The sequence below is a fragment of the Henckelia pumila genome, unplaced genomic scaffold, assembly GCF_033568475.1.
Source record: "Henckelia pumila isolate YLH828 unplaced genomic scaffold, ASM3356847v2 CTG_477:::fragment_2:::debris, whole genome shotgun sequence".
NCBI classification, from domain to species: domain Eukaryota; kingdom Viridiplantae; phylum Streptophyta; class Magnoliopsida; order Lamiales; family Gesneriaceae; genus Henckelia; species Henckelia pumila.
Genome location: NW_027331841.1, coordinates 58,425 through 125,000, shown reverse-complemented (window position 1 = coordinate 125,000; position 66,576 = coordinate 58,425). Strand labels below are relative to the sequence as shown.

Sequence of the window (66,576 nt, the reverse complement as noted above, 5' to 3'; positions counted from 1 at the left end):
GTGGTGGACTGTTCGAAATATTTTGGGCAGTCCGACCGTGGGATCGAAAATGTTTCGAGCCCGATGCGGTTTTGAAAATTATTTTTTATGAAATAAATAATTAGAATGTGATTTTAATTATTTATAGTAAAAGGGTTTTACAAGAAAATCAATTATTATTGAATTAATTAGAAATTAAATAAAAGAGTTTATTTAATTTGTTAATTCATTTAATAATTGTGACGGTTAGTGATAAAATTACAAGATACATGAAATTGATGAATTATATAATATGTGATATTATATGCATGAAGGATGATTGAGAGCCATGACCAATGTGCTAGGTGTATGTTAGGATATTTTTCATGTCTCAACTTGTATAATTTTATTTGATAAAATTAAAGTGAGCCTGGTTTATGGCTCGTTTTCACCCCTTGATATGTATCCCTTATGTGTCATGGCTATTCAAATGTAAATATTTGTAATAATGGAAGATCAAGATTGGAAGATGGTGGACCCGATGATCAAGATGCGACATGTAAAATATTGGAAGCTTATGTAATAAGTTGCATTTGCATCCGTGCATTTACCTAGGATTTGGACCTTGATCCATGATTGGCTCGCATGGATCAAATAGTATTGGCAATCGATCATCCTTATTTAATTGTCATATTATGATATATGCGATATATAGTAATATGCATGTATGTATATTATTCGATAATATAGTTGCATGAATCCGGCAAACATACAAACTCATGCCACGCGATTTTAAATAAAATGATGAGACAATTTCAAAATTAAAATCCCTCATTTTGAATATGATTCAAAATTTATATCAAGCCATAAAAGTAAAAATTAAAAGAGTTTAATTTATTCTTGTCTTCCATCAACGGTGGTTGCATGTTGAACGCTACCCGCGATCAGTGTCTGGCTCATATTATTGGGGAGACCTGGACGCCGGAAAGCTGTGACTTCCACTGACATAGGTGATGTGAATTGGGTGGAACTCCCATGACTTCGGCTCATATTATTGAGGGAACTCATGGCGACCGTCTACTACGATTCAACATTGATGGGTCGGCTTGACACTCGAAGATAAACGACGTCATATTATTGGGTCCTTATCAAGAGTGAGACGAAACACGTAGAGGTTGCATGGGGATGCAATTGGGCTCTACCTTTTAGAAATTATGATTGGCTGATATTATTCGGGATCATAGTTGTCTAGATTGAACTCTACGTGCTCACTAAGGAAATACGATTTCCCGTTTTTCATCAGAGGGTGGTGAAAGTGTCAAAATAGTGGGAGGAAATTTATAAAATCAAAGTCCATATTTTATATCTTATAATTATTTTAAAATAATTAGTAACGATTATCTGTTTTCAATTTCAGTATGTTTAAGATGTCGACACGCAATCCACTTTCTGCTATTCTCAAACAAAACAAGCTAACCGGACCTAATTATCAAGACTGGCTAAGAAATCTAAAGATTGTTCTAAACTCTGAGAGGATTGCGTATGTGCTTGAAAAGAAGCCACCGAAGGAAGCAGCTCCTAACATCAGTGAGACTGAGTTAGCCAAGCTTGAGAAATGGTGGGACCATGATCTCCAAGCTAAGAGCTACATCCTGGCTTCTATGTCGAATGAACTGCAAAGGCGGTTTGAGGATGCTGCGAATGCTGCTGACATTCACTTTCATCTGAAAGAGTTATACGGTGTTCAAACTCGATCAGAAAGACATGCAAATGTGAAAGAACTCATGACTACACGCTTGCGAGAAGGGGCTTCGGTCCATGAGCATGGTGTTAGGATGATTGGGTTAGTTGAGAAATTAGTGGGACTCGATGTGGTTATGCCACATGAGCTCTCGATTGATATTCTCTTGTTGTCTTTACCTGTCCTCGTTCGACGGATTTGTGGTTAATTTTAATATGAACAAGATAGAGCCCACCCTTGAAGAGTTGGTCAATATGCTTGTTAATTATGAGGCCACAATCAAGAAAGAAAAACCTGTTCTGCTTTTGGGCTCGTCGTCTGGGACGAAAAAGGGAGCCCAAAACAAGGGAAAGAAGCGTTCTGCCCCTGCAGTTAAGAACAAGCCTAATAAGAAGCCATACAAGAAACCTGCTCAAGGGCCCAAAAGGTCAAATAAATCAGAACAAGTCTGTTTCCACTGCAATAAGCCTGGACATTGGAGGCGTAATTGCACTGAATATCTTGCCCAGAAGCATTCTGGACATGGTATGTTTTATATTGAAATTAATATCTCAATGAATTCTTCTTCTTGGGTATTGGATACCTGATGTGGTTCTCATCTATGCAATGATTTGCAGGTGATGACAAGAAGCAAGAAACTTAGAGAAGGTGAGACCTTTCTAAGACTTGGAGATGGAGCAAGGGTTGCTGCCAAGGCCAAAGGAGATATTATTTTAATATTAAACAATGATTTTAAGTTGTTTTTGAGAGATGTTTTGTATGTTCCTGATTTGGTTAAAAACATTATTTCTATTTCTATGCTTGATAGAGATGGTTATTCTTGTATTTTTGCAAAAGGTGTTTGCAATATATATAAGAATGAATGTTTGATTGGAACTGGTGAATTACAAAACGATCTCTATAACTTAAAATTAAAAGATATTTCATTGAACAATGTCCAAACAGTAACAACAACAAATAAAAGAAAACAAGATAGTCAAAACCCAGCACATATATAGCACGCTAGACTAGGTCATATTTCTCAAAGAAGGATGCACAAACTAGTGGGAGAGGGCATGTTCGACATGTCAGATATAAACTCTCTACCTACTTGTGAATCTTGTCTGAAGGGAAAAATGACCAAGACTCCCTTTAATGGGAATGTAGAACGTGCACATGGTCTTTTGGATTTGATCCACACAGACGTATGTGGCCCGCTAAATGTTAGCACTAAATATGGGCAGTCCTACTTCATTACCTTTACTGATGATTTTTTGAGGTATGGGTATGTTTATGTGATGAAATACAGGTCTGAAGCATTTGAAAAGTTCAAAGAATTCAGATCTGAAGTAGAGAAACAATTGGGTAAAAGTATTAAAACACTTCGATCTAATCGAGGTGGAGAATACTTGAGTACTGAATTTTTGGACTATCTTAAAGAGAATGAGATTCTCTCACAGTGGACTCCACCAGGAACACCACAATTGAATGGTGTTTCTGAACGTCGAAATCGAACATTGATGGACATGGTTCGATCTATGATGAGATTCACTGAATTGCCTAGATCGTTTTGGGGCTTTGCGCTTGAAACTGCGGCAATGTTGTTGAATAATGTCCATACGAAGGCAGTGGATAAAACACCATATGAGATATGGATGGGAAAAGTTCCCAAATATTCTTATCTAAGAATATGGGGATGTCCTGCTTACGTGAAGCAGACAGTGGGAGACAAATTGGATAGTAGATCCATTTTGTGCTACTTCGTGGGATATCCAAAGAACTCTGTTGGATATTATTTCTATCATCCAAAAGAAACAAATTTGTTTGTTTCTAGAAATGCCACCTTCTTGAAGAAGGAGTTTCTATTAGATAGAAAAGGCAAAATGATAGAACTCGAGGAAATTCGAGATACACCTACGACTGTAGAAGTTGAACCCAATATCCAACAGCCAGTAGTTGAGTCACACGTACCTTGAAGATCTGAAAGAATAATCAGACCGCCTGCAAGATATACGCTTCTTCATAAACAAGGCCATGATGAGCCTAGTGATGGATGTGATCCACGAAACTTCAAAGAAGCAATATCTGATGCTGAATCATCTAAATGGCTTGAAGCTATGCAGTCCGAAATGGACTCCATGTATTCGAACCAAGTATGGACTTTAGTAGATCCACCTGAGGGAATTGTTTCCATCGGATGCAAATGGATTTACAAGAGAAAACTTGGGGCGGATGGGAAGGTATTGACCTTCAAAGCAAGACTAGTGGCAAAAGGCTATACTCAAAGACAAGGAGTTGACTATGAGAAAACCTTTTCACCAGTCGCTATGTTCAAGTCAATTAGAATATTGCTAGCCATAGCTGCATGGTATGACTATGAAATATGGCAGATGGATGTGAAAACAGCATTCCTCAATGGAGACATTAAAGAAGAGATCTATATGTCTCAACCTGAGGGTTTCACATCAGTGGGAAGTGAGCATAAGGTATGCAAACTTCAGAGATCGATCTACGGTCTCAAGCAGGCATCTAGGAGTTGGAATCTCAGATTTGATAACACTATCAAAGAGTTTGGTTTTGTTAAAAATCCTGAGGAACCATGTGTGTACAAGAAAGTTAGTGGGAGTGCAGTGACATTCCTAATACTTTATGTTGATGATATCCTCCTCATTGGGAATGACGTAGGATTATTGCAATCAACTAAAGTATGGTTAGCAAGTAAATTCTCCATGAAAGACATGGGTGAAGCATCTTATGTATTGGGAATACAAATCTATAGAGATAGATCAAAGAAAATGCTGAAGCTCACCCAAGTCATGTATATTGATACCATACTTAAAAGATTCTCTATGGAAGAGTCCAAGAGAGGATACTTACCAATGTGTCATGGTGTTACTCTATCTAAATCAATGTGCCCTAAGACTGATGAAGAGATAGAGATGATGCCACGTGTTCCCTATGCATCAGCAATTGATAGTATCATGTATGGTATGATATCAACGCGTCCTGATATAGCATATGATTTGAGTGTTGCAAGCAGATATCAGGCTAACCCTGGTCCATTGCATTGGAAAGCCGTGAAAGATATTCTTAAGTACTTGAGAAGGACTAAGAATTTGTTCATGGTTTATGGGGGTGGAGAATTAAAATTGGAAGGTTATACTGATTCTAGATTTTAATGTGACGTGGATGATTCGAAATCGACTTTTGGTTTTGTATTCATGCTTAATGGTGCTGCTATCTCTTGGAAGAGTTCCAAGCAAGACACAGTTGAGGATTCCACCACTGAGGCCGAATACATAGCGGCATCTGCTGCAGCCAAAGAGGCAGTTTGGATTAGGAATTTTGTCCAAGAGTTGGGCGTTATTCCAAATGGAGTTGATCCAGTCCCGGTGTACTGTGACAACACTGGTGCCATTGCTCAGGCAAAGGAACCAAGGTCTCATCAGCGATCCAAACACATACTGAGAAAATTCCACATCATTCGGGAGATTGTGGGAAGAGGAGACATATCAATCGAGAGAGTTGCCTCTACAGATAATGTTGCTGATCCACTAACAAAGCCCTTGCTAGGACCATTGTTTGAGAAGTATCGCGAAACAATGGGATTAAAACTAATGAGTAGTTGGCTTTAGGGCAAGTGGGAGATTGTTAGAGTAGATGCCCTGCAAGACAAATGTTGGTCAGGGATTTTATTGACTCAAGTGTAATAACAATCTTTATTTTAATATAATTAATCTTTTATCTGGCATTTTCTTTATCTGTATATCCATGCAAGTTGCATAGATAAAGACCTTGAATATACTATAGTAAGATATGAGGTTGTACATGTTATGGCAATTATGAAACACATATTATTAATTACTGTATATTCTAAATCAAGTTCCTAGTCGATTGAGCCGTCCGAAATAAGGATAAGGATCGCTCGAGCTCGAGACTAGAATATGTGATGATGTGTACCACGTTTCATTGGTATGGACATAGAGATGTTCAATCATACAGATTGGTGCTCATACGATGAGTTCACTGAACTACCCTTCCTCGGACTTCCCAAGTGGTTATCATTCATCGAGTGGATAAGTCCGTGGTTATGGTTGTACACCATTAGTCCTTACGAACCGGGACAACACTGAGGCTCTACATGCTAGGACTTTACTTTGACTCGTTTACCGACTCCATGAGGGTCATCAGGTGGCGAGGTTGGGTACAGTTGCGACACATGTAGGAGCCAATGCATTGTAGTCGGGGATTCACCGCTCACCTATGGGTGTGGATATCCTATGTGATAAAATGAGATAATAGTGCATGGAATCTCTGGCCAGAGTGTAAGATGTGTAGTAGAGTAAATTGTTTACCATGTTACACATGCGATGCCACTATGTATTCTCAAAGACATCACATCGTTATTGAAATTCACGTGCAACCCTCGATGAACCAATGGTTGCAGTTTCGATCGGGATATATGAGATGAAGGGACTGTACTGTACGTTAACCATAATCGACTGGTTCTTGCAGGCACTATCAGTGATACCTAGGGAATCATGGGGCGGTGCTACTTAACGCTCTTACCATGATTCGATGGGTTAAATCAGAAATGAGTTCGGACATTTTATGATCAAGGAGTTGATGCATAGAATGAGGCTAATAAGGGTAAGCCTGGACCCACAACTAGCTGTATCCCTGAACCATTGAGGGTTACACAAGTACTGGTTTTCCTGTTCCTGTTGAGATAATAAATTCAAAGAGTTGAATTTATGATAAACAAATTTGACTGGATTGATAGATAAGCTTTATAAATGATTTATAAAGGCTTATAGAAATTTTGAGAGCAATATTAATTAAAAAGGGTTTAATTAATTTTTTCAAGTAAGACTTGGAGATAAAGATCCATAATATATATATATATATATATTTATATATATTCGATATATATATAGATATATAATATAATATAATATATTTATATATTATATTATTGTGGGACCTTATGTTTATATTATATTATTATATAATATATTTAAAAAAAAAAGAATTGAATGAGTTACATAAATTGATTGAGGGGAATAATTGAAAGCATTATTTAGCTTTCTTTTTTCGGCTCTCTGTTCTTTCCTTTGGCTCTGGTATTCGACAGAAGAAATGATACGATCATTTCTTCAATTCAAAATTCTCAATGTTAAATTTCTTCTTCTTTTAAGTGCAATTTAGAAGAGGAACAGGGAATCCGGTCGTGTACCTGATTCGAAGATTGAAGAAAGGTGAAACTCCAGTTGATTGTTCGTAGGGATTTACAACAAGAGCTATTTTCGAAATTGTTTCGAAATAGTTGGAGCCATCGTCAATCTTTTAAGATTGATAGGTATAAATCTTTTAACACCTTATAAACTTTATTTAAACCATACGAGTGTCCAAGAATATTTTGAATGTCAAAATTAAAATTTTAAACTTCCGCTGCGTCTTGGGCATGATAGAGATCCGAGATCCAACATCACTCTCTTGATCTCTCTATCTCGTTATCTCTTCTGATCGGTCCGAGCACTCCTATAAATAGATCTTCAATATATTTCCATAAATAAGAACCTACAAAGTATGAAAACAATATATCATCCGAATCAAATGTTTCGTATCAAAATATAACTGATATTACCAATTTTAACACTTGTTCTAAGAAAGGCAAAACTATAAATATAGAAATTGAATGCAATAAGGAAACAATTCAAAAGACACGTGCACGACATGTTCTTTCAGTGTCAATAATAAACACGTAATTATTGAGTTCTACAGTACTACGTGTGGCTTGAACTTGGTTTATAGCCAGTTTAATTATTGAATTCTATAGATTATGCGTGAGTCTGTGGCTGAAAGTGTTCTGCCTAGCAAGTTGCATATGTAATTCGAAGCATTAAGACTTGAGCTAGCTATAAGCTATTTGTCTATGAAATTAATTATGATATGTAGTTTGGCCAGATACATTAATTGACCCATTTTTCTAAATAACTTATGGCCTCAAATAATCAATTATCTCGAAGTAAAAAAAATAACTTCATATTCAAAAATTAAAGCAATTAATTATATCTATATATTCGAGAGATTCTATACTCCATTAGGGAGTAACACTCCTGTGAGACGGTCTTATCTGTGAGACGGGTCAACCCTACCCATATTTATAATAATAAGTAATACTTTTGACATAAATTGTAATACCTTTTAATGGATAACTCATACAATAGATTCGTCTCATAAAAATGACCCTTGAGACAGTCTCATAGGAGTTTTTGCCTCCATTAGGTATGCAGTGAAGCATAGAATCTTTCCCATTTATTTTTTTAAATAAGGTTATAAAAAGCGTGAAGCGCGTCGAACCGTGAAGGTCAAACTTCAAGTTTTTCAAGCTTAAGCGACTTAGAACGAGCTTAAGCGTAAAAAAATGTTTTCAATTTTTACTATAATTTTAATTTTTTTTAAGACAAACATTAAATAAAATGTTAGATTAACAATAAATATATGATTTAATAGATAATTTAAGTTCTAAACTATAAATATACATATTTATAAAAATATTTTCATTTAAAAAATAAATAAAATCTTCCGTTCTAAAAAGCGGTCGCTTAATCGAACTCAAGCGTATTAAAGCTTAAGCAAGATTAAGCGTCGCTTAAGTGAGCTTTTTAGAACACTGCTTCTAAAGCTTGTTTTCGAAAAAAAAAACAAAAAAACAACTTATTAGTATTTTTTAAATAAGACCATATCTTGTTTTATTTCTCTCTTTGCTTTATTTGTCAAGTTTTGATTTTAGCACGTCGGCTTTTTGTCTTTTTTTTTTCTTTAAAAGATTAAGATTCTAGTTTTTTTATATTATTATTATATTACGTTTGTATTGCATTAACTTGTTATTGCCATATCAACAATTGTCAAAAATCAAACCATAAATGACTAAGAATAAAATTTGATAGCATCTAATATCAAAACAAATACACATCATTAATATTGCAAAATTCCAAATATTGTAGCCATTAATCGGGAATCATTTACATTTCAACATAAAAGTGTCGGTAAAACCATGAAAATGGGGGTCAGTCTATCCTACCCCATCAAACAGTGCTTGGGTGGGGATTCAACGGCCTGGATCAAACTACAGATAAAATGATTTGATTTGTCGCGTGATCCGATCTGTTGATGCTGACAGACTGAACAGTGCCCGTCTGCTAGCATAGACTGAGCCGAAAATGGATTGGTCTCTTGGCTACATCCGTCACGTCAAATAAGTAGATTAGATTGAGAATTTTTCAACTCGTCTAATCGAACAACAAATTACGATAACTTGTTCCAATCAATCAAATATAATTAACAATTGACAACTCAATATAAATTTTCAACTCGTCTCATGAAATAATGAGTTACGATCCCGCTCATTTCAACTATTAAAATATAACTAAAAAAATAACTCATGCCATTTCAAATTGTTCAATAGAATAAATTGATAGTTTAATCGTTTAGGAACAGTAGATAATTTAAAACAACTTATTTTTTTAAAGTGTTTTTCTTAAAAAGTTATGTGTTTGGTTACAATAGCCGTTTTTTTAAAAAATACTTATTTAAGCTCAAATAAGTGCTTTTTAAAAGCCATAAATTTTGAATTTTTGACTTATGTTATGTTTTAATTTAAAAAATATCTTTTTAACATTTATTCCACCACTCAAACTGCTTATGCTTTTTTTTTTTTTTTTTTTTTTTTAATAAAAACACTTTCAAAAGCTTATTTACTCAAATGTGTTTAATTTAACATCTCCGATTCATCGTCAACTCATGTAGAGACCCATTTCGCTGTCACTCTTTTCTCTAGCCGTCGGACAAGAAATGGCGGAGGATCATATTGAAGAGCACCTTGATGTACTGACCAAAATTGGGGAGAAAACTGGCATCTCCAAACCCAGGTAAACCCCTTCTCTTTATAAAGTGAAAAATGAGAAGATATTGAAGGAAAAGTGTTGATTTTGTCGTGTATTCTTTGAATCCTCATCTCTCGTGCTCGTGGGATGTTTTTATATTTTCTTTCATTTTCGTTTCCTTTCTATTTCAATGAGTTTTTGTGGTCGTTTGCTTTTTCGTCTGACGATAGGATGAGCTATGTTAGTTCTATTGTTTATATTTTAATGCAAGGGATGATTTTGGGATTTCATGGTGGGCTATGGAAATTTGTTGACACTGTATTTTAAGTGTTATTAATTATAAAACGCGGTGTTTAATCCTCAAAGTTTGCTTCGCCCGTAGAATCTATTGCCATTTGCGAGCATTGTTGAATATATTTCTCCTGTGGTTATATAGTGAGTGTGATTCTATAGGGGAGATGTCCACAGAGATGGCGATTATCATCGGGCTGTTCATGTGTGGATATTTGCTGAGAGCACCCAAGAACTCCTCCTTCAACTACGTGCTGAATGCAAAGACTCGTGGCCTGGGCAGTGGGATATTTCTAGTGCAGGTCATATTTCTGCTGGTGATTCTTCTCTTGTCACAGCAAGGTATTCCTTATCTATTTTTGTTGATTATGGTAGAATCAAATGGTTTTTCTTGCATTGCCAGTGCAGAAAGTTAGAGGCTTTGAGTCTCAATTAGTTTCATCCTTTCCCGGTTGTTTATGATTCAATGAGTCATGTTCCATGATCATCTTTCGTATCATAAATATGACTAGTATTGGTGACCAGTAAATAAAGACTGAGGTCCTACAAGAGATCGAGTTTCGACGATGGTTCCTATTAGTGCCCCCTGCAGATTTATTGTACAAACATTTTACTTTTCTACTTTGATGTCTGATTTACCTGACATAAGTATATAGTCAAGGAAAGCCTGGTTTTGGAAATGGTGAAATAATAAAAAGTAGAGGTCATTCCTTATGTCAAAAGTCTACATGAAATTTACTGAATATTGAAGCATTGGACATTGACTAAATATAAATACTTGTCTGGAACGTTAATTTCATTAGTACTGCAAAGATACTACAGATAAAGCCAGGTGCTGCATATCTGTTCTGTGATAGGCTGTTTAAATGCATGAGCAAAATATACATAGTTTTATCTGCTTTTTTTAAAACTGTTTACCCTTGTACTGTCTCCTTTTGCTTATAACTTGGTAGACGCACTCTGCATCTCTGCTTACTTCAATTAGGGAACATTGCTCATCTCCCATTGATGCTTGCAGGAGGGAACTGCATGAAGAGCTTGGTATTATGCTTCCAAAGGATGCATTTGAACTACTATTTGTTTTTCTTCAAGAGTGGTTGGTCTCTAAAATCTCAAAATGAGTAATCTGCTAATCTTGTTTAACTTTTCATCTTTTCACGCCCAGTGGTGAACACCAGTCATCAGTAATTGGTAGGTCTGTAATGTCTGTTTGCATTCTTTTTGTGAATAACCAAATTCGTCTGTCATGCAAATTTTTTTTTTTGCCGAAACTAAATCCATCAATGAATATTTATATCATGAAAACTATTATTGCAAATACATTCACGTATCTCGTTGTGTTATTTGATTTCATGTTTCTAGCCATTATTATTTCATTTTTTTTTTCGTTGTAAAATAGTGTTAGCCTTGGTTCATTAGCAGAAGAAATCAATTTAAATCAACTTATTTGTTACTCCTATGGACAAATGTTTGCTAACAAAGCTGTTCATTTTGGATATGTTCTTGATATAATTGCAGTGTCATAAATGACGGCAAATTCATTAACAATGAATACAATGATGTGTACCTTGTCACAACCATAGATCCTATTCCGTTGGAGGCGTTTACTCTACAGGTCAGGAGGTTTTAACTCATCGGTTCAAGAATGTTCAACCTTTTTCTCTAAATTTTGCATAATGCCTCATCTAGTTAGAAAACACTAGTTACAAAACATTAAACAATGTTCTCATGCTTGTTAGCAAAACGAATGTCGTCCCACAGTTTTGTCTTTTTAATATATTGTTTCATGGTTGATATTATTAGTGATTTAAGAAAATGAGAGAATTTAATAAAAGGTGACAATAGAAACCAGAGGGGTATCTACTCATTTTATTCTTTTCCGGTACACCTGAATTTTTTACTTTGTATCTGAAGCATCCATTGTACTCTACACACTTGTGTCGGGCTTAAGTTGCATCTCACATTTATCTTTTCACGACATATATATATTTTTAAGCAGAGTTTCTGACTAGTATACACCAGTAATCCCTCTTTTTTGTCAATGACTTCTTTCTTCACTTGAAATAACTTCATTTTGTCGTGCCGATCGAGATTCAGTTCTTGCTAATCAGTGACACTGGCATTTACCAAGTACTCGTGATTTCATATTCTGCGAAACATTCCTGAAGTGTTTTCTGTCTCTGTTATTATTGCCATTCCTCAATCAAATGCCTATCTATGTTGTATTATCACCACAGTTACCGGGTTTCGATTGCTGATATTATCTCTTCCATGTTATTTTTCTTATGGAAGCCTTTTGATGCCAATGCTTTGTTCTATGCTTTTTGAAGGAGTCTGAGGTGTCAGCCATTAAATATATCTCCTTAGAGGAGTATAGAAACTTGCTTCTGAAAGAAGATCCGCAGTATGTACCCTATGATGTAAATAATGATCAATACGGCCAGCTCTTTGAAATTTTGGCAAAAAGGTATGCTATGGAGAGTTTTGGATTTTCTCCAAATTGTCTCTTGTTTTTTATCCATAGCGAAATAGATAACCCTTTTGTTTGCCCTTGCATTCGCAGTTTGTCAATTTCAGAACTATAGTATTTTGACTTTTTATTATATGCTATGTTTAGTAACTCAAAATTTTATTTATTTCATTTTGTATTATAATAGGCTTGTAAAATACCATTTTTTAAACTGTTCTTCTGGTATATTTTTATGTCATATGATATGTTCAACACCTCTAGAGTAAAGTATTCAATGTCTCTTATGCACTTCTCATTTAACTTCATGATATAATTTTTGCTTATATTCTAGGTATAAACAAAATGCTGAAGCACGTGCTTTGATTCTACAGAAGCAGCTAAATCGTTATGCTCCAGTATCACTTGAAGCAGAGGTTTAACTTTGATACCCTATCTTATCCCCTCCCAAATGTTAGCAAAGGATGTATGGATAATTCAAGTGTACGAGATGTTGACTACTTCATGCAAATGCTCACAGCCAAGAGCAAGGTTCTAAAATTCGCTAGGCGCTAGTCGGGCCAGACCAGCGCCTAGGCGGGGACTAGGCACCGCTAGGCGGATTCCTCGGTATAACATAATAAATCAAATATTATAACTCCAACACGATAACATCAAATTTAATATGAGTTAAAAATGACATAACTAATAAAATTCCACAAATTTGGTCTACTTCTTCTTCTCCATAAATTTCTCTACTTATTATTCTCCATATTTTTCTTCTCTTTTATTTGGAAACGACGTTGAAAGGGTTTTTGTGGAAGGGTAATAATTTTTTTTTGTCATTTTTTTACTGGGCTTATGAATTAAAAGCCCAAAAAAAAAATTCATTTCCGCCTAGGGCTGCCTAGAGGCCGCCTAGAGCCCGCCTAGGCCCGCCTAAGTCCGCCTAGGACGCCTAGGCTGGCCGACTAGCACTTATTCGGTGCTGTCGGCTGGTGCCTAAGCGCCTAGGCGGGGTGCCTAGGCCGATTTTTAGAACACTGGCCAAGAGTGATTGTAGGAACTGCGTGCCATAACATTCACTTTTATTCCCTTTGTTTTTCGTGGTTTAATTTGTAAAATTTTTTTATGCAAGCACAAAAAAATACCGGGCCTTTTATTTTTCGATCCGAAAGAGAAAACTGAATATTGTTATATTGTATGACTCATTTTCATCAAGAAAATACCTCATAGATGCTGCCCGCACTTGGTTAATTTGTTCTCATGTGCTTGACAGTTAACGGGGCTCAGCAGTGCAGACAAGGACGCCCTGAAACTAATTATTAAGGCTGCAAGAATCATGGACCAAATTTTCTTTCATCAGGTTATTTTTTATGCCATTACTATATCAGAAATTGATATTTTTTTATACATGCCTGTTTTACAGGGGGAATGACTATGTTTCAGATGAAACTAATTCTAACAATTTCAATGCAGAATGCATGTTCCAAAATTGAGGTGCAATCAAGTGGAATAACTTGCATATCTAGAGCTTGAGCATCTTGTGCCATATTATTCATCTTCATTTTTTTATTCTGATTTTTTTTTATGTTTCTATTTAAATTCTGAGGTTATGGGGCCAGTTATACACAATTCAAAGTAGTTGTGATGTTAATTGAAAAACCTGCAGTTAGGTTTCATATTTTTGTTGCATGTGGTCTGAGGTCGTGTAAATCATCATTTCATAAAATATTCCCTGGGAATTACGAGTAACTGCTTAGGTGGCAGCTGAAACTTTCAGATTCAGTTTCATATCATTATGATAAGACACTATGATGACACGGATCAAGCTGTTGTTCCTGGATCTTGATCATTACAAACATAAAAGTTTACACATTTTGGTTGAATAATGCATTTGACAAAAGGGCTCTTAAAATGAAATCTGGGATCATATTATTTGTTTCATAGACTGTCCGTTGTTCATCTTAGCTGGCATGGAATTCACAAACACAAACTCTCTCTCTCTCTCTCTCTCTCTCTCTCTCTCTCTCTCTCTCTCTCTCTCTCTCTCTGACATGCATGGCCTGGCTTGTCGAATACTTTGATGAACTATTTCCTCAATCTCTATTTAGATTTCGTCTTCTATCTTGATGAGAACAGGTTTGGTGCAGCAATCCATCTCTAAGAGATTGGCTAGAGCAGCATGCTGATGAATCTCAGTTGGACAAATTGAAATGGATGTATTATCTGGTCAACAAGAGTCCATGGTATGTTTGCTCCATATGATGCTTCTTGGCCTTATGTCCCAGTCCCACTAATACTTTATACATCTATAATCCATCTATGCATCTATTCGACTATCTATCATTAGGTGTCCAAAGGACTACAACCAGTTGGCATTTCTTCCACTAGTTCGCTAAACATAATAATCTCCATATATATCTCTCTAGCCGTCTGTTATTATGCCAGAGGATTATGTGTGGCAACTTGGGGGATTTTGTCGTTTTCCTGGGCAATCTAAAGTATTTCTGTTTATTTTTATTATTTGAACGACCAAGGAAATAGTACAACTATTGTGCGGATACATCTTTGGCAATATTTGTCTGTATCTTTCCTCTTATCCTCTTGCTCGAAAGCATACAAAAAACACTAGCACAACTTTTATTCGTTCTGGAAATGTTGCTATTGGTTCACTTTAGATTTTTTGGTGAACCTCAATTTTATCAGGTTCACAGTCTCTAGACATCAGGTTTAGAATTTCCTATTTCATGAAATCTTTACTTTGACTTTTTCTGTTCATAACCTTGGTATTCTCTAGGTCTCACCATAACCATGCTCCCATTGCAGGTCCTGTTTGGACGAAAATGAGGCTTTTTTGACTACTGCAGACTCCGCAGTGAAGCTGCTTTCTGAAGCTACAAAGTCAGTGGCAGGGTGGAAAGGTGTTGAATATAGAATGGCATTTCCTGTTGTGAAACCATCTGGCGCTAATTTTTATCCTCCAGATATGGATAAAATGGTATTTATCATGTGTGACAAAAGATAATCGGGCTTGACATCGATTTAATCTACTTTTGTGACATTTCATGTGGACTCCATTGTGGTGGTCACAAGACACAACTCAGATTAAATTTTCTTTTCTTGTTTGTAGGAATTTGAATTATGGAAAAATAGTCTCCCAGAGGAACAGAAAAAATTAGCCACTGGCTTTTTCAATGTTATCAAAAGGGAAAGTGAAAGAGTCTTGGATAATTCAGTATCATCCTCCATATCTGAATGTACTGGTGATGCTCATGATCTATATATTGTCCCTTACTCTGAGGAATACCGTTCTTTCTTGGAAAAAATAGCTTTTCTATTGCACAAAGCTGGGGATTTTACCAACTTTTCCAGGTGCACTGTGCTTGTTCATCATATTTTAATAAGGTATATTGCTTGGGCAACACTAACTTGGTTTTTGATGGCTGGTTTCTACTTTCTACTGTTGCAGTTTGAAGAAACTTTTGCATAGCAAGGCTGATGCTTTGCTGTCAAATGAATACTATGATTCCGATATAGCATGGATGGAACTGGTTAGTTCATCAGAATTATGATTCATTTTAACATTATTGTAGCTAAATTTGCCCTCTAACGAGAAAGTTTTTAAGTTTCATGGCAAAAGTTATATGGCAGGAGAACATTTTTGTTATTCTTTATTTAGTGCAGTGAGCTAGACAGCTAGTGCAGTGATCGTTTACCTTTTAAATTCTTTTTAGATACAAAAAGACAAAAACAGAAGAATCTCTTGTATTAGTTAACTGAAGATTGTCGGGAAAAGATTAAGGTCAGGGTTCCTTGTTGGTTTCAGTCGACAGTTGATTTTAAATCATTATTTGTGTCTGATCTTTCTACGGATTGGAGTCTTATTATTTGTTAGTTCTTTGTTGAGTTGACCTCCGGTCCATCATCTTTATTTCTAATATTAATATTCTCAGTTTCTTATAAAAAATAATCTCCTGTATTAGTGAAAGATTTTATTGCAAATGTTTGGTTTTAACTTTTATTTTTTTGAGGAAAAGTTTTTAGAAATATTATGAGAAATGGCTTAAGGAGATAAAAGGTATCTTTTGCATTATTTTCTAGACAGAGAGTTTTTACTGTGCGTATCAAATTATATAAGATTTTGTTTAGTAAATATTATTAGCTTATGTTTGAACATATTTGTAATTTTGTATGCATGATTATTAGAGTGAGATATTTTAAGGTATAGTATATTATTGATTAAAATATTATATGATGATTATATTTTTAGGAATTGGTGAAACGTTGAATTAATTATAATGATTTTGTTGGAAGTATAGAGATTGATAAAAAGATACTTCTGGGAAAAGATTGAAAATGAGGCAATGATATTTTATTTGACGTTGGGAATGATAAACTGGTTTGGTGGATGAATGAGGCGTATGATATTTCTGGCATTGCAGAAAACACTCAACCATACACTTTACCGCATAAATTTGAAATTACACACGAAATTAGATGCAGATGAGGAAATTTCTGGTTCATATTTGCATCTTTCATTGTGTATATATTTTTTAATTGACACTAATTGTTTTCTTTGTTCCAATCTGTCTAGTTGTATTAGTATATGATTAACTTGTAAAGCCCATTTCTGGTAGCCATTATTGTTCATGTCTTTTGTGGGTGAAACCACAATGACCACTTTTGCATTTTGGGCGTTCATAATTTTACTCTTGATCTGAGCAACTGGCAGAGAGTAGTGATTAACAAACAGGCAAAAAATAAAATTTGGGGGTACTTAGATTTCTTGCAATATTCTGATGTAAGAGGAAGAAACAGATGTGAAAATGTTATTCTTAGTGTTTGCTTTTTATGATGATATAATTTTCATTAGCATCTTATAAACCGTTTCATGACTCTGTAGAAAAGTTTAAGATATGCTCTGTTTGCCTTCATGATTACACTCCATTGAGCCGAAAATTTATTTGCTTTGTTTTTAATTCTCTCTTCAAGGATTCAAAGCTGGATGTTACCATTGGCCCATATGAGACATATGAAGACACAATTTTTGGATACAAGGTATTCTTCATGGTCACCATAAATAAGGGCATTGTTTGTAGTGAAACTGCCTTTACTTTTGTTTTCCTATCCTGTATGAATATGCTCACATAACTCAGTCATTTAACTCAGCGAGAGGTACAAGCTACAAAGCAATGACTTCCATAAAAATTTCCTGAACTGGTCATATGACTGCTGATGACTCTAGACATATTTTGCATGGAATTATACTCATGACCACACAACTAACCCCAGAATATTGTTTGGATACCCAAAAATATTATGTTTTTATGATTGTTTTCTCCCTAGTGTTGTACCTTATATACTGTTTGCCTCTAGGCTACTTTTGAAGCTTTCATTGGAATTCGTGATGACAAAGCGACTTCACAAATCAAATTATTTGGTGACCATTTGCAGGTGCCCCATTCATTTGTTCCTTGTGATTAAACACGGTACTCGTTTCAGTCTTTCATTCATTCTTCAGTAAGTTATACCTTTGTAGGTTCTGGAGAAGAATCTTCCAATGGATGATGTTTACAAGTCAGAAGATGTTATCGCAGCTCCAATTCGAGTTGTGCAGCTTGTTTACAATGCTGGGGTGAGTGTTTTGAGTTGTATATGCTTGGTTTTTTTGTGGGCGTACTTTCTATCCATATGATTGTTGTTGGGTAGCAGTAATTGCATTATGGCATAGTGATCAAAATATAGCCTACAACTGCTCTACAGTTAAAAAAATTCAATTGCATTATGAGTTATGACCACTTATTATAGTTTTTGATGCGGTAATAAGTGTTTGGTTCTACAATGTGTAATTATTAATGACTTCAACATCTAGCAGGATGTGAAGGGCCCACAGACAGTTGCGTTTAATCTTCCAAATGATGAAAGAATAGTTAAAGATCGAGGAACCTCAATGGTCATGCTAAAAAATGTTTCAGAATCAAAGTACAGCTTCCTCCCTTGCAGTGTAATCTATTAAATGTTTTCTATCACATAAGTTCAGAATGGGCTCTAAGGTTGGAATCATTAGGAAATATAGCTTTATTGTGAGATGTTAAGGTTTCAGCTTACCTCCCTTGGCCAGGTTCAAGCTTATTCTTCAACCTATTTCTGAAGTATGCATAGCTGAGGAACAAAGGAAGTATGTGGACTTTGACTCTTTCTTCACTCACACAATTTGTCACGAGTGTTGCCATGGTATTGGACCTCATACAATACAGCTTCCAAATGGGCAGACATCGACAGTGAGATTGGTCAGTTGCATTTGTTATTGTATTAAAATTTCCTTTGACTTGCAGTCTTGCACCTTTATTTTGGTACCCTTCTACTATATCTGGTTTTGGAACAATAAATGGATCGAATCTGTCTCATGTGTCAAGAATATTTTGACATCTGTAACACATTTTCATGTTTCAACCAGGTTATTTGCATATGATGGAGGTGATATATGGGTGCCAAATATGTTCAGTATAGCGCATGAAATGTGCACTGTCTTTAAGGACCCAAATAATTAGAGCATGGGCTTTTAAAAATATTCTCCATCAATAATCACGTGATCCTACTACCTTCCAATCAATCATCCTTTTTTTTTCGTCTTGATGAAGTGATAGATTGTTCAGTCATCTGTAAAATATTATGTTATGTGTATGTCAGGGGAAAGGATGCTATGACATACATCTGAAAAGTAATGAACCTGGACTTTCTCTGTTTTTCATTGTTTTTTCCCCGGATAATCGCCTGCATATTTTCCTTGACCCTTATGCTGACAGTCAAAGGAACACTGTTTGTATGAACCCAGGAGTTGCAAGAACTTCACTCAGCTCTTGAAGAAGCTAAAGCTGACATCGTTGGCCTTTGGGCCTTGAGATTTCTTGTTAACCAGGTAACAATGATCTTTGAATAACATTTCCATGGTCGTTCTTCGATTATGATTTTTGCTAATAGTCCATGCCTCGGTGTGATATTAAGTAAAAGGAGCTGGAGATTTTCAATGTCTTGTAACGTTTTTTCTGTTCAATTGATTTTTCTTCAGTATGTTTCATATTTTACAACTCGATTGAAATTATATGTCTAACTATATGTTGTTTATGTCCTGTATTTTATTTTTTTTTGAGGAAAGCTTTTATTTTTATTTGTCAATAACTGGAGAGAATTGTAGGGAATGATTAATGAGGTCAAACTAAGTTTTACTTGCAGAAAAGCTAAATTTATTTAATCAATTATTACATTATTTGAAGATCTGAATTCCAATTGAACAACTGATGCATCTCTCTAAAATTGCATACATGATATAAGGATTTTAGCAAATAAGTTTTCATATTCGTGAATGGTGATGCATGGTTCCATTATTTCAAAGTTTTCTTCTGATCTTGCTTTTTGCGAAGTGAGACCTGTAGCTTCTTCTAGGACCATTATAGTTTGTCATCTTGACTTGCTGAATAATCAGTGTCAGCTGATTGATAAAGTGTTTCCAGCATACATTTTTCGTTCAGGATTGAATGTTATTTATTTATTTTTTAAAGCAAAGCCTATTTTGTTTAATACTAGAAAGCAATCGAATGTTATTTGTAATAACCCATCTCATATTAGATTGTGGGAGACTTTTGAGAAAATTCAATGATCTATTTTTGCACCTTGAATCAATCAATTTTATACTAATTAATTGTGAGCAGAGTCTATTGTGGAGAGGCTTACACAGTTTCCTGTGGGCCAGGGACGTGATATTATCACTTCATTCTTGAAATTATCATATTAAAATATTACCAAACTTTTTCATTAGTCTGAGAAGTATTCCTCTTAAACTATAGGAATTTCGGACATACTAAATGCAACTTTATAATCTGTGGCCAGGACCTGCTCCCAAAAACGCTGATAAAATCTATGTACGTCTCGTTTCTAGCCGGCTGTTTCCGTTCAGTACGTTTTGGTTTAGAGGAAGCTCATGGGTAAGCCAAGCCATGATCTTTCTTTGTATTCCTACTCTAGATTTTGCATCAAGAATTCATTCCACTAACTCTGCTTGATATGACCAGGAAAGGACAAGCACTGCAATTCAACTATCTGTTTGAAAAGGGCGCCTTTGTTCTACATCATGATGGAACGTTTTCTGTCGACTTCAATAAGGTATGATCTGCGGAAGACTCACCTGTTTTCTGACTCCCTTTGAAATGAATCGAGTTATTGTTTTCCTTATCAAGGTTGAAGATGCGGTCGAGTGCTTGAGTCGGGAGATTCTAACGATACAGGCGAAGGGTGACAAAGGAGCGGCAAAATCCCTTCTTTCGAAGCATTGCATGATGACACAACCATTGAAATCAGCACTTGAAAAATTGGAAATGATCAAGGTATGCATAGGCCTCAATTAACGCTAGATTACAGAGGTGTTACACAATTTTATTTTATTTTTAAAAAAAAATCCCTTTTTTTTAAAAAATAATTTATTTTTCACCAAATCCAGGTTCCTGTGGATATATTGCCGCATTTCCCTATTGCGGATGAAATCTTGAGCAAGGATGTCTGATTGGATTTAGCAATTACACTGGAACGGAGAAGATACTCTTGGAGGCTTGGAGCAAATGAACTAACACTTTTCAAATAAAAAAACTATTTTTTGAGCAATCATTTTTATAAATAAGATAAAATTAAAAAATTGTTTAGCTGATAATGAATTCCTTCAAATTTTAAGGGGAAGTCGGAACGGAACACAAATTTCCTAGTGGTTTATAATCTTAGTTGTACTTGTCATCAATGATGGGCATATATTATTACCTTGTGAGGTTCAAACTTCAAATATTGAACAATTATTGCTATTTAATTGAGATAAAATTTATAGCAGTAAGTTTTAATAAACAAATTATTACTTTTCGTTATCTATGCAAATCATTAGATTGCTTGGTATGATTGCAACATTGTTAATAATAATTTTTTTTTAAAAAAAAACACATATTTTCCAAATAATTACAAATTTCAGTAAAATAACTGTAAATATTTTCAATATAATCTTTCCTAATTTTATATAAAAATTAACTAAATTTCAAACAAACTCTATAAACTCGTATAATGTAAACCAAAAAAAAAATACTACATACTAGCAAGCAACACACAATAATTTATGAATATAAGTTGTTAACATTATTAATTATTTTTAAAAATATTTAAGTTATTGATTAATTTTTTAATACATAGGTTATTGATTGTGATCAACAAATTATTTAGTTATTTTTTGATTTAGTAAAATAGGTTTTAAAAGTTAAAATGATTTTTTTTGAATTAAAAAATATTTTTGTACGTGAAAGATATAGGTTACTAAAAATTGATTAATTATATAATACAGTATAATATGCATTATAAATAATATAATTTTTTTTAATGATAAAGTATTAATTTACCGGGAAATTTTGTACTTAGGCTTGTGGTGTTTGTCGATTTCCCAGAGAAGATGGCTGCAAATATATCAAGATTCGACTTTGGTCTGAACAAGCCGATCTCTATTCATCAATGGCAGCCGATTCAAAGCTTCATTGGCCTCCGATAAAGATCAAATCTTTTGGAACCCCTTCGCTATTCAGAGGTTGGAGTGTAACTGTAAATGCATTTTACCCGAGCCATAGCAGCTACAAGGGACAGAAACTTTTTCTTCAGTTTACTTAAACAGACAACGAAGCTCTCACAGCTCAATGAGGCCCACGCCCAAATCATTCGCAGCAATTTTTCCAATGATCAAACCATTATCACAAAACTCACTCAGAAGCTCCTTGACCTCAATGCAACAGCGCAGGCGAAGCTTCTCTTTGCGAGCATCGATTCACCCGACCTTTTCCTCTACAATGTTCTCATTAAAGGTCTTAGAGAGAGCCCTTATGAATCGCTGTGTCTTTACAGAAGTCTATGCCGGAAGTTCCCATTGAAACCTGATAATTTTACGTATTCGTTCATTATAGCGGCTTTCTCGGGTTTTCCTTCCATTGCGTGTGAAAAAGTTGGAGTTTTACTTCATGGGCTTGCGGTTGTCTCTGGTTATGGCTCAGATTTGTTTGTGGGATCGGCTTTGGTGGATATGTATTCTAGTTTTCCGAGGATGGAGAAGGCGTATAAGGTGTTTGATGGGATTCCGGAGCCAGATACGGTTCTTTGGAATACGATGATTTCTGGGTTGGTTAAAAATTGTTGTTTTTACGAGTCGCTCCATGTTTTTCAGGCTATGACTGGAAGGACTACGCATTTTGACTCGACTACATTGGCTGTGGTGATGTCTGGTGTGGCTGAGTTGCAGGAGATCCGAACTGGAATGATGGTTCAGGCTTTGGCTATGAAGGTCGGCTGCCATTTTCATGATCATGTGATTAATGGTTTGATATCTTTGTACGCAAAATGTGGGGATATTTTGACTGCTAAATTGTTGTATGGGTTAATAGAGAAGCCAGATTTAATTGTATATAATACCATGATCTCTGGATTTAATTGTAATAATGAAATTGAGTTGTCAGTTCAGCTGTTCAAGGAACTGGTTTCTTCAAGGCACAAAGTAAGCTCAAGTTCAGTGGTTGGTTTAATCCCCGTGTTCTATCCATTTGGTCATTTGGAACTTAATCGCTCAATTCATGGCTTTTGTGAAAAGTCTGGCTTTGTATCTAGTTCTTCTGTCTCAACTGCATTGACAACCGTTTATAGTCGGCTCAACGAGATAGAATTTGCGAGACAGCTATTTGATGAGTCACCAGAAAAAACTTTGGCATCTTGGAACGCCATGATATCCGGATATGCCCAAAACGGGGAGACAGAAATGGCGATTTCTCTATTCCATGAAATGCAGAAGCTGGATATTCATCCAAATCATGTAACAGTTACAAGTATTCTGTCTGCGTGTGCTCAGCTTGGAGCTCTAAGTCTTGGAAAATGGGTTCATGATTTGATTAAAAGAGAGTACCTTGAATCCAACATCTATGTTTCAACCGCTTTGATTGACATGTACATGAAATGCGGGAGTATTGAGGAGGCTAGAAGATTATTTGATAACATGGGGGATGATAAAAATGCAGTGACTTATAATTCCATGATTTCTGGATATGGCCTTCATGGACATGGGCACGAGGCGCTAAAACTATATGAAAAAATGCTACTTTCCGGGATTTTACCCACAAGAGTTACTTTCCTTTCTATCTTGTATGCTTGTAGTCATGCTGGCTTGGTGGAGAAAGGTGAAGAAATATTTCGTTCAATGATTTATGACCATGGACTTAAACCTAATTCCGAGCACTATGCATGCATGGTTGATATTCTTGGCCGAGCTGGAAAACTGGAAGATGCCTTGGTATTAATAAACAGGATGCCAATTGAGCCTGGTCCTGCGGAATGGGGTGCATTGCTTGGCGCTTGTATGATTCACAAGGATGCCAACTTAGCTCGCTTGGCCTCTGATAAATTATTTGAATTGGATCCCAACAATGTAGGATATCATGTTCTACTCTCAAATATATATTCGACGAATCACGATTACTCCCAGGCTGCTTCACTTCGTCAAATAGTGAAGAAAAGAAATCTTTCAAAGATGCCTGGCTGCACTTTAATTGAGGTCAGGGGGCAGCCACATGTCTTTACATCCAGTGACCAGTCCCACCCAGAAGCAAAAGTTATATACTCGATGCTTGAAAATTTAATGGAAAAAATGAAAAATGCTGGATATCAAATGGAGACTGTTACAGCTCTGCACGATGTGGAGGAAGAAGAAAAGGAGCTAATGGTGAAAGTTCACAGTGAAAAATTGGCCATTGCTTTTGGGCTTATAGTGTCAGATGAAGGGGCAGAAATAAGGATTATCAAGAACCTAAGGGTTTGTTTGGACTGCCACAATTTTACAAAATTCGTATCCTTGATTACTAAGAGATTAATCATCGTGAGAGACGCTAATAGGTTTCATCATTTTAGAAATGGATCCTGTTCTTGTGGAGATTATTGGTGAAACAAACTTGCTCCTCAACGGCAGCGGAAGTTCGAAAAATAGTCGTCTCTGGTTGCGTTTATGTGCTTGTTCGATGGCAATGTTATGAAATGTCATCTGGATTGAATCAACAAGGCTCTACTGCAATACCTTTGGAGAAGATACTTTCATGGAAAATTAGCTTTTTGGCGCCTTTAGGAATTAATTTTGTAATGGCTACTAAAAGATCAAATGGTTACTATTTCCATCAATAGATGCAAGCAAAAGCGATATAAGTATCTGTTTTAACTTTAAACAAAATTTCTGTTTATTAAAATCTCATCATAAATCATAAATTCAACACAAAATCTTACGATATAATAACAAAATCTCATTATGTAATTAAAGTAAATATCGATGTACGATATATTTGTTATATCGTTAGCATTATTCTCTTGAATTTCAAGGAATGGAGTCTCTGGTCAAAATGGACGTTTTGGCCAACCTAGGTTTCTATTTTGTGTTCTTAAAAAATAATTGGGGAATGATAAGTGCAAAAGATAGATATGTGCTTAGAAAGTGAGGTAGAAGTGGTTTGTTTTTCTTCCCAAAATACACTCCAACATATTTTGGGGTTCTATTTGATGTCATCGGCTGAGCAGCCTATTCATTCAAGCACAAAGCCGAGTTCAACTGTACAATAAATTTCAATTTTAACTTTTTGAAGGATATGTATAGCGATGGTCGATGTTAGTAGCAAATCAGTGCAGATGCTATAATCCAAGATCCAGAAGTTGAATAATGGCAAGAGTCATATCTTACCTTAAACCAACATCAATCACACTATAACCAGCTGATTTCTTCAGCTGTTTATCATGAATTAAGGTCCTCAACTCCACAGCTTCCTCCCATCTTCCAGCAGCAACATACATATTACACAACGCTACATAATAACTAACGTTTTCAGGTTCTAAAGCGAAGAGAATGTGTGCAACTTCTCTTCCCATGTCAACATCTCCATGATAGCTGCAGCTACTCAGCAGGGCTCCCCATATGCCTGGTTGGGGACTTTTCAATGGTAGATTCTTGATAAAATCATAAGCTTCACTGAGTTTTCCAGCACGACCCAACATATCAACCATACATACATAATGTTCGGTTTCAGGTTGGATTCGGTATTTGCTGAACATATGGTCATAATACATGCATCCCTCATCAACCAGCCCTGAATGGCTGCAAGCTGAAAGAAGGCTGGTAAATGTGCTACTTGAGGGATGAATCCCACTTCTGATCATTTCTTGGAACGTATCAATTGCTTTTTTACCAAAATTATGGAATCCGTAGGCTGATATCAAAGAATTCCAGGTGGGAATTGACCTCTTTGGTGACCTTATGAACACTTTTTCAGCGATGTCCAACCTGCCACAATTGCTGTACATGTCCAAAAGAGCGGAGGATACGAAAGGATTTTTGTGAAAACCGAACCTGAAAACATGCCCATGGATCTGTTTTCCATGTGTCATGACTCCAAGCTGGGTACAAGCTGAAAGAACAGTCGAAATGGTAATTTCGTTTGGCTCAAAATCAAGGGAACGGAACAATTCCAGTGCTCTCTTAGCATCCTCGTTTTGAGACAGAGCAGATATCACACAGTTCCACGAGCATAAATTATGATCATGGCTAAGGTTGAATGCTAATCTTGCACTCTCAGTATCTCCTACTCTGCCATACATTGTAACCAGTGAATTTTGCACTTGCACATCATAGCCAGCCGGAGTTTTAAGAGAAAGACCATGAATTAACTTACCTTCGAAACTCGATCCAAGATTCCCACAAGCTGATATAACATTTGTAAGGGTCGTCGAGTTATATAGTGCAACGGATGTCTTCCTCATCAAGTTGAACGAGTCTAAAGCTTCCTGAAAATAGCCATTTTGTGTGCATCCAGCAATTACAGTGTTCCAACTGGTAACGTCACATTTAACCAAGATTCCACCTAATAATGCAAAAGTAGCCACCAAATCTCCACAGATAATGTACATATGCATGAGGGAATTCACAGCAAAACTATGGTTTGAAAAACCTAATTTGACATGCCAAACGTGAATAGATCTACCAAATTGAAGTGACTCTGGAAAGTCACAAGATGCAATAGCTGCCAATAGAGTTGGCAACGTACATTTTGAACAACAAACCAACATTTTCTTGAATAAGGTTTGCGCTTCATAAGATTGCCCATTTAGAGCATACCCAAATATCATTGTATTCCATGCAACCAAGTCTTTTTGTGGCATCTTCATGAATAGATACTCGGCCTCTATGACATTATTGTTCTTGGAATACATGTTAATGAGACTGTTGATCACTGAAGATTCCGATACCATCTCTCTCCTAATCGTGAAGGCATGAGCAGCTTTCCCTTCTCGCAGTAGCAAGAGTTCAGCACAGAATGGGATTATGGTAACCATTGTTGCAATATCAGGTTGAGTTGATCCAACAAACTGCATAACATGTAGAAAATTAAACGCTTCTGCAACTTCTCCATTAAGAAGAAGTCCCTTGATCATGGCATTCCAAGAAACTACATTCTTGATCACCATTCCTTTAAAAACATATATTGCAGCACAAATATCACAAAATTGAAAATAGAACGAAATAAGAGAGTTAGCAACTGAGATGTGGTTGCTTTCCGCAAAACCGGCTTTGATTCCCAGCCCATGAATTGTAAGGCCAACATCAAACTCTCGCAAACAAGTACATGCTGCCATGGAACAAGATATACTCACGGAATCAACTTCATTTTTATTGGCAGTCATGTGTCTAAAATACCGAAGGGCCTCATCAGGACAGTTATTACGAAGAAAACCACTGATAATTGTATTCCAAGTCACCGTGTCTTTACATTCTATCCCTGCAAAGATACACTCTGATGACTCTAAGTCACCACATTTTGCATACATATCAATCAAAGCATTGCTAAAAACTAAATCTTTAAGAATTCCTGTTTTGACACTCAACCCATGAACAATTTGGCCATTTATAGAACTCCTCAAATTCGAAAGAACGGTCATCACCACAACAAGAGTCGTGATATCATATTCATACCCCTCACCAACCATTTTCTTGAAAAAATCCACCGCCGTCTCAAAGCACTTATTCTCTAAGCATGCAGTTATCATCGCATTCCAGAAAACCACATCTTTATCATGAATTTCACCAAATAAACCCAACGAAGAGCGGAAATCCTGAGCTCTTGAATAAGCTGTTAGAACAGAAGTTGCGAAAGGCAAATCAGCAAGAGCTCCTTGTTTCAAAGCCAATGCATGCACCAATGCGGCGTTGACAGCACTCGGATCCATGGTAACAATTTGAACAATCTTGAAAACATCCCGCAAGAGTGGATAGTCAGACTTTTTCGGTCTTCTATTAGACATTTTGTCGAGTAATTGGGATGCGCCATACAGCGTCGTACAACTACTCCAAGCAACAGGAGACGATGTTTCCACTGGTGAAACCACATGGTAGCCAATTTCTTGAGGAAGGGCGCACGAAGAATACTGTGAAAAACGGATAAATCGGAAGAATACAGTGGAAAGTTTTTGAAACTGGGTAAATGATGACTTTTTCAAGCAAACGGTGGCAAATGATTCGGTGCGAACTAATCTCGTAAATTTGGTCTGAAATTTGCGACCAACCATCGCATGTTGGCTAATTTGCCAACCTAACACACAAACTAGAAACAAAATATGCTCATTTTCACCGTGTTAAATAGCAAAACAACCCCCATCAAATTTTCCAGTATTGCAATTTGCATCCATTTATTTTTAAAATTTTCACTTTTTCGTTATTACCTAATTTTGTTACCTAGTTAAATTTGGGGTGGGTGCCAAATTACCATCTCTACCTCTTGGAAGTTTCATTATTCTTCACCAGTAAAGTTAACGTGACATATATCAACATCACTTAAGATAAAAGTGGGCATCAAGAATCAACACGATCGACGACTCACTTGAAAAGACATCTTCATATCATTAATAAAAGACACAATTAAGACCCTTAAGTGCAAGTTTATTATCATGCATACGACACTATATTCAATTACAAGTCCCCCCCCCCCCCTCCCCCCCAATGAAAAATCCAAATTCATGAATCTTGATTTTGTTATTCTTGATAAGTGACACATTGCCAATATATATTAAGAATAATAACTATCCTTCAAACAAAATAATAATAATAAAATGCAAAAATATGCCACAGGTAAACGTCGATTTGTTGTTCGATTAAGGATGAAAGTCAAGTCCTCTTTTCCTCAATCTCTTGCAATATATATACATTGACTTCATTTCTAAATGACTCGTGTTTCGTAGATTCTATATAATTGTACTTATATGCAATGTTCTTTACTATTTATAATCTGATCAGTAATTTACGTAAAATTATCTCTGTATAACAACCATCATTTCCAAAAGCACCTTGATATTAGTTGGTCCTATGTAATACAATTAATTTTGTACATTTTATATATTGAAGGCATAATATGGAAAGAATGAAGGGCTAGTACGAGCGCCACAGAGAAGCAAGCATGTGGTTTCATGGTTTCTCTAGAAGAAGCTATTTGATCGCTGGTGCAATAATACTGGTCATCGTTTTCACCATCATAATTTTAAGAAAATGGGTTGTCTATTTAGAGTCTGGAGATGATGATAAATCTTCAAACGAGGTGTTGGATCAAAGCGATGATCACAAGTACTGTAAAGAGTTCACACCACAAATCATCAAAAACTATTCGATCAGGACATATTCGCTAGAGGAACTAAAGGTGGCCACCAGTGATTTCCGGATTCGGGTGGGGGTCGGAGCGACTTCTTATGTGTACCTGGCAGAGCTTGGAGATGGGAGATTTGGTGCAGTGAAAAGGGTAATGGAGGAGAGGGGTGGCAGCCAGAAGATGTTCTTGGATGAAGTCTCGGTTTTGCTTAGGATTTCTCACCCGAATTTGGTGTGCCTTATGGGATTTTGCTTGGAGAAAGGTACGTGTTTTTGTATGTTCATTTCTTAGTCGGTCGCTATTTTTTGGTGCCCACTGAGTAAATATCGACTAAACCTTGTGAATAATTCAACAGGGGAGCAACTTCTATTGCTGGAATACGTCCCAAGAAACAGCCTATTCGACCGAATGCATACCCACCAAGGCCAATCTGGGAGCATCCTAAGCTGGTCCGATCGCCTCAGCATCGCCCTCGACATCGCCTACGCCCTCGACTATCTCCACTCCGTCGCCGATCCCCCTGTCATCCACAGAGACATCAAGTCGTCCAACGTCCTGCTGATCGACGACAGCCACGCCAAACTAGCGGATTTCGGGCTCTGCAAGCTCGGCAACGACCCACAAGCCGCCCACACACCCATCGCGGTAAAGGGTTCACTCGGCTATGTCGACACAAACTATCTAAATACCGGAATCGTGTCGCCCAAGAGCGATGTTTACAGCTTCGGGGTCTTACTTCTCGAGCTGATCACGGGGTTGAGATCGTTGCAGGGCTCGTTTACATTGGCTGAGTGGACGCAGGAATGTCGGAAGAATTGTGATGATGTAGAAATGTTAGTAAAAATGTTGGATCCCAAACTTAAAGGCAATGTGAATGTGGAGCAGTTGCGGGCTTTGGTGCAAGTGGCGAATCTTGCTCTGGCTTCGAACTCGGAAACCAGGCCGGATATGGCGCATGTTGCTTACAGGATTTCGACGTGTATTGGGATTAAGGATCAAGCTGGGGAGTTGCCAGTTTAGGATTTTCAGTTAAAAGATTTTGTGGTGTATATAATAATTGATGTATTATATGTTAATAGAGATCATATATGGCGATTGGCGAAGCTCAGATGAACCATTTTGTGGTGTATATAAATGAAGATGTCTCTTCGGAAAATTTCATGCTAATACTCAAATATTCATTTGGTCATATTCATTTTCAGATGCAATGCCTTTTGTAAGGGAACGGGGGTTGCACATAAATAGTTTGATGTGTTGTCATAAGGTGTTGACAAGACCTACAATAACACCTTGAGTAATTTGCAGCGGAATATAATTTAAACGTGAATAAAGTAAACAAACAACCAAATAAATAGACTCAAATGAATTAAGCAAGAGTATAAAATACTCTTGCAGCGCCTCAGGGCAAAACTTCACTAAAAAACTTTCAAAGAGTTTTACAAACCCTAAAACTAGTGATTATTGTAAAAGTCAATTTCTCAAAACAAGTGAGAAAATAAATAGTAAAAGTTCTCCTAAAATTCTATATGAAATAGAATAACAAAAACGAAGTAAGGAGAAAAATGTTGAAGCCAAAATCCCACGAGCAGCACTCTTCTTGATTACCAACTTCAAGTGTCCTACACGGCTTCAAGTTGTCACGGCCTCAACTAAGCTTCAGAGAGATCTTCAGCTTTCTCACAATATATGTACTTCGGTTCTCATCGTTTTTTCTCTTTCTCAGTATATCTTCCTTGTGCACGCCTATCTCAATAAATAGACCAAGAATCCTTCTTCAATATGTTTCTTTGTAGGCGTAGGATTCCTTTGATTTGATCATATCAAATCTACACAAATAGAAAGATATATATTAGATATGTTATGATAAATATTCTAATCAGCTTATCAATATCGCAAATAGGAAATAAATCACTTAAATAAAGATAACTTTATGTCCAAGAAAGGCAAAAGATATTTAATAAAAAAAGTTAGAATTAGGAAATTTTAAGGAATAAAATATTCCTTTCAATCTCTCCCTTTTTGCTTTTCTGGACAAAACACATTTATTTCAAAAAAAAAATCAACGAAACTCCCCCTTAATCAAAACTCCCCCTGAATAGATTCTCCTCCTAAGTATAAGCAGAGGTATTATCACGAGATGTTGGCAACATCTAGGTACGACACTTCAAATCAGAAAACATAAGTGCAAGGAGAAACAAAAACAAGAATTCATATCAAAGTGGACATCACAAAAGAACAGTTTTGATTAGGATAAGAGCAAAAACACACAAAATAGAGCAAAAACACACAAAACACAAAACCTAAGAAAAAATTTAAACTATACTAGCAAAACCAAAATAAACAAACTAGAATTGATTGCTCTCAGATGAACCATCAGCATCTTCTTCGGCTTCACTTCCTGCTTCACTTCCTTCTCCCCCTTTTTTTCAGAAGGGCTAGCTCCATGACCGCTTATTTCGGTATTAAAAATAATTACTGGCAAGCGTACCAGGTCAAGTAATAGTAAAGTGGACAATGAGTCCAAGTATCGATCTCACAGGGACTGTAGTCAATTCTCAAAAATTAATTGTTTAGCTTAATCTAGACAGAATAATAAAACAAGTGCTAAGAATTAACTAAAATTGAATTACTAAAATAAAATAAGAATTAAACTAGAAGAAGAATAAATTCAATTAAACAGAGACAACCAAGACACACGCAGGTACCAAACAAATCATGCAAACCAGTGGCAATTCCAGAATCCAGATTTAATCTTAAATCACGGCGAATTATCCTATCTTGTTTAGCAGTCTATTTCTAGAACATGTTAAACCTATTCAAGTTATGACGGATTAATTTTCATAATTCTAATCAAACATGAATGCATTCAATATTTGTGATAATTCAGTTTTTACCTAAAACCGCATACTGAAACCGAATACTATTTCTAGTCGGTTTAACCATATGTCAATTATTGGAGTGATCGAAATCAATTCCTAACCTTTCGACTCGGAATTAATTAACAAGCAAGTAAATAATTGATCAGGTTATTCACAAGACAAAATTTAAATCCAACAATCAATAATATTAACAAAAATCCAAAAATCCTAAATAAACATCCAAATATTCAACATAAAACTGTATGGCCCAATCTCGCGGTCTTGGTTGAAGAAAAACTACTCAAATAACGAAAATAATATTCAACAAAAGTTTAATAATCTAAAGAAGAAAGGAAGAAAAACTCGAATGGAGCGTTCTTTAATCTCCAAGCCTCCTAGCCGCCGTCTATCTGATGCGATTTCAACCCCCTTTCACGTATGACAATCTCCTATTTATATGTCTTTGAAAGCCCACGAAATAAAGCCCGAAAACTTGAAAGTTTTAATTTCCGAAAATTCTATTTTTTTTTTATTCTGCGACATGCACGGACCCTCGATAAGAGTCCGTGTCTAGGTCCGTGCATTAAACTGAAAACGCCGAATTTTTTTACGAGGATGCACGGACCCTTATCCGGACCCATGCATGGGGTCCGTGCATACATCCTTGCCTGCGCGCAGTTTTCTTGAAAAATTCATTACTTCAGTTCTAGCCATCGGATCGAGCTGAAATTTGGACAGCAGCTTCAAAACATCTGAAACTTCATTTTGAACAATAAAGATTGGATTTGGAGCTCTATAAAATTAAATTTGAATTTTTGACCAAGGCTGCTCCGTAATTAATGCTTCACAAATCTATTTTCCTACAAAATTAACACCCGAGGAGTGAAATACACACACATATACTAAAACACATAAAAGCACATAAAACAATATAAATGCACACAAAATAAACATAAAAAAAATCATGAACTAATGCATACAAAATGTACTTATCAACACCCCCATACTTAAATCTTGCTCGCCCTCGAGCAAGACATGCAAAAACAATATGCAAACAAAAACATAAGTAAGGATGATTCATAAATGTGCACAGCCTCCGAAAAGTTCAATCACAAAACCAAAAACACAGACATGCTCTCAACTTTTCATAATACGCTTTCGGTTTAACATGAACATGTGTGTGTGAAATGTCATTCCGGTTTCATGCAACTTAGATCGAATTCGTCTCAAATCTGTTTAGGGACCTATGACAAATCAGTGCAAGTATCACAATCTAGTTCCCATTCCTTCCAACGACCTCTAGACTAAACCCACCTCCCTTGAGATAATGTATTACACACCTTCGAATTTTGCACTCGGTATTGCTTTAGCCCCAATAATTACCTGCTGACTTAGCTATAACTTGATAGGATACGAAAAATCATTCTATTTTTTCTTTCTAATCCCCTCGTCTATAGCCCGGATGGAGCATCAATCCCATTTAACCCGCATACTTAGCCTTAAATTTATTTTTTTATAGGATTTTAATCCTTTCAAGGCCCGGATGAAATTGAATAATTTTTTTTTCTAGGTGCGCCCAAGATCATAAGTGTCTTACTAGAGCCTCATCAAAATTCATAGAACACAATTAAGATCCACAAACCACCTATTGTCGTGCAATGGTCAAACAGACAGAAACTTCATCAAATATTTCGTTACAATTCACTGGTCTAATATTAGTGCTTAAAAATATTCACGGTTCAACCTACAGTTTCTCATGTCTAGTCAAGAGCAAAAATTTTCAAAAAACCATTTTTTTTTCAAATAAACTTCATCATCATTGGCTATTATGACTCATCCAACTCATGCAAGAAAACACAAACGAACAAAAACAAACAATATGAAAACAAACACGAAACATGACAGATGCAACACAAAAACATAGATAATAATGCAATAACTAATCTACCCCCCCCCCTCCTACTTATCCAAAGCATTGCCCTCAATGCTCCAGAACAATAAACACAATGCAAGACAAACAAAAACACAATGAAAACAAAAATAACACTCCCCTGGTTTTTGATTCATCCTCTTCCTTCTTGACAGTATCCGCTGGGACGGTATCTGCAGTCTAGATTTATCGGCGAGCACGGCAAACTGGCATGGGAAAAAAACAAAAATCAAATAAAAACAAAACAAAAACAAAATAAAAAGCAAAAACAAAAACACTGGGTTGCCTCCCAATCAGCACTAAATTTATAGTCTATAGCCCGACTATGCAGAAGCCACCATCAAAGAGCGGCTGCCGCCCATAGTAAGAATCATACGACTCTACGTATGGGTCTTGATTTCCTTCGCCCTCAAGCTTGGCGTGATATATACTTTGTAAGCTCGTCGGTCCAACAACACTTGGTCTGAAATTTTTCTTTTGGAAGGAGACTCCGAATCTAGGCTGAAGCTCATATAGGATGGAATATGCTGGAGGTGGCGTCAATGGCAAGAAAGAATCTTCTAACGGTGTACATGGAACGATCATTGACGAGGTAAAATATGTAGCCTTGTATGTTTCTTCCTCCTCCAAGTCCACTATTGGCTCTTCTTCACAAGAAAATTCCTCAAAAATTATTTCTTCATGCGCTGGCTCAGTTACTTCACTCTCTTGGCAGATTTCCAAATTTGGTTCTCTAAGAAGTGCAATCTGTTCATCCAAAAGACCCCAAGACTTGATACGGCTTTCTAAGAATTGATTTGTCTCTGTCTGTTGCCGCAAAAGATTCTCCAATTGAGCCACATGATCCTCAAAATACCCTACACACTCTTCTTGACGCTCCGGTGGTTGGTTCGAAAAAATTTTAGAATCGATAACTGGAGGATATTGGTGACTCCAACCCTGCAGTGAAGGATCATAATGCCAATGGTAGTCGAAATCTGCCATATCATTTAACAAGTGCATCGCACTGTTTTCATCTCTGCTGAACAAGTGACTGCCAGTGGCTAAAGCTCCATAATCTATCCAACGTCTTGTTAGCTCATCCAAACCACCATAAAAAATTTGAACTTGAGTGTAGTTCGAAAAATCATGACATCTAAACCTGTTAGCCAAATCATTGAATCTCCCCCAAGCAGCATAGAAGGGCTCCGAGTATTGTTGGCCAAACCTTGTGAACATCTGTCGATAATCCATCTCCAAGTACCTCACAAGTAAGAAAAAAAATAATTAATAATTAAAAAAAAAATGCAAGAAAAAAAATGTCTAGTCTCAAGCAAATAATCTATCCTAATATTAACTAAACAGTCCCCGGCAACGGCGCCAAAAACTTGACCGCTTATTTCAGTATTAAAAATAATTACTGGCAAGCGTACCAGGTCAAGTAATAGTAAAGTGGACAATGAGTCCAAGTATCGATCTCACAGGGACTGTAGTCAATTCTCAAGAATTAATTATTTAGCTTAATCTAGACAGAATAATAAAACAAGTGCTAAGAATTAACTAAAATTGAATTACTAAAATAAAATAAGAATTAAACTAGAAGAAGAATAAATTCAATTAAACAGAGACAACCAAGATACACGCAGGTACCAAACAAATCATGCAAACCAGTGGCAATTCCAGAATCCAGATTTAATCTTAAATCACGGCGAATTATCCTATCTTGTTTAGCAGTCTATTTCTAGAACATGTTAAACCTATTCAAGTTATGACGGATTAATTTTCATAATTCTAATCAAACATGAATGCATTCAATATTTGTGATAATTCAGTTTTTACCTAAAACCGCATACTGAAACCGAATACTATTTCTAGTCGATTTAACCATATGTCAATTATTGGAGTGATCGAAATCAATTCCTAACCTTTCGACTTGGAATTAATTAACAAGAAAGTAAATAATTGATCAGGTTATTCAAAAGACAGAATTTAAATCCAACAATAAATAATATTAACAAAAATCCAAAAATCCTAAATAAACATCCAAATATTCAACATAAAACTGTCTGGCCCAATCTCGCGGTCTTGGTTGAAGAAAAACTACTCAAATAACGAAAATAATATTCAACAAAAGTTTAATAATCTAAAGAAGAAAGGAAGAAAAACTCGAATGGAGCGTTCTTTAATCTCCAAGCCTCCTAGCCGCCGTCTATCTGATGCGATTTCAACCCCCTTTCACGTATGACAATCTCCTATTTATATGTCTTTGAAAGCCCACGAAATAAAGCCCGGAAACTTGAAAGTTTTAATTTCCGAAAATTCTATTTTTTTTTATTCTGCGACATGCACGGACCCTGGATAAGAGTCCGTGTCTAGGTCCGTGCATTAAACTGAAAACGCCGAATTTTTTACGAGGATGCACGGACCCTTATCCGGACCCATGCACGGGGTCCGTGCATACATCCTTGCCTGCGCGCAGTTTTCTTGAAAAATTCATTACTTCAGTTCTATCCATCGGATCGAGCTGAAATTTGGACAGCAGCTTCAAAACATTTGGAACTTCATTTTGAACAATAAAGATTGGATTTGGAGCTCTATAAAATTAAATTTGAATTTTTGACCAAGGATGCTCCGTAATTAATGCTTCACAAATCTATTTTCCTACAAAATTAACACCCGAGGAGTGAAATACACACACATATACTAAAACACATAAAAGCACATAAAACAATATAAATGCACACAAAATAAACATAAAAAAAATCATGAACTAATGCATACAAAATGTACTTATCACTCCACTTAATAGGGACTCATAGTGAGCCTTCATCCCTTCGTAATAGGTGAGATCGGCCTTCGCTTGGGTAATCTTTTGCTCAGCATGCAGCAGTTGAGCTTGAATAAAGGTAGGATCCATTTCTTGAGCAGCAGAAGGGGGTACAAAAATAGCAGTGGCAGAGGGGGTGTTGGCAACACCTGCGGAAACATCTGATTCAGACCAAGGAAGGTCTATTTTCCTATTTCCTTTTAGTAATGCAGGTGCGATCTTTAGCAACTCCCCAGGCTCAGTAAGTAGCTCATCATCATCCTTCTCAATCTCTTGAGACAGCAGCATAGAATAGATGAGTGGTGGATAAGGCAGCTTCAATGTAGGTTGAGCACAATCTGCAAAGGTCATGACTGTGTCAAAAACGAGTCGGCCAAAGTTGAATGCAATACCAGTTCCAATAACATACAAGACAGGAGCTTGATGCTTGGTAACCACAGTAGAATTCCCCGAAGGAGTCCAGGTCTTCACAACCGTCTTGTGTAGAACAGAGTACAAGGAAGTGAGCTTGGCAGCCTGCAACTTCTTAGGACGAGCTGGGAAAACAGTAACATGTCCTCCAGTGATGACCGATGTCATCTCATCCATGGTAGGCAGAGCAGCATCATCAGAGGCTGGAGTCTGGAGAAATCCATTTATAATAGCAGGACTGAAAGAGAAAATCTTCCCACGCACATACACTTTCCCATACTTCATGTACCTTGGATCCTTCACAGCTTCAGTGAGATTGCAGTAGAACTCTCGCACAAGTTCTCTGCAGTAAGGACCAACAGTAGTAACTGTAGAAAGTATATTCCTTACCTCAAAAAATTTGATCATGTTCTGAGCTCTATAGCTCTCCACATCAATGTTGTGTTCCTCCAGAAACTCTCGATCAGCATACTTGTCCCAGCAGTCAGCAATCTCCTTGGAATAAAAAGTAGATGAATAAGACGAGTTTACCCGGTATTCTTTACCCAAGGTGTTGTCCAAGGTGTCGGCAACACCTTCCTCAGCACCTTCTTCTTCTTCATCAGAGTCATCAGAAATTGACTCTTCTTCCAACTCTTTCTCAGCATCTGAACCTTCACTCGAATCAGAGCTGGAACTATCAGAAGGTTGTGTGCGGTTATCAGCAAATTCCTTGAGCATCTCCTCATCTAGTTCATCCTCGGATTCTTGAACAGGAGCTGCATCAGCAGGTTTTTTGCTTTTAGACTTCTTCATCTTAGCCATGAACTGGGCTATTGACATCTCCTCATCATCAGACAGAACAGGAGGAGCAGTAGATGATGGTTCCTCAACAGTAGGAATAGATGCAGATGCTTCCTTTTCTTTATCAGCAACAGGTGATGGTGTTTTTGACTCTGTGGAGTCCTTATCAGAAGAATCACTTGCTGATTTGCTTTCAGCGGCAAAAGGAACCGGAATAGCATCTCCAGATGGTTCCTGGGTACTCGATTTTCCCCTTTTTTGGCGTACTAGCTTGTAATCTTCGTCAGAGTTTTCATCTCCAGAAGTAAACTCAGTATCCACCAGAGATGGTCTTGATGGTTGACCCTTCCCACGGAATCTTTTCGAAGCAGTGTAATCTGGGTTGTATCCAGCTTGCCTCTTGGATCGGCGAGTCAAGGGTTTCGTGGGAAACACCTTGTTTAGCACGGACATATCAGGAAAATTTTCCACATCGATCTCATTGTCTGGCTCTCTTGGAGCGATGGAATCCAGGGGCACTGGTTCTTCAGCAACAGAAATTATGGCTTGCTCAACCACAGGGTGTGGTGATGTAGGTGTTGTGACACCTTCCACAGCATCTTCCGTATATCCCATCTCAGAACGAATATCATGTGAATCAAAACCCTTTCCTGCCATTAAAACTTCTGAGTGTGAAAGATAGAAGAAAATTTTAGGACAATTGAAAAACAGAGAGTACGAAGAATACACTGGTGTGAAACGAAGCAGGGAAATAATAAATTTCCTTAAACAGATAAGAACAAAAATATATAACACACCAGAGCTTTTCTTATTCTAACTCGGATTTTTAGTAGGCCCCAACGGTAACAAAATCCCCAATGGTAACTATTCGGAAAACGGTAACAAATTCGATTTAATTAAACAATAAATCTCTTTGATTTCCACCGATAATCTAGGCCCAAATATTTCACCAAATATTTCCAAATTTAACTCCTCATCAGAATATAATACCACTGAAACAAAATCCAATCCCATTCAAATTCAAAAATTTAGAGGATAGGGCAAAAATCAAAACTTTTGTTTGATCAGAATTCATAACCTTTCGGCCAAAGAAATTCACAAATCAAAATATGCATGTCCTAATTATGTCTAAAACAAAATGTGACATAAAAATAAAATGCAATTAAATGCGCAAATATATGTTGACAAGTGGGGTGTTATCCACGATGTTGGCAACATCTCCCAGCAACACTTCAGGATTCTAAAAAAATTTTGATATCAACTTTTATTATTTTTACAGAAGTGGTAGCCTGCACACTAAATGAACGATCTTCAAATGGACCCCTTTAGATAGCTTTTTCCATTTGCTTCTGATTTTCAATCAAATTTGATGATTGACTCAATTCAAGCTTAATCATTTTTGTTCTTTTGTTATTCTGATTTTGCAAAGTCACTTTTCATTTGGGACAAGATCATGGAATACACGAACGTCCCTCCACTACTTCGTGACTTAGTCAGAACTCTTCTTCGATTAATCCAAATTAAACTGTAAAATATTTTTCAAAGAATCCTGAGTGAAAACTAGTCAATGGTTACAAAGTATCCAACACATCACAAAACAGAATGAATGCATGAATGCAGTATGCCTAAGATCCTAAAAATGCACATGCATGAAAAGGTGTTGTCACAGGGTGTTGGAAACACTCCTGAAAACATCTATGTTCTGTTTATAATGCACACATAATGAGAGACTTCCTTAGACTGGAAAATCTCTCGAAATCCAAAGCTTTTGTGAATATATCAGCTAATTGGTTATTAGTTCCAACAAACTCAATTAAGATCATGCTTTTCTCGACCAAATCTCGAATGAAGTGATGTCTAATGTCAATGTGTTTGGTTCGAGAATGTTGTACTAGATTTTTGGATATATCAATGGCACTAGAATTATCACAGTACACAATAAGAGCATCACTCTTAACACCATAATCATTTAGCATTTGATTCATCCAAAGAAGTTGTGAGCAACAACTACCAACAGCAACAAACTCAGACTCGGCAGTAGACAATGAGACTTAGTTTTGTTTTTTACTATACCATGACACTAGGTTGTTCCCCAAGTAGAAACATCCTCCCGAAGTGCTCTTTCTTTCATCTAAATCCCCAGCCCAATCAGCATCACTAAACCCTACCAAATTCGAATTGGTTTCTTTAGTGTACCACAAACCCAAATTTAAAGTTCCTGCCACATATTTCAGTATACGTTTCACGGCTTTCAAATGAGTAAATTTTGGGTTAGACTGGTATCTAGCACACAGACAAACACTATACATGATATCAGGTTTAGTAACACTTAAATACAAAAGACTACCAATCATGCTTCTGTAGAGGGTGTTGTCAACACCTTCGGCAACATCCTCTCTAGACAATTTTTCATTAGACCTCATAGGTGTGCGCATGTGTTTAGTGTTGTCATTCAAAAACTTTTTGACAATATTTTTAGCATACTTGCTTTGACATAAAAATATACCATCATGCATTTGTTTCACTTGCAAGCCCAAGAAATATGTTAACTCACCAACCATGCTCATCTCAAATGTAGAAGACATGCACTTCACAAAATCATCAACAAGTTTATCATTTGAAGCACAAAAAATTATATCATCCACATAAATTTGGCAAATTAAGATATTACTTTGAGACTTTTGCACAAACAAAGTCTTATCAACTTCACCTCTTTTGAAATCAATATTGAGCAAGTACTCAGTTAGTCTTCCATACCATGCACGTGGTGCTTGCTTCAATCCATACAATGCCTTTTTCAACTTATACACATAATCAAGATGATTTGGATCCTCAAACCCTTTAGGTTGTTTCACATAAACTTCTTCATTTAGGATCCCATTTAAAAAGTCACTTTTTACATCATTTGAAAAAGTTTCATTCTCATGTTACATGAAATAGCAAGCAAAAGTCGGACAGACTCAATGCGGGCTACAGAAGCAAAGGTTTCATCAAAATTCACCCCTTCAACCTGTGTATACCCTTGAGCTACCAACCTATCTTTATTTCTAATAACGTTTCCCGACTCGTTAGTTTTATTCTTGAAAATCCATTTAATTCCTATGACATTACCATGAGCAGCACACGGTACCAAGTACCAAACATCATTCCTAACAAATTGTTCTAACTCTCATGCATAGCATTGACCCAAAATTCATCTTTTAAAGCCTCTTCAACCTTTTTGGGTTCAATGTTTGACACGAAACAAGAGAATCTTACCTGAGAATAGGGGTGGGTTTTCGGTATACCGTATAAAAAATATTGGCATGAAAAAATTTCATACCGGTATCGATATCAAAATTCTGAAATGTTGGTATGGAAAAAATTCATATTGGTACCGTATAGATACCTAAAAAAAATTCAATACACCAAAAAAATGTATATATTTTGAAAAAAGTTCGGTACGGTATATTGAAAAGTCGGTATTTTAGCTCGGTATCCCAGCCCTACCTGAAAATACGTAGAACTCATGCACAACAAACCTGTCATCTTTCGATAATCAACTTTCTCTTTCCTTCGAGTTTGCAAGTCTCTATGCACATCTCCAATGACCTGTGAGGTTGGGTGATTCTTCTGAATTCTGCTTTGAACATTCTTTTCAGCTTCGTTTACCTCACTGTTCTCATCAGTATTCTCATCAGTGGGCTTTTCAACTTTTGATTCTGGATTTTCAGTAGGAGGTGTTTTCGGAGGTGTTGGCAACACTCTTTGGACAACATCTGAATTTCCAGAATTTTTCAGCAGATCATCAACTTCATCTTCAGCTGTTTTCTTTTTTAGATCTGCAAAGTCATCAAAAACAACATTAATTGACTCATGAATAGTCTTTGTTCTTAAGTTATACATCCTATAGGCTCGACTATTTGATGAATATCCAAGAGCATACACTTATCGCTTTTTGCATCAAATTTAGCAAGATGATCCCTATCATTCAAAACGTGACATACACATCCAAAAACATGAAAATATTTAAGGTTTGGCCTCTTTTCCATGAGAATTTCATAGGATGCCATAGTAGTATCATTCATCAAATAAACTCTATTTGAAATATGACATGCAGTATTCAAGGCTTCAGCCCAAAAATGTTTTGAAATATTTTTCGAACTCAACATCACTCTTGTCATTTCTTGCAAATTCCTATTTTTCCTTTCAGCAATTCCATTTTTTTGTGGGGTTTTAGGAGCAGAAAATTCATGAAAAATACCTTTATTATCACACAAATTAGCAAAAGAAGAGTTTTCGAACTCCTTACCATGATCAGTGCGAATACGGATTACCTTCAGATTATGTAGATTCATAATCTTAATGAGCAGTTTCTTGAAGGCATCAAATGTGTCCGATTTTTCTCTCAGAAAATTTACCCAAATATATCGTGAGAAATCATCCACACAAACAAAAGAATATTTCTTACCACCAAAGCTTTCAACATCCATTGGACCCATCAAGTCCATTAAGCTCAAGGCAGCGTGTTGTCACAGATGTTGGCAACACTTCGTGTGACACCCTAGTCTGCTTCCCTTTTTGACACGCTTCACAAACAAATGGAACACCAGATTTTAAGTTAGGCACATCTCTCACAGCATCTAACTTACTTAAGTTCTTTAATGTCTTGAAATTTTCATGACCCAATTTTTGATGCCATAAATCAAACTCATTAACTTTTGTGTGTCTACAAGCCATCTCTTCTCCGAGTTGATAGCAGTTATTAGATGACCTAGTACCTGTCATGACACAGAGATTTGAATCATCAAAAACTTTGCATAATTTCTTATCAAATTGCACATGAAAATTATCATCACAAAGTTGGCTTATGCTTATTAGATTTGCGGTTAATCCTTCAACATGAAGCACATTGCGAAGCTTAGGCAGACCAGCAACATTCAGAGTTCCCTTTCCAACAATGTTTCCCTTTGAACCTCTACCATAGGTTACTTTTTCACTTTTCTGTTCAACATAGTCAGTGAGAAATTTCTTGGAACCTGTCATATGATGTGAGCTACCTTTATCAAAGTACCAAGCACCTGAAACATTAGTTCTCAAGGCAGTATAAATCATATGACATTGAATATCAGCTTTTGGTACCCAAACCTTCCTTACATAAAATCTGTTTCTGGAGATGTTGTGGGGAGATGTTGGCAACACCTTCGATGCAGATCTATACCTGTAGTCTTCCTGCAGCTTAAAACAGTATGGTTTGATATGACCAGGTCTATGACAGTAGTGACAAATGTACTTTTGTTTCCTTCTAAACATTGAACGAGCAGCAGGCTGTGGCTTTGGTTTTGAAGGATCAATTGGTAAGGCCTTTTTGCTTGAGCTTTCTGTACTGCTACTTTCCTTGACAAACACAGGGCCTTTCGAACTTTCACCAACCTCAAATATGTTATTTTCAAAACCTAAACCAGCCGTACCATCTCTTCTTATCATGAGTAACGAATCAAGCTTGGAAGTGCTTGAATTAAACTTAGCCAAAGTAGCTTTTGCCTTTCCGAGTTCTTCCTTCACCTGACTTAATTCCATGTCTTTCTTACTCAGCATGACTTCCAGTCTTGACACATCAGCCTTTAGGTCAGAATTTTCCTTTGAAAGAATAGTATTCATCTTATTCCTTTCAACCCAATCAGTATGTAATTCTTCAAACATCATCTGGGCTTCTTCTATGGACATTGTATCATCACCTGGATCATTATCACACATATTATCAGTAATAGAAGAATTCAAACAAACTGACTTTTGGGAGATGTTGCGGTCAGGTGTGGCAACACCTGCGGCAACACCTAAAGGATTGACTTGAAACTTTTTCTTGCTCTCCAACAGTACAGATAAGGCAGTATGGCTTTCTTCATCTTCCTGTTCTTCTTCTTCAGACTCTTCATCACTCAAAGACGTGTTCATCCCTTTCCTAAGCGTGTTGGCACACTTATTTGCATAGTGCCCAAAGCCTTGGAAAGCATGACATTGAACAGTGTCCAACTTTTTTGACACAAACTTCTTCTTCCCTTCCAACATCAGTCGAGGCTTAGGAGTATCAACAGGTTTCCTTGGTGATTGTTCTGGTCCAGTAATCCTTAAAGGCTTGTTAGAGAACATTGGAGCCTTGAGTTTTTTATCCGTCTTTCTTGACTCTTTTATCTTCTTCAGATAATAATTGAATTTCCTAGTTATAAGAGAGATCGAATCATCTTCTAAATCAGATTGATGAACTTCTTGATGAAATTGAACATAATCCTCGTATGAGGGTTTTGAGGCTTGAAAGGCAATTGATTTTCCTTTATCCTTCTCCTGTTCTGTATTGTTCATCTAAAAAACTTGAAGGATGCTAATCAGTTCAGTCAACTTCATCTTTGAAGTGTCTTTTATTTCTTCAAGCGCCCAAATCTTCCCATTGAATCTTTTAGGCAAAGATCGAAGAACCTTGTTCACCATAGTTTCACTAGCAATAGGTCCTCCAAGAGCATGCACCTCTGTAGCTATCTCCCTAAGTTTCTTATCATAATCAGCAATAGTTTCATTCTCATCCATCCTGATATTCTCAAATCTTGTGTTTAACAATCTCAATCTTGTTCTTCTCACACTATCAATTCCTTCACAGTGTTCTTGAAGAGCATCCCATGCATCCTTAGCAACAGTGCAGTCAGCTATGATTCCATACATCCTCATATCCACAGTTGCAAAAATTGCATTGAGTGTTTTAGCATTGTAGCTTGAACTTTGTGTTTCCTCGGCAGTCCAAGTTTCTTCTTGCTTGATGATGTAGTCTCCATCTTCATCTAGCGTCTTTGGAGGAGTCCAACCAGTCAGAATACTTTTCCAAGCACGAACATCCTTAGCCTTAATAGTATATCGCATCATATTCTTCCATAGTGCGTAATTTATGCCATCAAGGACCGGAGGTTTCAAAAACGAGTTCGCAACAGACGATGAGTCCATCTTATTCCCTGTAATAAAATGAACAAATCAAGATCAGTTTTTAGTGTATCAAGAATATGGCTTTGATGTCACTTGTAAGGGAATATGGGTTGCACATAAACAGTTTGAGGTGTTGTCACAAGGTGTTGAACGTGAATAAAGTAAACAAGCAACCAAATAAATAGATTCAAATGAATTAAGCAAGAGTATAAAATACTCTTGCAGCGCCTCAGGGCAAAACTTCACTAGAAAACTTTCAAAGAGTTTTACAAACCCTAAAACTAGTGATTATTGTAAAAGTCAATTTCTCAAAACAAGTGAGAAAATAAATAGTAAAAGTTCTCCTAAAATTCTATATGAAATAGAATAACAAAAACGAAGTAAGGAGAAAAATATTGAAGCCAAAATCCTACGAGCAGCACTCTTCTTGATCACCAATCTTCAAGTGTCCTACACGGCTTCAAGTTGTCACGGCCTCAACTAAGCTTCAGAGAGATCTTCAGCTTTCTCATAATATACTTACTTCGGTTCTCACCGTTTTTTCTCTCTCTCAGTATATCTTCCTTGTGCACGCCTATCTCAATAAATAGACCAATAATCCTTCTTCAATATGTTTCCTTGTAGGCGTAGGATTTCTTTGATTTGATCATATCAAATCTACATAAATAGAAAGATATATATTAGATATGATATGATAAATATTCTAATCAGGTTATCAATATCGCAAATAAGAAATAAAACACTTAAATAAAGATAATTTCATGTCCAAGAAAGACAAAAGATATTTAATAAAATCTTTTTAGAATTAGAAAATTTTAAGGAATAAAATATTTTTTCACCTTTTTTATGACAAAAAATGGTGAGTATGTGCCGTAAGATGTTCTCATTTCAAAACAAAATATATGTTTTGATCGCGCAAAAAGATGACGAGTCTGTACTATAAGAAGTTCACACGAATATCTCATGCTTCCGGTGCAGGTATTTTTTTTAGAGTACAATACAATCATGATTCAAATTTTATTTTTTTTAGAATACAATACAATTAATCTTGATCCAAATTAATTACAACCATATAAATTAGCTAACCACACTACAGACGGGACTTGAGCGTGACCTTATCGGTGCTTCTGGTGCAGGGAGACTTATTCTAAGAAGAGATAAAGATCGTCTCCCTTTACAAAATTAAAATTTCGAGTATAATTTTCTTTCTAAAAATGCACTCCCTCCATCTTTATTATATAGTCCATGTTTTTTTGTTTGTCTCAATATATAGTCATAACCATATTTAGTATTTTTTTTTACATTTCTTTATTAATATACCCCTAGCTACTAAATTCACCTTGAAATTGTGCAATCATTTTTTAATAACATTAAATAGGGATAAAATAAGAAATTTGTATAAAATTTGTTTTTTCAATGATTATTCTTAATCTATATGAAAAAAATATGACTATATAATCGAGACTGAGAAATTATTAGTGAGGTATCCTCTCACCACAATTCAGCAATTTCTATGCTACACAAGTTAAATTACACACTAATACAGTGATGGCGTTTACATCAGTGCTGGGCCGCATATCTTCCCCAGGCCCCATAATTTTTATTTTTATTTTTAAAAAAAAGCCTACAATTCATGTTTCCAGTCCTGGCCTAAAAAAAGCGTGTGTACGTGTGATAATGATATAGATTGTGGGCAAGCCCGCGAATTCAGCTCACGAACCTCTTAATAGCAAAATTTTATGCCCAGCCCATTTCTTGATTCTCTCTCCCTCAAGTTACATATTTTATGGTAATGTATTTATAATTCTACTTCACGAAAAAGATTGCCTAAAAATAAAAATATTAAACAAATTAATGAGTTATGAATATCCCATGTTTCCTGGTACAGAATATTCTTCACGTATAAACTGGAAAAAACACTGAATATAGGTACTTTGATGATGCAGTGGATATTGGAAGAACTGGCACATAAGCCAACTGAAATTTCACTAGAGAAAGAGCAAATACTTTAGTATTCTCTCAACAGAATAAAGTCTGTGGATTGTAATCTGGAGAAAACAAAGAGAGTAATTAATTAGTTAATTTCGCTTTATTACTTTTTCAAGAATTTAGGCGGCATGCATTCATTCTTTTGTTTGTTCCAGGTTATAAATGCTACAGTGCTAATGCTACAGTGCTGAAGCAGGTCGAAATTGCTGAATCCCTGAAAAATATTTGTGATTTTAGATTTCATGTAAGCCATTTTATTGCCATTAAAGCTACAGTATTATATTTTAACTTCCCACCAATTTGTCTGTACCAAGTCTGTCAAGTGTATTCATTAGATTTATATATTTACCATTGCAACTAAGTTTTAGGGCTTTCATTTTGCAGCGAAGATGCTTGTTTTGTTAAGCTTGTGGGTGGTTAAAAGTCGAGCAAATCTGCAAACCACCATCCGGTTAGTTTATGGTTCAGAAAATCTAATTTGACTTTCTGAAAATCCATTAAATTAGAGTTAGGCTCATCACTTGTCCATTACCGATGGATGATAGTGAATTAGCAGGTGCCATTCATCTAAATAGTTATGGCAAAATGTAAATAAAGTGTTTCGAGAGCATATTATGTGCATGTAAATATATATTGTTATATGCATTGTTATACACGTGCTTACTTGTTACTCCACTCCAAGTAGAAATTGAAGTTTAATATTGACAAATCATAGATAATGAATTATTGAACCAACTTTTGGTTCAAAAATAAAATTGAGGTACATGCATTGTTATACATATGCTTACTAGTCAGTATGCTTGTTGGCTTCCTTAAGAAAGCTCAGGCCAACTTGTAATTCGCTTCTAATTTATTGAATTAGAGATTTATGTGGTTTGAGTACTGCTCTGTTCTTTTTGCTTTCTTTTTTCATATCCACATGATCTGCGTTTTCCAAGTTATTCTTATGTAAAATTTGATAAATATTTTCAACAATATCGAAGAATTGAGGATTTGCGACAAAAGATTGATAAACTTATTGATTAAGTGTTGATTACTAATTAATTTTATGCTTTTATGAGAATATTATAATTGTGTAACTACGTGGAATTTGATATTTGTAGGTTGAAAAAAGAGTCTTTGTATGATTGAATTAAACAAGTTCAAGAAAAGATTGAAGAAAGTTGTTTGAGAAGATGAATGTTGGGTAGATCCATTCCAGCAACCATTAGAATAGGTCTGAGTTATTAAATTAACTCTTTATACGTGTCCGAATACATATTCAAAATGTTGTAAATATTATTTTCAAATATTGGAAATTTGTATATTAAATTTTATTTTTGAATTTTGTATTTTAAATTATTTATAATATTGAAAATTTGTATATTAAATTTATTTTTTTTTGTTTTTTATTTAAAAAAAGACAACATTTTTTACATGTTGTGGTAGGAGTTTAAAACTGTTGTAGAAGGTCTTGTTGTTAAAAGTCACGTTCAAAGACAACAGTTAAAAACTGTTGTCTTTGAAAGAAAAGACAACAATTTTTAACTGTTATCTTTGAACGTGATTTTTAACAACACGGCCTTCTACAACAGTTTTAAACCCCTTACCACAACTGATAAAAAATGTTGTCTTTAGGAGTTTTTTTTGTAGTGAATCTCTTATATATTTAAATTAATATAAACTTCATTCAAATATCCACTCGAAATTGTTTAATTTGATGTCGAATGGATTTGAAATGTATTTATGTTTCTTTCGGATTAGACAAAGTATTAGAAGGAAGGAATTGAAATTATTTCGTATCGAGATTAATTTGAAATACACAGTAATGATTCGAAAAATTTGTTAGTTGAGATGCGAAATTTTTAATAATGTCATTATGTTAAGTAGATTTACCTAAACAAATCAATTAAATATTTGTATATAGAATTAATATTTGTTATTCTGGATGTGAACTCATTAATTTCAAATCCATCAATTAAATGCAAACCTTACTTTTATGCGTCCAAATACGCTGATTGATACATTTGAAATCATCCATCAATCCAACCGCGAGCTAATTATTATTAATGTTTTTTAAAAATATGTATATGTATATAGATTTAACGATTAAAACAAATGTATCAAGTTCAACTATGATCCATACGTGTTTACAAATAATATTATACTATACTATATTATACCTGGAGTTTTACATCACGATCCATGGACCAACATGAACTCCACATAGGCACATATAACACACTCGATGAAGCATATTATGCTGTCATGATCTATGCCCCTGCTGCTACGCCTCAAATTTAATATATCGTTGACTTGAGATAGTTTTCTACATTATTGAAAACAATATATAGAAAAATAAAATAAATCAATATTATTATATTCTCACCTGGTTTTGTCAAACCGCGACGGGGATCTGGTTTCGTCCCGCACATGGGATTGACGCTGCAAGTGTAAATGTAAATAATTAATTATTGTGTAAGCACGCAATATGTGTAATAATATAAGACCCGAAAATATTAAATTATTAATTATGGAATTTAAGAATATAAGACCCGAAAATATTAAGTTATTAATTATGGAATTTAAGACTTAAATTCCGTATTTTGAGCAAATATTGATTTGAGAAAGTATGGAAATTAGAGATTTAATTTCCGAGTCGAAAATAATAAATTTGAGAATTTACGGATTTTGAGAATTAAATTCCGGAAATTCTTAAATTAAAAGATGAAATATTCGATTTGAATATTTATGGAATTTAAGATTAAATTCCAAGTTTTGAGAATGAATATGATTTAGTTTGAAGATGAAACCCGATCATGGACTGATTTGAGAATATCGAAGTTTCGAGGACTAAAGTGCAAGCAGCGGGGATTATGTAAGTTAATCCGAACTTATTTAATTTTAATTCGAGTATATTTAATTTGGGAATATTTAGAGTTTTGATTTAAATTCTAATATTTTTAAATTATTTAGGATTGAAATTGAATTAAAAAGAGGGTCGAGGACTGAATTGCAATTTACGAAGGTTCAGGGACTAAATGGCAAATTATGCAATACATATCTGATTATTATGTGAATTATCAGCATGATACGTGTATTTCACATATGTGTATTCAGAATTGAAGAACAAAGGAAGCCGAGATCTTTATTTTCTTTTGGAATTTCGATTTTCAAAACCCCGTAACTTTTGATTCGATCGTCCGATTTCAATTCCGAAAAGTGTTCTGGAATCCTTGCGATGAGGGCTTCGATCTTGTGTAAGTATGTTGATGTTTCTACTAAATTTCGAAATCATTATGGGGGCAGAGATCAGAATTTTATTTTTCGATTATGTTCTTGAACGTTTCTACGTTGTATATTTGAAACCGGATCAAAGATTGAGTCTTGAATGAACTTGTTATGATTTTCAGCATATATTTCGAGATGTATAGCTGCTGAGATGCTGGTTTAGGATGATATGATGATGATAGATTATGGTTAAGATTGTTAGAATTGATTCGATATCGTTTCGGTTACCGATTTTGTACTGTTACGCCGTCGGTTCAAGATTTTGATCAACTTTGAAGTTAGATTGATAAAGCTGGACAATCCTTGAGTTGTGAGTGATAATTATAACTTGGAAATACTTCATTTTAGATGAGTGTTGAAGGTTATCGAGTTGAGAATTCAGAATTCATTTTGTAAAGATTTGATGTGATTTTGATCTTGAGAAGTGAATGGAAATTGAATGACATTTGATGTATTGATTGAGCTGAACATGAAGTATATTGTTTGCTGATATTTAGATCTTATGATTACTTTAATTTTAGATGTCTAGTGAAGTGTGATGACTAGAGAATTCAACCTTGAACCGAGAATAATTTGCTCAAATTGAAGTTGTTTCTATCTTGAAGATGGAATGAGGAATTTGAGCAGAGGTATAAAGGATGAATTTGAGCTAAAGTTGGAATATGAGTTTGTGTGATGATGGCTCAGATATGGAACATCGTCAACTCGAGAACGACAGGTATAAGAAAACATCGAGAGTCAGGAACTTGTTACTCAAGGATGATACTTCTTGAGTTGTTCCGAACAAATCACATACTTGTTATTGTTGTTTCTATTTGATTGATGTTGTTGATCCATCACAGGTAGTGGATCTTTATTGCTTATGATATGATATGATGTGATATTGAATTGATTCTAATTCCAAGGTCAGATGGACCTTATTTTCTAGTCTGATGAGACGACGATAAATGGATATCCATGTCAAGATCGGATACGAATCTTGATGGCAACGAAGTGATAAGAATCAATTCTTGAGATAGCGCGCTATAGAAATTCAAAGGATAGAATTGAGAGATTTTGATTTTATATCTTGAATTGATATGCTATTGAATTGAGATATATATATGTTTCTTATACTGGGAATTATATTCTCACCGGAGGTTTCCGACTATTGTCTTGTTTGTATGTGTGCATGACAATAGGAAGGGCTGGAGCGAGTCGAACGAGATTTGGATGGCTCGAGATTGAGAGATTTAGATTGGAGACTCGGGTTAAGAAGTTGATGTTACAGCTGATGCATGTTAGAAGGTTGTTGGTCTAGTTTGAGATTTGAACTAGATGTGCGTATAAGTGTTGTATTATACTTCTAGACACTTGTATATGATTATTGTGATGTCTAAATATGCATGAGTTTATGTTTAGAACTTGTTTTGTTCCTCAATACATGTTTTAGACTTGATAATCCATGATTTGGAGGAATGGAAGGATCACTTTTTGCTGTCAAAAACCAGAGCAAAAGGCTGCCCAGAGTTGTGCTCGATCTGCTCTTTTTAGTAGACCGAGCGCATGCAGCCCATTTTGCCCCAACCCGAGAGTTGGGTAGGGGAGGGCGCTCGGTCCGCTGTTTTTAGCGGACCTCGCGCACCCCTGTTTAAAAAGAAAAATAAAATTGTTTGATCTTCTTCTTTCCTTTGTTCATTAATGATGTTTAATGACTAATTGCCCTTAAAATGAGATTAGCAACCCGATGCCCCACAAATAATAACAATAATTATTGTAACAATTTAGTAAAATAAAACCAATTTTTCTAAATGTAATAGTGAAGCCGCCACCATTCATAAAGTTATTTATATATTGGACTTTATACTGGAATATTTTTATAATATGGACGGACCAGTACTACAGATAAATTATGTCTATTTCATGCCTTTATCTATCTATATATGCATGCTGTCGACGTATATATAAAAGCTGTAACCGAGTGAGTATATGAATTGAAAATTTGCACCCATTTACTTTATTTCATTACTCAAAGTTATGAAATAAATATCGTATAAGGGTTTCTCTAAATTAATTCATATAAAAGTTACTAGTATATTACTAATTATTTCATGAAAATTTTATTGGAAATTCTGTATCAAATTTCATAATTTTCAATTTTTTTTTGAAAAAAACAATTCACGACGACGACGACGATTATTGTTTTTATTATTATTGTTGTTGTTGTTATTGTTATTGTTATTGTGAGAATGTGCTAGATAGCTAGATAGGGTCCATTTTCTTTGAATTTAATGATTTGGAAGATCAAATTGCTTGTGGAAAATATATAAACAGATGTGACACACGCGCAAATATAAAGTATGCATGCACTGATTGAAAGAAATGGACCCAATCCAGCAACAACGACCCGACCCGATTGTGATATGTCTTCTGAAAGCGACACTGCAAATTGCTAAATGGAGCAAAAAGTATTCATTTGTACTTTGCATGATCAGCATAATTAGTCCTTTTATATCTCGTTTCCAAACCGTGTGCTACTACGGATTGAAATGGATATATGTTGGTTTCTGGTTTTTATAACTTCAATTAAATTAATGTTATCTATTGAAAACAAAATGTCAAATGATGGAGTACTTAAGCAAACCCCCGCCATCAATTGATAGTATATAAGTATTATATAATATCAATTAATCAAAAAAAGTTGTTTGGATTTACGTGCATGAACCCATACCGGACCACTTATCAAAAGTCATATACAACGTTTCCAAACCGTGTGTAAAGTCATCAAATCATTCATTAATTAATTAATGGCAAATTATTTTGTTGAAATCAATCAATTAATGGTCTATGTATCAACTTCTTGAATTGATCCTCAGCTGAATTAGTACTTACTATCCGAAAATTAATCTATAATTAATATGCTGGCTGAAGTTCTTTCTTCATTTATCCAAATACGGGGAATCTTTCTAGGGTTAATTGCATACACCAATCCTATAAAATTTTGCGATTGCTAAAAATCACTATGTCGGATGTGTTTTTAGGGATATGTGTGCTCAAAATTATTTGAAAACACAAGAAATTAATAGATATAAATTAGGGCTCTCAGTAATTGCATACTTCATTATTTCTTGTTTATATTTGCATTATTTTTTTGCGCCAGTTGTAGTGTCCCCCCTGGCTCCCTAACAAACAATATTATATTTTGTATATATTAGATTAAAGCAGCATATATGGTCTTTTTAATGGGTGAAGGGTCAAAACGGCTCGTAAATAAGGATAACAAATGACAGACAATTTTAGAGGACCCACCAATATTAATCAGAGCCAAAATAATTAAAGAGACACTTCCAACTTTTTAAATTATTAGTTTTGTCTGTCCCTTTGATGAAATATTAGTCTAAGCCGTGTGCAATTATTTAATCAGTCAAGAAGTTGAGTGGACCACAACTCATCAGTCAATTTATATCCAGGTTTATTACAATTAAAATGTTTATATATATATATATATATCGTGAATTTGTATAATTAATTAGTGAATAAGTGATACTTTTTTTTTGAATCAAATAAGTGATACTTGATAGAGTTATTAAGTAATTAATATAATTGAATCATGATAATTATGTTATCTATTATAGGAAGGAAATATGTTTTCCTTGTTTGGAAACGTAATTTATCCATTTAATTATATTATATTTGTATCTGATAAGAAAAGGATGGAGTGCACTGCCACACTTTTAATAAAATTTAAATGCATGCATCCTAGGTTACTGTACAGTACGGGTGCATGTGCGACCAAAAAGGTAACTTCCCCTTTTAATTATAATCTTGGAGAAACATAATCTCATGATTAAATTATAATAATATTTAATTAATTACCCTATCAAATGATTTGAAAAGAAATCTAAAAAATTAACTATATATTTCCCCATATAATCATATATTCAGTACGCGTGTTGTCCAGGACGTAGTTGCAAAACATTTATTTATAATTTATTTATAATTAAAAGCAACGATTTCATCACCTTGTTTGACATTTTATTATATATAAATTAATTAATATTATTAAATGCACTTGTTTGACGTTTTATTTGCAACTACAGTAGTACAGTACAATGAACCTACGTATAGGTTTGGGTTTGACAAAATTAACTTGATTCATCACTTTTTTGGAGCATTCATTTATGGTGATCATAAAGTTTTAAAATGTCGTGTTGTGTAGCTAGTTCATGAACCTTCCGGTTTATATATTTGATTCGTTATATTATTTTGGTAATAATAACTATTTGTATATACGTTTGGTCAAAACAAATTAAAAAATCATATATGTATACGTATGGTATATTCATTCAAAGAAAGATCGTGTTAATTTCGTTAATCTCCTATGATCAACTAGTTGTGCAATCACATTTAATTCGTTTAGTCAACAATTAAATACGGCTAAAAATGTCAAAACATTAATTTATCAAAAAAAAATGTCAAAACATTAATTTTTTATAAAAAAAATGTCGAAACATTAATTTATCAAAAAAAATGTCAAAATATTAAAGTCAATACAATTATGTTAATTGACTTTTTAAAAGTTTGCGCTCCTTCAGTTTATAGAATAATTTTGTGGGTCAAATCTTATCTAAGTCAAAATTATTTTCCCTCGACTCATCCAATTCCACGTAAAACACAAACAAACTAATAAATTTTAAATCATTAATTTGCACAAGACTCGCATAAAACGATTTCAAGTGCCAATTTTTTTTGAAACAAATCATTAATTTGACTCGATCGACTTTTTATGGCAAAACAATTATTTTTAGTATATATATAGGCGGTAATTTAGTAAATATTTGATACAAAAGAGGTAACATTGGGAAGGTAGGAGAATCAAGAAACGTCTAAAAAAGTAAAAAAAACTGATTTTGTGTGACCTAATGGTGAACATTTGATTAATTTGGTCAAAAATCGAACCAAATTAATCGAAACCGAATTAACCGAATTGTTTTTTGGTTAACCGAACCTAATCGAAATTATATTAAAACCGATTTAACCGAACCGAATTATAATTCGGATAACCGAATTTTTTTTAAAAAAACCGAAAACCGAACCGAATTAATCGATTTAACCGAAATTTTCTAACATAAAAACCGAATTTGCGAATTAATCGAATCGAATTTCGAATTAATTCAATTCGGTCTGTTAATTCGATTTAACCGAAAATTTGCTGACCCCTATCGTGACCCATTTCGCAACTTGCTCTATGCTATTTAAAATTTTATTTAATTAATGTGACTACTAATTTTAATTTTAAATTAATAAAATGCAAGTGGGCTGGGACAACATTCATCCCCTTTATTTATTAGCTAGCCTTTTGTCATATATTATAAGATTAATAAGTAGTTTCCTCGCACCCTCTCTTCTCAACCACACATCCTCGTCACGTGTCTGCCCCAAGAATCGAAAAGCTAAAAAAAAAAAAAAAACGAAAAAGAAACTTCTGCAAATTCGCAATATTTTTACGTATATAAAGTCGTATGCCGAAATCTGAAAGATAAAAAATAAATTTGTTGGTTAAAAAATAAGTATAATTCATGTTTTAGTCGGTTTCTACTCACACGTGTCCTTTTCTCTTCTCTCACTTCTGGTATACATACACTTATACATACACATAATCCTTGTATCTCATGAGCTGGAGGCAGATTCCGTGTTCGAAAGCACCATTCCCCACACCCACGGGATACCTATAAATACTCCCGCAATCCCATTGCATCCAATTAAGTTCATAGTCACTTTCTCTCATCATATATTCATCATCGCTACAAAATTGTTTTCAAGTTGCAAAATCATGGAATCCATCACATGTTGTTACGTGTTCGCGGCCTTGATTTTCTCGTACTTTCTCCTGAATCGAATCCTCGGATTCTTGTCTTTAGGCAAAGTTAAGTTGCCGCTTCCGCCGGGGAGCATGGGCTGGCCTTATATTGGCGAGACATTCCAAATGTACTCGCAAAACCCCAACACTTTCTTTGCGTCAAAAATCAAGAAGTGAGTTCGGATTTCCCCCCCTCTTGTGTTTTCCATGATTCCAAGATTTTGATTATTTGGCCTTTGTTCAATTGTTCTCACGATTTCTTTTGTTTGGACTTTGGCAGGTATGGCTCCATATTCAAGACTCACATTTTGGGGTGCAATTGTGTGATGATTTCGAGCCCGGAGGCGGCGAAACTCGTGTTGGTTTCAAAATCCCATCTCTTTAAGCCCACGTTTCCTGCAAGCAAAGAGAGGATGTTGGGAAAACAAGCCTTGTTCTTTCACCAGGGTGAGTACCATACCAAGCTGAGGAAGCTTGTTCTACGAGCATTCATGCCCGAAGCGATCAAAAACATCGTCCCGGAGATCGAATCGGTTGCCATGAGCACTCTTGAATCGTGGGACGGCAGATCCATCACCACTTACCAAGAAATGAAAACGGTGAGTTTCATCGAACTTATCAAAAAAAAAAAAGGGGGGGGGAAACAGAGCCTTGAAATCTGATCATGGTTAGCTTGAAATTTGATTCTTGCAGTACACATTCAACGTAGCAATGCTGTCCATTCTTGGGGAAGATGTTGTTCTGTACAGAGAAGATCTCAAGAGATGTTACCACATTCTTGAAAAGGGATACAACTCGATGCCGATCAATCTCCCCGGAACCCTTTTCCACAAGTCAATGAAGGCTAGGAAGGAATTGGCGCAAATCTTGGCCAAAATCATCTCTCTCAGGAGGCAAATGAAACGTGATCACGCCGATTTGCTCGGTACTTTCATGGCAGATACCGAAGGCCTCACCGACGAACAAATCGCAGACAATGTCATCGGCGTGATTTTCGCAGCTCGAGACACTACAGCCAGTGTGTTAACTTGGATTTTGAAATATCTCGGTGAAAACCCAAGTGTTCTGCAAGCTGTCACTGTAAGAACCCATATCCCAAACTCGGAAAAAGAAAAAAAAAATCTGAACTTTGATGAAATCCCTTCAAATTGGAACTAAAGATTTAACCTTTTTCTATTGGGATTTTTGCAGGAAGAGCAAGAGGGAATAATGAAATCCAAAGAAGAGCTTGGTGACGAGAAAGCTTTGAATTGGGCAGACACCAAGAAAATGCCAATGACCACAAGAGTGATTCAAGAAACACTGCGAGTGGCATCCATCTTGTCTTTTACTTTTCGGGAGGCAGTCGAAGATGTAGAATTTGAAGGTAAGATAGTTAAAACTCCAATAACCCAAAAATACAGACATTTGTTTGAAATCTCATGTTTGATTTGCTGAGAGTTAATTGTTTACTGTAAATCTGCAGGCTATCTGATTCCCAAAGGATGGAAAGTGTTGCCCCTCTTTAGGAATATTCACCACAATCCAGTGAATTTCCCAGAGCCAGAGAAATTTGAACCTTCAAGATTCGAGGTGGCTCCGAAGCCCAATACATTCATGCCATTCGGGAATGGGATTCACTCTTGCCCCGGGAACGAGTTAGCCAAGCTAGAGATTTTAATCCTCGTGCACCATCTCACCACAAAATACCGGTGGAGTATAATGGGCCCGCAGAATGGAATCCAATATGGGCCCTTTGCTCTTCCCCAAAATGGATTGCCCATTAGGCTCTCTCGCAAAAGCCCAACCCGGACATGATTTATAGGAGTAAAGTCAATTTCATTTTTGTACATAAAATGAGTTTACATAGATAGCATACATAGAAAATTATAGCCTTATTTATTTTTTCCTAATATAAATAGGATATACAATTTAGGTACCTAGTTTTAGAGCATTCTTTTAGTAGGTATCTTGTTTTTATAAAGTCCGCAAGGCTTAGAATAAATAATATTATATTTAATTCAAATGATTTTGTTATTATAATTATTGTTAAAATCAACATATTCTCGAGTGCCAAAAGAATATTTAGTAAACCACAAGATGAAATTTCATTTCAAATAATTAAATGTGGAAATAGGAGTATTTTTAAATTTAACCTGGGTCAATTATTATTAATTTTTTTTTAAACAAAACCCTCCTACAATGCATCTCATTAGAGGATATCATTTTTTAAAAAATAGATATTTGACCGAGTATAATTTTCCAATTTCCGGAGGAAATATTCACCACAAAAGGTTGACCTAATAAAAAAAAAAGTCAAAAGTTTCTTTTTATTAACTTTCCTGATTCTCACAATATTTAGGGAGTGTTTGCAATAGATTGTGATTTTGTAGAATTGATTAATTTATAGATTATAAGAAAGTTAAGAAAAATCAAAAGTTGGTAGTGTTTGGAAACAAATGTGAAAATCTAAAAATCAAAGTTTGGTAGTGTTTGATAAATAAGTGATTAAAATGATTTTAACAATGACCTTCTTATTAGAATCACTTTTGTAGAATCATAATCACCATATGACTAGCTTTTGAATTTCAATTAAGTTAAGCATAAGCTAACACATAATCTAGGTTTAAGAAACACATAAAAATGATTTTTTTAAACCAAAAGCTAACAATCATTTTTTTTTAGTGATTGCAAACACTCCATTATTGTTCTACCTTTGTATTTCCAATTTTTCACAAATCACAATACAATAACTAATGTGACGAATCCAATCCAATTTTAATTTTTAACTGAATAAAATCAATTTCTTTAGTTCGTTTTTCATGCTCTATCACGCACACATGCAATTCTAAGTTGAATATATTATTGAGTAACTTTGATTCTTTTACGAAATCTTTCTTTAGGCCTCTACTTATTTATTGCCCATATTTAAATAGGAGTAATTATTAAAACATTAACATAAATTTATTACAAGAATAAACAATATATTCCGATTACTAAATATAAAACAATTTTATAATGTAATAAAGTGATAATTAGAATGAGGAAAGGATCGAGTGATGCATGCAGTGTTTAACGTTTATTGGAAATAAATGTTGTGACTTGTGATCACTAAATCCATTTTCAATAATTAAAAAAAAAGTTTTTGTATAATTAATTAATTAATATGATTTTCATATAAATCATATTGTATGTGTTTTACACAATTTTTTTGTTTTGTAATGTAGGCACGCCATGTACGAATGCACTAATTTGAGCGAAAACTTGTAAAAATCAAACTTCTTAAAACAAAACATCATGAAAAGTTTCGAATTTGAACATTGATTCTAATCTCCTGAACTGATAAACCCATCAAAACAAAGATAAATAAAAAAAAATGACATTGGAAATTATGAAAATAAACTCTTAATATCGTTTATATTTTACAATAAACATAAGGAATTTACAAAACAAAAACGAAGACCACCTAAAATGCTTGCGGATTCCCCAAATTTATCCTTCCCTCAGTTGCCCCTAGCTCCACCAGTTTTAACTTTTAATTTATAGCTAAGTTTACTAATTACTTTATCCATTTTTCTATATTCTCTGCCAATTTATGTGTTACTTTCTCGTATTGTACGTGATAAATTGAACTCTGATTTCGGAATCTTTGTCATATATAAATAATATATATACTTTTCCCCCAACACTATCATGTTACTTCCCATCCCGGGATCAACTTCGCTTCTATTTCCTTATTTCAAAAGAACAAAAATTTGGTCATTCTTGAACTTGTGTATGAACCTTTCTGGTTTCTTCAACCTGCCCGCGCCTCACGACTATGGCGGCTGAGCCGAGGGTCGAGCCCAGTGCCGTCAAAACCAATAACGCTGAACCAAGATAGACTCCATCTTTCACTAGGTAACATTGTCCATCCAACCAACCTTGCCCCAATGGCTGACTTCTGCTCATGCTAGTGGCTGCACTTATTAAAATAACAGCGATACCAAAGCTGATCCTGTTGCATAATTTTTTTTCTTTAAGAAAAATACATTTGTCACATAGATCGGATCGCATAGGTGTCGGTTGTACTTGTGGAAATCATATGCACTAAACATGTATATAGCTGTCCATGTGATGATGGTTCCCTTGGCCTAGGAATTTGGTACAAATAATATTTTTTGAAAATTTCACCAATTATACCCACATGGTTCAAGTTTTTATACCATCACATTGATTTATTCTAATCCATTATAACATTATTATAAGTCAGTGAAATAAAATTTGAAAATCCCTGATACCTAAAAAGTTGAGACGGTGTGTTTTTTAAATGTTTATTTCGCGTTTTAGAACACACAATATATTATATATGGGAGAGATTAGCAGTGCATTTATTATAATTAGTACTTACCAAGATAAAAGCAACAAAGCGCAGGATAAAGTGGGCATTCTGAGTTTACAGCTGGTGATATTCTCTGTCGAGCAGAATTTTCTGCAGATCAAGAGTAAATTTGCAGTGACTTGAGTCACAATTAGAAAGATCAAGCCCACGACTCCCAATTCAACGGCTGCGCTTCTGGGCAAATAACACAGCTTTCCCTCCAATCTAAGATCCTCCTTCTGCACCAAAATTAATGAATAAACAAAAGAGGAAAATTTGAAAGTTATTATATGTAGATCGCAGGTACCTTTGATTTCTTGAATTCAGCTGCCAGGCACAAGGAGAAGGAAACAAAGCCAAATGCTATGGTGACACAGGAGAACAGAACAAAACTGTGACTATTTAGTCTTTCCATGTACAAGCATGAAATTATTGGGGTGTGTTTTTTTATTGTTTAATCAAATATTTGGGTGTTGTTTTGGGAAGGGAAAATGGGGATCGGGATTGAATAGCGATCGAAGCTTGGAGTCTAATGAAAGCAAACAAGAATTGGGTTTTGGGTTCTTTCTTGATGTTTACCTCTTTTGGATTAGGACACTTGTGGCGGAGACGATGACTTCTTGGTGCAGAAAGCAGTCATCTTTCATTTTCTTCGGTGGAGATGGAAGAATCATTCTTTGATGGAATAGAGTCACTATATTGCGTAACTAATATATATGTGCGTGTAATACTTACGGTGGTCAACTCTTGCCACTTTGAAATTTAGGTGCGTGGGGTGCAACTTGGGGCTATGTCCGTAGTCTTCATGTTAAAAAGAAGTCGAGTGTACAGGATTTGTTCGGTGCGATTTAATTACTGTGTTAATTCAAGATTTTTTAGTGGGAATCGAACGACAGCAACAGCTGATTATTAGGTGAAAAGAAAATAAGTGAATAGCGAACCTAAATCTGTATTCATTGGGTGGTTGGATTAAAAAAGAAAAAAGAAAGAAAGATTACCCCCAGTTGGCATCAGATGCCAACAAGCTTTTTTGGATCAGGCAATTTCAAAGCCACGCCACCCCCCCTTGGATTCTAATTCCAACCTCAACGGCCTCATATATTATATATTATTCATTAAAAATAAATTACCAAATTGTAACTCCAAAATTTGCCTTTAAAGAATATTTAATAACGATCAACCAAACGTACCAATGCTGTTATGAATGCATTTCATATTGATAGGTTCATAATATTTATATTTTTAGTGTCATATTTTTCGGGTTTTTATCTTTTGCATATGTTAATTGGTGCATATTTGTTGTGTTTTGTAGTTTGAGGAATTTTGATGATCTTAGACAAAATTTGGGCTAAAAGAGTTGAATTATATCACATTTGGAGTTGCCAAGAGAAATTTTGAGAAATTGAACAAACTAGAAGAGGATTTGGAGCAAGGCGTAGGCGCGCTGTGTTACTACGTTTTTACTGTCTGGTGGGAGATTGAAGATTTTAGAATTTGAAAAGAAAATATCATATTTTAGTAATTCTAAATATGGTATTTAATTTATGGAAGACTTTTGAAAAAAAAATTTTCTTCTAGATAAATAAAGATAGTTGGAGATTTTCTATTTAAAAACAAATATCTCTACATTATCTTTTTTTAGTTAGACTTTATCTCTTTTGAATTTTTGGGATTTTAATTTTTTTTTCCTTTTTTCTTAGTTTTACACGTTAGTTTAGGGATTTCTAGAGATTTCTGCCTCCTTCTGCACGCTCTGCACGGCCAGAGTTCTTCTCTTTTCCTCTTCATAATTTTTAGGTTTGATCGTTTACAGTTCTAGAGAATTATGAAGCCAACTATGTTTGGCTAAGTTTTTAGTTCTGATTCAAGAAATATTTCTTGTATTTCGATTCATCACTGTGAGATTTTGAGTTTGAATTGATATTCTTGTTTGTTTCTAGTATTGGTTAATTTATTATTTATTTCATGAAAGTTGTGAGTCGATTAATCTGACAAATTAATTGATTTTACGTCTTTTGAATGCTATCCATGAATTCAGTGATCCGTAATTATCATGAATGATTGGTACTTGAGTAGCGATAGATTAGATATGTTGTGCTATCATAACATGTTTGATCTAAATAAATCAACGAAACTAAATTTAACAATTGCAGCTATCTCGATTGTTAGATTTTAGGATTAACTGTTTTCACAAATCGAAAAGCTATTTTTAATCAATATGAACGCTATCGTGCCCAGTTGGTTATTGATAAGTTTTGACTAGATGCTGGGTTTGGTTAATTAAAATAGGAGAACACAAAAATCTTAGTGGCTATCCCTTTGATTTTAAGGTTAATTGCTAGAAACTGCATGAATAAATTATTTGTTAGCCGATGACCAGTGATATAATTGAAATACGAAAATTCCTTGAATCACAGTTTGTTTAATTATTGAATTTAATATCTTTTTATTGTTCATCTCATTTATTTAATTCTTGCTTATTTTATTTTTATTTCAACTGCATATCAAAACCCCCTCATTAGTTAAATTTACTTGAAAGAAATAAATATATGTTCCTTGTGGATTCGACTCTGCTCATTACTATACTCATTTTGTTAGGGAGTAGGAATTTTAAGTTTGTTGGCTAACGACAGGCCCATCAAATTTTGGCGCCGTTGCCGGGGAACGGTGTTTATAATTATTTCTTTCGAGTTCTTGTTATTTAATTATTTTGGATACAGAGAAAATTTTCAAAGTGAATGGACATCGACTGAATGTGTTTTGTGAAGATGAAAGTGTGTCATAGATGGAGATCGAGTTAGCAAATCCTGATTATTCCACAACTTGAGGGGATTGGTAACGTCGAGTATAACGACGCAAAAAAATTGCGCTTTTGGAAGGCAACCCAACGTTTTTTTTTATTATTCTTATTTATCATTTCTTTATGCTTGCTTTTGAAAAAAAAAATTGAGAAAATATTTTTCTACAAGGCGTCTCCACGCCCTATGAAAAATCATTTTTTGTACAAAAAAATCAATTTTTCTCTTCAAAAAGCTTAAAATTTTCAGAAAATAAATTTCTATAAGGCGTGCCCACGCCCTATAAAATATTATGTTCTGTTTAAAAAAAAAGTTAGGAATTTGTTTTTTGTTTTTTTAATATTAATTACGTTAATAATAATAATCAAAATAAGGGTTAATCGAGTAAATCTTCTTTTTCTTTCTTGGAGCCGCCCTGTCCTTCTCATTCTTCTCAGTTTTGTTTTTTTTTGCTTACAGGACTCCGCCGCTTCGCTCTCTTATCTCTTCTTCATCACCGATCGTCTAAATTACATAACCCCAGCGCCGAACCATCATCTTCACCATCACAACAGGGTCGCTATTGCTGTTCGGCACCTTCACACCGCTGTCTGTTTTCCTCTGTAGGCCGCGACTCCTCCAGATCATCGCCGCCTATGCATCATCCGCATCACTGCGCACTACCCATATTTTCCATCACACATCCCCTGCTGCTGTTTTTCTCCTTCACGAGCACGCCACTAGGATCCATCCCGCTGCTGTTCATCACCGGTAATCATCTTCCCCATCACAACACCGCTGCCTCTCCTTTTCACCACAGCCTCCATCTCCGTACACCGCCATCTTCCTCAGAACACCACCGCATCACCTTCATGATCGCGATGAACGATCACCAGCATCCGTCTTCTTATAGCCCATCACAGGCCGCCGCTGCTCGTCCCTCATCACCGCCTACCACCTGCAATCTTCAGTACGTGCGCTTACAGCGTTCTCCATCGTATCATCTTCCTCGTCACAGATCACGGGCCGTCTGATATCTCGCTACTGTTCATCTCTACAACATCACTGCATCCACCATCCAGAAGATCACCGTGCATCACTCCTTCCTGCATCTCCCGGAACAGCAGCGTCGTTACTTCCCATCTTCGCCGTGCAAACTACACTCCGCCGCTGTTTTCGATTCATGCAGCCGCCCGCTCACCTCCATCTCTTCCAGCGACGTCGTCGATCTTCACATCGCCGCCATCACTCTCATCTCAGAACACTACCGAGCCGCTGGTTTTGATTATCGCCGCAGCTTGCCTTATCTTCTCATCTGCCACCAGCTGCCACTCGGTGCTATCTCTAACTTTAGTTTGCTCATTAATTGATTATTTATTTGTGTGTTACTGTGATTGCATTGTTGCCGGTTACTTTGTTGAAAATATATTTTTGATATCATGGGTCGAGAGTCTAGTGCTACAAAAAAAAAAAAATCGGTGAATCTAATTCATCTCCTGCGTATAAAAGGGAGAGAATGGGAAAGGGAATGAATGTGTTACCGCCTTCTGAATCTGATTTGAATGATAATTTAGTTTTTACTAAAAAGGCGAAAAAGGATAGGTACAAATTAATTTTTCAAAAACAAATAATTCCCTGTAATTATATTGATCACCCCACCTTGGAGACTTTGAATATTAAGGATAAAGTGTTTAAATTAATTCATAACATTGGGTGGGAGTCATATTTCTCTGTTTCATGTCCTGCATATATTGAGTTGGTTCGAGAGTTTTATACTACTTTTGAATTTGTCAAACCTGAAAATTTTACACTCTCGAGCCCAGGAGTAGTTCGATTTCGGTTGATGGGGCGCACTTTCAAATTATCAATCACTGAATTTAATCTGACCTTTGGTTTTATTACCGAAGAATTTGCTAAAACTGATGATTATTTGACTAGTGCTTGTGACTATGATGACAAATTTACTCCCATTCTTGTTTATCGAGCTACATCGAACCAAAAAGATTATGACCCAAGTAAGTCCAAAGACTCGTACCTTTATGATCCAGCTTGGAAATACATTCATAGGTTTTTGGCTTTTAATTTCTTGGGTCGAAAAGATTCTGCAGGTGTGTTAACAAAATCCGAACTTTTCTTCCTTTGGTGCATGGAAGGCCAAAAAAAAGTGAATTTGGGTTATTGGTTGGTTTCACAATTTGCTAGTGTAGTAACAAATAAACGTCATTTGATTCTTGGTTCCTTGATTACTGCACTAGCTGTCAATGCCAAATTGCTTGATTTGAATGATAATAATTTGCGTGTGGCTTGTCCTATGTATCCTTTGGATTTGCGTTGTTTAGAGAGTATGGGACTCATAAAACAAGTGCAGGGAGTTTTCTCGTTTTGTCCACCAGGTCCTGCTACAGCGAAGTCCAACCAAAAAAATTTTGATCCCGATATCTCGCCCGAGCCATTAGACATTCGTCCACCATCAACGATTTCTACATTACCATCCGGTTCTCGACCGTCTACCAGGCACTTCATCGAGAAAATTTCTGATATTCGGCAACACTTGATATGAATGGAGAAAAAAATCATCTGGCATTTTATCGGCACATGGGCTTTGATCCACCGTTTCCACCACCTCCGCAATAGAAGGCGTTTTTTTTATCGATGCTCAAAATTTCCAGGGGAGTTCTCTACTTATACCTACATTTTTCTTGTTTTAATTGAGCATCTATGTATGTCATTGAGGACAATGCCTGATTTAGGTGTGGGAGGTTTTTAGGGGTTTGTGTTATTCTATTTTGTGAGTTTCTGTCCAAGAGATATTTAGTTCATGCTTATTGTTTCTCTTTTCTAAATCCTAGATACTTCTGACACTGATCCCCTCTGAAAAAAAATCCTTTTTGTATTCTCTTTGTTGCATTTTGTTTAGTTGTTTGTCTGTGTTTTGTGTTTTGATGCATTTAGAGCAATGCTTCATTTAAGTGTGGGGTGTGTATTCATATTGTTGCATTTGTTTTGTTGTGTTATTGCATTTAATTTATGTTTTTCTGTGTCGTTGTTTGTGTTGTTCGAATGCATGAGTTGGGGATGAGATTTTAGCCTATGATGAGGTACTTGAAAAATGATGAATTTTTGAAAAATTTTGGCTCTTGATCAGATTTGAGAAACCGTAGGTTGTTTGTTGAATATTTTTAATCACACATGTTTAACCTGATGAATTGTAGCGATGTAGTAGATACTGTGGATGTCTGTTGGACCATTGCACGATAATAGGTGTTTGGGGAACTTGATAGTGCTTAAATCTTGATGATCTATTTGATATGGCATATACACTCTTGGGCGCACATTTTAAACAATTTTTATGCTATGTTTACAAAAAAAAAATGCAATTGACTCCATCCGGGTTGCGAGCGAGATGTTTGAAATCCGATTTGTCTTGTTTTGTGGCTATATATGCGGATAAAATGGGGTTAAACTTTTGAAATTTTTTTGAAATAACAATTCCATCCGGGCTTGGAATGTGAATGAAATTCTATTCACTATTTCCTAGCTAAGTTTGCGGTTTTCATGGGATTGTAGTTTCATCCGGGCTATAGACGAGAGGATTGAA

The 66,576-nt window shown here is 35.4% G+C and overlaps 7 protein-coding genes and 1 long non-coding RNA gene across 11 annotated transcripts; 6 read left to right on the top strand and 2 right to left on the bottom strand.

Annotated features, from left to right (window-relative positions):
- The first annotated feature begins 1,385 nt into the window (after nt 1-1,385).
- LOC140872812 (uncharacterized) lies at nt 1,386-1,907 on the top strand. The gene has a single exon (XM_073275702.1). The coding sequence runs from the start codon at nt 1,386-1,388 to the stop codon at nt 1,905-1,907; it is 522 nt and encodes a 173-aa protein (XP_073131803.1).
- A 4,915-nt stretch (nt 1,908-6,822) lies between these two features.
- Nucleotides 6,823-21,209, top strand: LOC140872819 (nudix hydrolase 3). Of its 4 annotated transcripts, XM_073275715.1 has the most exons (22): nt 6,823-7,037; nt 9,491-9,612; nt 10,021-10,200; nt 10,877-10,954; nt 11,377-11,473; nt 12,189-12,325; nt 12,660-12,741; nt 13,584-13,670; nt 14,447-14,553; nt 15,134-15,305; nt 15,438-15,679; nt 15,777-15,858; nt 17,300-17,365; nt 17,684-17,761; nt 17,847-17,942; nt 18,183-18,289; nt 18,429-18,597; nt 19,143-19,226; nt 20,195-20,289; nt 20,377-20,467; nt 20,542-20,688; nt 20,802-21,209. In XM_073275715.1, exons 2-22 carry the CDS (start codon nt 9,536-9,538, stop codon nt 20,862-20,864), a joined length of 2,337 nt encoding a protein of 778 aa, XP_073131816.1. In that variant the 5' UTR covers nt 6,823-7,037; nt 9,491-9,535; the 3' UTR covers nt 20,865-21,209. The 4 variants fall into 4 exon arrangements, 3 of the variants coding, with proteins under 3 accessions (XP_073131816.1, XP_073131815.1, XP_073131817.1); XM_073275714.1 differs by lacking the exon at nt 6,823-7,037 and having other exon boundaries at nt 9,457-9,612; XR_012147922.1 differs by lacking the exons at nt 6,823-7,037; nt 20,542-20,688; nt 20,802-21,209 and having other exon boundaries at nt 9,457-9,612; nt 19,114-19,226; nt 20,377-20,419.
- A 561-nt stretch (nt 21,210-21,770) lies between these two features.
- Nucleotides 21,771-24,474, top strand: LOC140872822 (pentatricopeptide repeat-containing protein At4g30700). The gene has a single exon (XM_073275719.1). It carries the CDS (start codon nt 21,933-21,935, stop codon nt 24,300-24,302), a length of 2,370 nt encoding a protein of 789 aa, XP_073131820.1. The 5' UTR covers nt 21,771-21,932; the 3' UTR covers nt 24,303-24,474.
- Nucleotides 24,475-24,975: 501 nt separating this feature from the next.
- LOC140872823 (pentatricopeptide repeat-containing protein At4g19220, mitochondrial) lies at nt 24,976-27,998 on the bottom strand. Its single transcript, XM_073275720.1, has one exon. It carries the CDS (start codon nt 27,956-27,958, stop codon nt 25,079-25,081), a length of 2,880 nt encoding a protein of 959 aa, XP_073131821.1. The 5' UTR covers nt 27,959-27,998; the 3' UTR covers nt 24,976-25,078.
- Nucleotides 27,999-28,842: 844 nt separating this feature from the next.
- Nucleotides 28,843-30,103, top strand: LOC140872813 (probable receptor-like protein kinase At1g49730). The gene is made up of 2 exons (XM_073275703.1): nt 28,843-29,290; nt 29,384-30,103. The coding sequence occupies exons 1-2, from the start codon at nt 28,843-28,845 to the stop codon at nt 30,046-30,048; spliced, it is 1,113 nt and encodes a 370-aa protein (XP_073131804.1). The 3' UTR covers nt 30,049-30,103.
- A 19,754-nt stretch (nt 30,104-49,857) lies between these two features.
- Nucleotides 49,858-51,379, top strand: LOC140872825 (uncharacterized). The gene is made up of 3 exons (XR_012147923.1): nt 49,858-49,992; nt 50,545-50,741; nt 51,205-51,379. It is a non-coding gene; the product is annotated as an uncharacterized lncRNA (long non-coding RNA).
- Nucleotides 51,380-55,764: 4,385 nt separating this feature from the next.
- Nucleotides 55,765-57,867, top strand: LOC140872815 (abscisic acid 8'-hydroxylase CYP707A2-like). The gene is made up of 5 exons (XM_073275709.1): nt 55,765-56,035; nt 56,143-56,461; nt 56,556-56,942; nt 57,054-57,228; nt 57,328-57,867. Exons 1-5 carry the CDS (start codon nt 55,836-55,838, stop codon nt 57,657-57,659), a joined length of 1,413 nt encoding a protein of 470 aa, XP_073131810.1. The 5' UTR covers nt 55,765-55,835; the 3' UTR covers nt 57,660-57,867.
- A 1,313-nt stretch (nt 57,868-59,180) lies between these two features.
- LOC140872816 (protein MODIFYING WALL LIGNIN-1-like) lies at nt 59,181-60,890 on the bottom strand. The gene is made up of 3 exons (XM_073275710.1): nt 60,509-60,890; nt 60,232-60,440; nt 59,181-59,838 (listed from the first exon to the last, which is right to left on the bottom strand). The coding sequence occupies exons 1-3, from the start codon at nt 60,614-60,616 to the stop codon at nt 59,601-59,603; spliced, it is 555 nt and encodes a 184-aa protein (XP_073131811.1). The 5' UTR covers nt 60,617-60,890; the 3' UTR covers nt 59,181-59,600.
- Between the last annotated feature and the right edge of the window lie 5,686 nt (nt 60,891-66,576).

Coding starts and splice junctions, on each gene's coding strand:
- LOC140872812 (XM_073275702.1), top strand. CDS start 1,386: ATGTCGACACGCAATCCACTTTCTGCTATTCTCAAACAAAACAAGCTA.
- LOC140872819 (XM_073275715.1), top strand. CDS start 9,536: ATGGCGGAGGATCATATTGAAGAGCACCTTGATGTACTGACCAAAATT. Junction 17,366..17,683: donor ACACAATTTTTGGATACAAG/GTATTCTTCATG, acceptor GTTTGCCTCTAG/GCTACTTTTGAAGCTTTCAT. Junction 19,227..20,194: donor TGAGATTTCTTGTTAACCAG/GTAACAATGATC, acceptor ATCTGTGGCCAG/GACCTGCTCCCAAAAACGCT.
- LOC140872822 (XM_073275719.1), top strand. CDS start 21,933: ATGCATTTTACCCGAGCCATAGCAGCTACAAGGGACAGAAACTTTTTC.
- LOC140872823 (XM_073275720.1), bottom strand. CDS start 27,958: ATGGTTGGTCGCAAATTTCAGACCAAATTTACGAGATTAGTTCGCACC.
- LOC140872813 (XM_073275703.1), top strand. CDS start 28,843: ATGTGGTTTCATGGTTTCTCTAGAAGAAGCTATTTGATCGCTGGTGCA. Junction 29,291..29,383: donor GGGATTTTGCTTGGAGAAAG/GTACGTGTTTTT, acceptor ATAATTCAACAG/GGGAGCAACTTCTATTGCTG.
- LOC140872815 (XM_073275709.1), top strand. CDS start 55,836: ATGGAATCCATCACATGTTGTTACGTGTTCGCGGCCTTGATTTTCTCG. Junction 56,462..56,555: donor CTTACCAAGAAATGAAAACG/GTGAGTTTCATC, acceptor TGATTCTTGCAG/TACACATTCAACGTAGCAAT. Junction 56,943..57,053: donor GTGTTCTGCAAGCTGTCACT/GTAAGAACCCAT, acceptor GGATTTTTGCAG/GAAGAGCAAGAGGGAATAAT.
- LOC140872816 (XM_073275710.1), bottom strand. CDS start 60,616: ATGGAAAGACTAAATAGTCACAGTTTTGTTCTGTTCTCCTGTGTCACC. Junction 60,441..60,508: donor CTGAATTCAAGAAATCAAAG/GTACCTGCGATC, acceptor ATTTTGGTGCAG/AAGGAGGATCTTAGATTGGA. Junction 59,839..60,231: donor GCTTTGTTGCTTTTATCTTG/GTAAGTACTAAT, acceptor ATTATGCAACAG/GATCAGCTTTGGTATCGCTG.